The sequence below is a fragment of the Mytilus trossulus genome, chromosome 12 (assembly GCF_036588685.1).
Source record: "Mytilus trossulus isolate FHL-02 chromosome 12, PNRI_Mtr1.1.1.hap1, whole genome shotgun sequence".
NCBI classification, from domain to species: Eukaryota; Metazoa; Mollusca; class Bivalvia; order Mytilida; family Mytilidae; genus Mytilus; species Mytilus trossulus.
In genome coordinates this window covers 4,411,123-4,483,211 of record NC_086384.1, presented here as the reverse complement: position 1 = coordinate 4,483,211, position 72,089 = coordinate 4,411,123, and the positions used below count along the sequence as shown (strand labels likewise).

Below are 72,089 nucleotides of genomic sequence, written 5' to 3'. Positions count from 1 at the left end.
AATACAGGATCACAATGAAAAAGGCCAATAATCTTAAAGTTGCAATTAACCGATTTACGCATACACATGAAGTAACCAGCAACATTTTTTAATTGGTATCCAGCTGATCAAAAATATACAGTTATTCTAAAAAGTATTGCATATTTTACAATATTTATTTAACATGCTTACACAAAATGTCTTATATACATGAAGATATCAAATCTGACTATTCTGTACTAAAGTGAACAGTGTATATAGTCCTTTACATTGAAGAAAAAAACGAACAGCACAAAGAACGAATCAAAGGGGCATTTACCACTTGATATAACATGTTTGCCTTGTTCAATCATTTATGAAGTGATATGACAGTTAAATGATTATCCGCTTTTATCAGTCATTTGGGATCAGGTTCAGTCTTGTCCAAATGAGATAAGAAAAGTCGATAATGAATTATTGACAAGTGAATATATTGAACACCGTATACCCGTATTCATGTGACCATCAATTTACTCCTTAACTAGAGATGGGTACGCATGTATTCAGAAATTCAAAGTAATAAAAAAGTAAAATGTAACATTGAAATTGAAAAAAGGATAAACCGTTTGGTTAACAAATTCAATCAACGAAACATCATTCTTATAAAGGTTGAAAATACACACAAAATGTTGATTCATATTATCAAGTCCATACATTGTTAATTGTTAATTGTTCATTGTTTATTTTCTACATTATGTGCTATGAATAAAAGATGAGAATTTGAGTGAAATTGGTGAACATGAATTAAACAGTTAATTGCACTTAAAGCACATCTTTATTCGTTGTTTTTTAAAAAATTTAAAACGCAAAAAAATGGCACCTATCACGCTTCTTGCTTTTGTATTACAGCGACGTTACGCCAACCTGTTAGTACTTAATTATGTTCACTTTATACTTCTTATCTGATGAGGGTGTTAATGTTAGGAATGAGGCTTTACCTAAACAAAACTCTTTGACGTTCCCATATATAAAACTAAATGTTCACATGTAGTTTAGATTCTGTTTGGAATGTTATTATCAGTTTTATGAGTTAAGTTATTTACCTATTTATATATATAAAAAAATCCAATACAATTCTCAGTTGGAGATTTTTTTGGCGGAAGAACTTTTTTTCAGTGAAAAAAAAACCATTTAAATTCTGTGTTTTGCAAATTCATTTGTACGTTAGTATCAATCTTGTAAACATGAATGATGCTTATTTCAAAATTATCAGAGACAACGATATTGGCAATCATTTATAGAACCTTCTATACCCGGCACAAACACATGTTCTTTGTTCAACAACAATATTTTGAAGTTATTGTTTACTTTAAAAAAATAGCTCTTAATTTACTTCATTGATAAAATCGATATCTTCAATGACCCAGACATGAACATGAACTGCATGCTTGTAGTATATCTACATTGTACTAGATTAGGTTTGTCATTCAATAATTGTAGTATATCTACATTGTCCTAGATTAGGTGTGTCATTCAATAATTTTAGTATATCTACATTGTCCTTGATTTAGTTTGTCTTTCTTATCGAAAGCATTCAGTACAAGGAGTGATCTCGAAAGTCTTCACCATGGTAAGTATAAACATTTAATACACTTTGTATAACAATAAACAACCAGGTTCACGAGTTGCTTTGGATAAAAAAAAATGTTTCCCGTAAATATGCACGGACTTGTTTTTTTTTTTTAGAATTGAGTGCTATGTTATTTGTGAGCTCACGACAGGTTCTTTAACAAGCACACTGGTTGACTTTAGGTCATGATTAGTTGTATATTTTTCTGTGTAGTTCACCATTTTATTGCTTGCTTGTGATCATTCGGATTTAAGGATAACAAATCCACGATGACTGCAGAAAAAAAAATACGACGAAAAGATAAACAAGTTTTCAAAACACAGAAATCAAAAGACTGAGTGAAATGATCCCGTCAGTAAAAACACAAATACTGAAAGGGAACGCCTGTGCTCAGGAAGGACAGGCAGGTCTGTTGTATCGTTCAATCAGTTAATTAAAAGGTCAACAAACATTCTAGTATTTAACTAAAAAAACCGATATAGTGACCTTTAAATACAAGATAGTCATATAAAGTAAACTATAGAAGCCTTATCAGTTATTTCTAAAATAGGATATGTCACTTGTTTAAACTTGTGTGTTACGTGCCATAAAAGCATATTCGTCTTAAAACTGCAAAGGATATAATATGTCTAGTATAGCTTCATATTGAAAGCCAACGGGGTGAAAATTCTTAATTCGTAAATTGTCAATTTGTGACTTATATTTTTGTACTCAAAAATTTTATTATTCGTAAATTGTCATTTTGTAACTTGTATCTTTGTAATTTTAAAATTCTTAATTCTTATTTGTCAATCTGTAACTTGTAACTGTGTGATATCAAATTTCTCCATTTTTCTATTGTCAATTTGTATATTGATGTTTTGTAACTTGTATCATGTCAATTCGTTAAATGTCAATTTGTTGAATGTCAATGTATTTAATTTCATCGTTGTATTATGTTAACGATCATTATGACGACATATGACGCTCGATTTCTACATCGGTGTATGAGCCTTCTGTAAATAGAAGCAGCTCCATATAGATATATCCAAATAATTTAAAATCAATTTTGTACAGCAATTGATTAAACAAAAAGGAATAGATTTTGTTTGATATGGAATGTATACAGGGACCCGCTTTTAGTTTGTTTATTCAAACGACGAGTGGCGTTGCGTTCGAGGACTGAAACTTTATAAAAATACAACACGAATAGCTCAGTCCCTCCACGTAATCGATCCCGCATACTTGTGCTGTTAATGTTGTATTCGTAGATCAACGGAATATAACGACTGAACTATTTGGGTAAATAAATACATGAAAATGTTGTAATAAACCGTAAAAATGCCAATGAGACAACTTTCTACTAAAGTTCACATAAAGTCGATGTTAGCAATTATAGTCAAATTACAGCCTTCAACAATGCAAATGTCCATACAATATAGTGGGCTCCGAATCATAGCTGGAATACCCAGGTTATAAACGGTTCCTATTAAAGTCATTTGAAACGAGTGACTGGTGAAAAATCACGTAAAAAATAATGTTCAATCCAATTCTTGAACCAATGCATGTATATATCATAATCTTAATTTTCTGTGCACGATTATATCATTTTTTCGCATCCATATCGTACAATCGTCAAAGTATATTTCTCTCTGTCTATTAAGATGCCATGAATATGGCAGCTAATTAATTGCAGTGTGTTGAAGTCGTAGCTTACCGATTTTTACCTTTATAGTGAACAATTAACAAAAAAGCATGGATTCAAAATCTTTTAAAAATCTTTTAATATGTGTCAAAGTTTATAACAGAAAAAAGTTCCAGTTCTAATTGAATGAAAAGTTTATAGAGATAATCATTTCCCGTTAATTTTGTAATTGCTTAAATCACAAAAACAGACGCTGCAATATTGATTGTGATATCATGTATTGGCATCTAATTTTCTAATGAAATTATGACATGACTTTGTTGTGTAAGCCAAAGAAGAGTGTCTGAGCGAAAGAAAAATTGTCTAAGCGAAAGAAGAGTGTCTTATTATTTTTATGTACCCATTTTCGTGGAATAGATCTAAGTCCATTGCAATATAACATTTTCTCTTTTACGCAGAGAGTAAAAGATAAGTACCATTTAAAATGAACCTTTTGCCTTTGTTAGTCTTGTAAGATTTTAATTCTAGTTCATGTAAATATTTAAGGTTAAGTATGACATCCATTATCAATGAACTAGTTCACATTTTCGTTTAGGTATCAGCTGAAGCACGCCTCCGATGCGAGATTTTCTCGCTCTGTTGAAGACACGTTGGTGGCAGTTTTCTGGTCTTTTGTCTAATTGTTGTCTCTTCATCATATTCCCCATTTCTATTCTCAATTTTATTTGGTATGATTGAAAATGAAACAACTTTCCACAAAAAATTACACAGATGTTAAAAGCCACCGTTCGACCTTCAACAATAAGCAAAGTTCATATCACATAGACAGCCAAAATAGGTACCGAAATCACCAACGTTTAACATTTCAAAAGAGAAAATTAATGCCCTAAGTAATGTACAAAAAAGGAACGATACACATGACTTGGGGGCAGGCACATACATACATAATGTGACGTAAAACCCTCCCCTAATCTGAGACAGTTTTGTAAGAGTACAACATAAGAACAAACTATGAAAAGCAGTTGAACAAGGCTTACTTCATCAGATGGATTCAAATAGAAATACATTTAACAAAAACAAATGGAAGTGACCGGGTACTTGTACATCCTAACAATAAAAGTTCACATCGGAGAGGACTCGCTGTGACTTCTAATTATAAAAATGAAGCATCTTAGACAAAATTATCAATCAGTTCATATCTATAGTTCAGATCTATATGTTTTTCGTTACAACGATAGACCACATTCGGAAAGAAAATAACTCTTTCACAATATTACAAACAATTAGTTTACTAGTCTAACACTGCAACTGGGAGGACAAAAAGGTGTTCTAGAAGGATACACATTTCGTGGTTAAAAATAAACGTGAAATGAAAACAAGAGTATTGATAAAAAGGACAGACTAGAAAATAACTGAAAAAAAACCAGCAGCTAAGAGAAGATGTCAACATAAATAAAACGAATTAAAATAAATAAATATAGCATTTGCCAGCTATGATGCTCCATACATCTGATGGCTCTGTACATGATTTCTCGAAAATCCATAGATATGAACATACAATTAAGAATTAAATGCTTCTGTTTGTAAATTTAAAGGGCGTTGACCGAAGCACATTTTGTTATTTACATGTGCACTTTATTGTGGAAACTCTCGTCATCGTTTATGCTGTATTTCATTTTGAAATGAAGGTTAAATTCAAAATGACGCAATATTGCTTTTAAACAATCAAAATAACGTAATATAATGAAAGACACATTTAATACAATATTTGTATAATGAAATGTATGCGAACGGCAATTGACAAAAAAATCAAATTTTACCAACGTTGGAAGAAATACATGTATCTGTTGACAGTTCCGACCCATTTCTTTTCTTTCTCATAGATTATTTAGTTTTTTTTTTAGGAAAGACTTCATCACTGGTTATCGCAAGTGTTGTTATTAGCAGTATTTTTAGTCAAGGATGGACTTTCTAACTCTCCTTGTTATTTTTATCCAAAACATGGCGTTATACAAAACTGGTACCCCGACGGACATTTCTCGGAATCTACGCACAATGACAAGCACCACTGGCATTATGAAAACAGTTACAGTTATCAATATAACAGTCAAGGCAAAAGAAGCGTCTTGGTGAAAAGATCAGATCGCCATGCAAAGTACTGCCAGCATACCGGTCAACATCATCAGGAAGGCGGTAAACATCATATTCGGGTTTACGATTTCCATGTAAGTAAATTCAAATGCATTCTGGGTAATTGTTTTGATAAGTGAGAATAAGTGTTTTAAAATTAACTTAAAATGTTATAAACAATGGATATAAATGTATAGTTATTTTTATTTTGGTGTATACGGGAATTTACCAATATTGTTTAAAATAGTATCAATACTGCTGCAAATGTGGTTTGATTAGTTGGACCTCAAACATTTTAATCGAATAGCAAACACAGGGTATGTTAACATTCCGAATATTTATATATAATGCCGTTGAACGTTAAAATATGAATAAAATGAGACACGGCGCATGTTGCGATGAGATAGGATTCATGTACTGGAAATTACAAAAAGACATCTAGAGGGAAACACACAGTCTTCAACAGTTATTGACAGAGTTGCCATTTACATAAAATCTTCAAATAACAAAAAAACTTCAGGATGTGACACATGATAAATGTTAACGAGGTGCCTTACTTGGAACATACATATTAATATGCGGAAAGGTTACACAAACTAGCTTTTGAACATTGCAAACAATCCATTTTTTAAACCCTATTTAGTTGATTGACAAACCGTATATAAAAAAAATCAATAGCATAAGAACATAAATACACAAATCTATAGACATACAGTAAAATTGGTTGTAGAAACCCATAATTAAAATTCATGCAAATGAATCAAATGACGATGTGCATTTGTTAATTCCCTAATTTCTTGTAGAGTCAAAATCATATATGGGTTGATGTTACTGGCGGACATTGTGGGTCTCATGATTGTTGTGGTACGTAAAGATGAATGATTAATTCAAAATGTGTACATCTAGACTGTGAAGTGTATTCAATTACATTTACTAATATAGGAAAAAGTAAACTCACAAAAATACTGATCTCCGAGGAAAATTGAAATCGGAAAGTCCCTAATCATGTACGAAAATTTAAAGCTCTAACATACCAAATGAACGAATAATAACTGTCATATATCTGACTTGTGGGGAAATTATGGATTATGAACCTGGAAGTTTTCGGAGGATTTTAACACATTTTTAGTTAGTCTCCTAATTCGCTCTCAATAACCAGTGTCCTTGGTGTGGGAGTTCTTTGGAATAACCATTTAAAATAATAAGTTTATGTTTTTCCTTTGTCTGCTATTTGATTGTTTTAATCATTATTCAAGCATTTTTTTCAACAAACTTCTCTTAATGAAATTAAAAACGTCATTGTCTTCGTCTGAGAAAAGGGGATATATGGATGCTGCAGCGGAAGTCTCAATACTTGTACATTTTTTAGCTCACCTGGCCCGATAAAGCCTTTCTTATAACTTTGCGTCCGTTTCCCGTCTTCCGTTATCTTTTTACAAAAATCATCATCTTTAAAACGAAGAAAGTCGGACAAAGGCGAAACTGTTCACAATTACATTAAGGTATATACTTTAAAAAAAATGTTCGATGACCCCGCCAACCAAATAACAGTGCCGACATGGATATATATAGAACAGACGGGTAAACTACTTCCTTTATCTCTGAAATTAAAACATTTAAAGCAAATCTGACATAGATAAAGATGCGTACAAATGTTCATCAGGTTAAGATCTATCTGTCCTGAAATTTCAAACGAATTGAACAACATGTTTTTTAGTTGCTCTTCCTAAATTGATAGTTGTAATTAAAAAAAATTCTGTTTTCGGTTATTATTTTGAATGTTAATAAGGATAACGATAAAGAACTGTAAACAGCAATAATGTACAGCAAAGAAATGTCTACAAATAAGTCATATCTACCAAAAGTTGTCAACTGACTTGCTAAGGTGTTGTTAGTACCCTTTGAAATACATCTTTTACTATTTCTCGTACCTTTTTGGTATGTTTTACACAATTCTTCTTCTCTGACACTATTGAGACAAGTTTAACCAAACTTGCTAACAATCATCATCAGGATATGTATTTCAAAAACAGCGTCTGAGGATCCCGTCTGTCAACTAACATGGACCCCATGGTTAAAAAAAGACATAAGGATAAAAGAAAACCTTTATATAGAGAAAAAATCGGACATGGGCAATACTGTTCATAATGTTCAGCTCTGCTATTTGTATAGATACTTCAAAAAATTATTAGAGTTATTGTCCTTTGATGTGTTTTTTTGCAACTAATTGCGTGTGTGCCTTATACTATATCTTTAAAATGATTATAGATAGATAAAAACTTAAATTATCAAAAATAACCAGCAAATCATGAATTACAATATTTAGAAAACCGTCCTACAACTCCTTATTTGAATTTTAATCCATTAATTATGGTGTTCATCATTCGTTTAGAATTTTGCCGTTTATCAAAAGCTTTTTTCATAAAAGAGTTATAAGTAACAGACCAACTGCGTGCATGTCCGAAAACGTTCATTATTCTCATTGTCATAGTTGTTTGGTCAAATGCAAGTTTTAATGATTTTGTCATATTTGTTTTCAATTACTCAAGCGGATTGTCCCCTATTTAGGGGGGGTCCATATAATCACTTAATCACAATCTATTAAGCCTGCCAAAGTAATCATATAATCATCAACTATTTTTGTAAACGAGATTATCAAATGATTATGTAATTCTTGTTCTGTTTATCAAATAATCACCATAAAATCGGCCGTGTAATCAGATAATTAAGAAGCTTGGGAGGAGTTCCATGCACAACTGGTATAATGTTCTGTCATTTTATTTCTTGGTTTGTGCCCATGACATTTCTGATTAGCTAAGACAATTTCTATTTACAAGATACGAAATGACCAGGATTTAACAAAGTTCGAGCAACTTATTTTTTTCTTTAAAGTTGTTCTGATGATCGACTCTCACGCACGTCTAGAAAAGGTTAAAGATAAGTGAGAGAACATACATATTTGAATTTGAATATTTGTGAGTCTGCTTCTAGTCAACGTTAAATTTTGACCAGCATTTAAACTGGTAGTAATTTGTTAGTAAAAAAACTATAAACGAAAAGAAAAGACAGATTTCAGAAAATTCATATGTCAAATTTAATGTGTCCTTAGTATATAATATTTATACATTGTTTATAGAAAGTGGTCAACCTGTGTTTAATTACTGTCAGTCAAGTCCGTGTCATAATGGAGGTCACTGTAACAATCACAATACTGGATTTACATGTCAGTGTAGGAATGGTTATCATGGATATAGATGTGAACATGGTAAGTTCCAAGACCTTAGTACTCTCTTGATTCTGTTTAAATTCAAATGGATCTCTCAATTTGATGGTAATATTTTGCATGATATTTGCAGACGTCTTGCATTCCAAGAAGTAATGGGCATTCTTATTATCGATTAAATTTCGTAAAGGTTGTCGTAGTACATGTGGTTATGATAAAATAGAAAAAGTAAAAAATGCTAAAAGTTTAAAACATGCTAAATGGTACAAAAATATGCTAACGTTCTAGCTAGCATGTGGGTTATCTGGACCTTTAAGCTGCTAGTTCACTGAAACAACATATCTGAAAATTTAGTCCTCACTAAATTGTGAAATAAGATAATTATAAAGTAAATACTTTACTAAATATACAGACACGTAATTGATAAATAAACATTCTTGTTTATGCAGCAACAACGGTGATCTCATACTCATACAAAAACAGATATTAAATCGAACTTTTCCAAAAATTATTAATGAATAGGACAAATAAAAAAAAAAAATAATATTAGTTTGTTTGTGATAAGTACACAATATGTGGCAGTATTACATGGGTTTGCAATATGCACCCCATATACAAATATATTGTGTAATTTTTGATAAAAATCATTCCTTTACTTTTTCAAATCTTTTTCAGCTATAGATCGTAAGTATGAATATAGAACATGTGCAATTTTTTTAATTTGACTGTAGCCAATCACTATGCAACTAACTATTTTGTGTGTTTAGACTGTAGTTGGTATTCCAGTCCATTTTTTTATAAATAGATAATAAGATGTGATTCTAGGCAAATGAGACAACACTCTATCCAAGTCACAAAATAAGTAAAAGGTTATCCAACACTCTATCCAAGTCACAAAATAAGTAAAAAGTTATCCATTATAAATCAAATTACGGCTTCACCTAGATGCATTGGCTCACACTGAACGGCAATCTATAAAGAGCCAATTACTAATGTGAAACCATTTAAACAGGAAAACTAACGGCCAATCTATATTAAAAACGAAAACTGAGAAACACTTATGATCCAGGTAAAGAAAACAACGCCTACTGAACTACAATTTTCTGACTTAGCACTTAGCAAATGCATCAGATTTACAGGCACCTATCATCACTTAAACTGAAGTTTATTTCGATCAACATGATAAAATAGACATACAAACAAAATAAAGTTAACATACATTAAACGAAAAAGTTATATATATATATATATATATATATACATGGTATTTTCGGTTTCTGTTTGACTCATACATTTTCATTGTTCCTTTTGTAATTTCCCCATTCTAATAGTCTTAGGTTTCTTGGAGGGATCATGTTGTAAGAGTCATGACCAGCATTTAAGAGAGCAAGACTGTTTTGAGTAGTAAAAAGTAAAATCACAAACATACTGAACTCAGAGGCAAATCCAATCGGAAAGTCCATAATCTAATGACAAAATCATATGACAAAACACATCAAAAACGAATGGACAAGAACTGTCATATTTCTGACTTGGTACAGGCATATTCAAATGTAGAAAATAGTGGATTAAACCTGGTTTTATAGCGCTTAACCTCTCACTTGGTTGACAGTCTCATAAAATTCCGTAATATTTACAATGATGCGTGAACTAAACAGATAGGGTAATTAAATTCATATCCTGACAAAAACAGAAAAAATACTATCTTTACTCATATACATTTCGAATGTACTTGTAAAAGGCAGCAGTTTACTCAAACAAATCTTGGTAACTAATGAAAAAGCAGATAAAGTTCACATTTTCAAATAGCGAAAATTGCGATATGTTAGTCTCACGACGTTATCAATTCGGAGAATTCAACAAAAGTTATGCTATATTTTAGGAAACATCGAAAAAGTTAAACAATGTGAAACATCTTAAACTTGAAAAAATGTATCACGTTGTATACGTGTTTTTTATAGATTGTAATTCGAACCCTTGCCTAAACGGAGGATGCCAAAATAGTGCATCTGGTTATACATGCAGTTGTGCGCAAGGTTACTCGGGCACTAACTGCGACAAAGGTAAAACATTATTGTAATATTATAACATTTAATATGTGTCCAACATTGATGATTAATGATCATCTTGCGTTGTAGAAATGAAATTGATTTAGAACTTTTCACAACCCACATCAACAATTTTTATTTTACATAATTAATATTATAAGTAAATAGGTAATGATAAACGTATCGCCATGTACACCCTATTGCAGTAATACAAGCAAACGTCACCAAGTTTTATAATCGGTAGTGTGTTTTGTCATTTGAATTTGCCATGTGGTTAGGGACTATCCGATTTACTTTTCCTCGGAGTTAAGTATTTTTGGTGATTTTACTTTTTTTTCAACCTTACAAATTGATAAACATGATAAAGTAGTACAACTTGAATATGACCTTTCAAAATTTCTTCTTAATAACGTCTTTGGTCACTATTAGTTTTATATTGTGTCTGTTGAATAATTTAAAAGTTTCTTTTAAATCCAAAATACTTGCAACTTCCCTAGGATGTCTATAGTATATTTGACCGAACATTGCTAGAGACCCCGTATGGTAGTTATCATTATTATTAAATATCTTACCTTAAAGATGGGATACACCGATTTACTCCTGACTGTAATGTCATGTGATCGTTCGTCGTATGTTCACTAGGGATACACGTGTACATGTGCGGACTGATATACTGGTATACAGGTATAATCAATACAACACTGATACTATTCACAAGTTGAACAGAACCAAAATCAAAATAATGTTTTGAAATCAATCTTAAAGGAAAATAACAAAGTCATACGTTGTCAATTTCAAGACATGTCTTGTCTTGTGAAGGTTATGCATTGCTGTTCAAATATTTGATTGCGGTGCGGACGGGCTGTAAATTAAACTAAATATTTCTAAAACTAAACCAAATTCGTTGATGTATTTGGTATAGATAGATAGATATATATTTTATTTTTAAAGTACAACTTGGTACATATACATGAAATACAATATATTACAATTTTAAACATAAGCATTCAATTAACATGTATATTTATACCAACCGACCTTAGGGGCTTATGATGCACTGTCATTTATGCACGGTATATACACGATGTACTGTCGATTAAAATAATGTCCATTATTTTGGAATATATGAGATAGTTAGGAACTTTCATTAAGACATGTAAATAACCTTTACATGCTCAACTTTTAAAAGTAAATTATATCTTTTAGCGACTAATTGTAAGTATTAATTTGGAGATAGACAAGTACAGCTAGTAGTTTAAATTGATTATGTGTATTATAGAACCATCTACAAACTATCTCATTTTTGAATCATATCAACGAAAAGATCTGCCGAGACTGATAATAAATATAGTTGGTGTTGAACTTGAAAAATTAAATCAACTTTTTGTCGCATTAAAAAGAGAATTAGCATTCCAACTGGACCAATAAAACTCATAAGTCAAAATAACTAGATCAATAAGAACCAAAAACAAACATTGGTATAAAACGAAACAATTTCATTCCTGTTTCATCATGTTCCGTGTAATAACTTGTTCATCTGGTATCTGTCTATTACTCTTACACAAACACTTTCATTCTGTAGCCAAACAAATCGAAATTCGAAATACTTCAAGTGAAATTGACCTAGCGAGTTGACGAGCTAAACCACCGTTTATCATCGTACAGCAGATATAGGTAATAACCAAGCGAGCGTTTTGACCTCTATACGGTATCGAAAATCTTTGATTTATTTACATCATATCAATGTGTACTTCAATCTAAACATAGTTGTTGTTTTAAGAAATGATTTGGTCGTAGGTTGATGTTAAGACATGTCTCATTATTTTCACAAAACAAGAACGATTACTAAAATAATGTGCAACTACTTGTCAAAAAAGTTGGGGCTCGTCTCATCCGATATAATTCTATATTTATTGCATCTTTTTTTCTGACAGAAGCCCACTGTATGTGTGTGTAATAAGTATAGATGTTTCAATAATTGGCATTGAAATCTTTAATACATATGTTATTTTTCGATATTGTATTCCGAAAGAAGCGTTGTGTACGGTGTTAAGTTTACCACAACACATCTTCTGTACGGTTTATAATTATGTTGCTTTACACCATACACAAAAACTGTATTTTCACTCGTGTATTTCTTAAAACGTTTGAAGGAATGAGTAATCACAGGTAGGATTCTGATTGGTAACTTTTACTTTTGCCCTATATTAGCTGTCTTTCAGATAATACATGTAAATGTTTCGAAAACTGTATCGAAATTGTAAGTTTGTGTTGACATTCACAACTATTTGCGCATGTACAAGTTAATTTCTTTTATTAGAATATCAAAGTTGTTTTATAAATAGGAAAAAAACGAGCAGGACTTTCAACAGTGGAGAAATGTACATTGAATATTGATAAAGCAAAACACAGATTTTCGTCACCTTGTACGGTCAAAAATGATCATGCCCGCTTGTTTAGTACCTATATCCGCTGTACTGATGATACACGGTGTAAACGATACAAAGAACATGTGTTTAAATGGTCATGAAAATCATCGTCATATGAAATTTATCTCACTTAAATACATCAGTTGTTGAAGTCTGATCACTCGGCAAACTATCAATCAAGACAGCTAGCGTACCCCTTACCTCTCCATGAATAGTGTACCAATGTCATAAAAGGTGATGCGATGGTTATTACGATTGCTTCCAAACTCTGCTTATATCTAAAACCATGCTTAAATGACTTTAATAACTGCAAAGTTATTAATCATGTTTATACAAACTTGACTTGTAATTGCAATATTTATTATTTTTTTATACAAATATCTTATTCTGCTTGTATAAAGTATGCAACAAAAGTACTGGATGCATATAATGTAAATACTTTTTCATTCCATATGTTTTGGTGCCGTTATTTTATGATTTTTCACTGACGTTATACTTATCAACATATTGAATATTTAGACTGTAGCAGTAATCCATGCGTTCACGGACAATGCAACAATGGTCTCTCTGGATACACGTGTTCATGTGATCAGGGATTTACTGGTTCTCACTGTAGTACAGGTAAGACACCTACCAACTACACGCACACACATAAATATTTGCTTTAGGGAATAAATATTAAAACCATGGATTAAAGCTAAAAGTACTAGAAATAGCTGTATTGAATTTAAAAAAATCTGTCTTTTAATCAATTTTAAGAAATTCAGTTCTGATCAAAGAATTGGTTTTGCTGGAGGTGGTTCATTATCGGAGTGAACATCAACTTTTATTTACCTGAGAGAAAAAACAGTCGGTCTTTCGGACACCCGATTGATGTACTCGCTATGTAAACGGCATGTTGTCGGTCTTAATACATTTTCATTATTCATTGTTTCGATATTTCAAAACGGAAACTTTAACAAATAACAAAATCTTGTAACAGGCATTTCCTCATGTCAAAAAAGGTTGATTAAACCTGGTACTATAGCTGTTTTAACTAACCTTTCATTTGTATGACGGTCGAATACAATTTATCATATTGAAACAATGCGTGAGCTATAGGAACAGATATTTCAGGTAAGAAAGTCCAGAATTTGGGTACAGCATTGTGTTATAACTTTAATTTCTTTACACCAATTTTTTAAAACTAAATAATATATTTCAGCTATAGACCGTAAGTATTTATTTAGAGGTAGAAAAAAGAGCGTGTTTTGGTCAATAACTTTCAAACCACTAACTGTATCCATTAGATTTGACGTTTTGGTATTACCATAATCAATAATCTTTCCAAAATACCAGTAATGTAATACCTTTTGTAGTGATTATACTGTAAAATCCTGACCTTCAAATTATCTAAGATTATTTTTCATTGTTATTCCGCCATCATCGTTTCTTTTTGTTATCTTTACCGGCATAACATTCGTTACTTCCTGATAATATCAATGGCGTTGATGTGATACAATTTCCCGCTCTTTTTGCATGTAACCATGTTATCAAAACGATAGAAAGATCCGAGTGACCATTGCAAATAGACTAAGCATGAAACTCAAGAACAAAAATCCCGATAATAACAATGTCGGATTCTATCATTGACTATAATGTTGGGTTATGGTGAAGGCCAGACTAAAAAAAATGCAAACACAATAACATGAATAACAGGTAGGACAGTAGTTATTGTTTGGAAAGATTTTTTATACCGCTAAATGAACCACGTCATCTCGAGTAAACCTGGCTTGAAATTAAAAATGTGTCATCCAAAATCACAATTTTACATGACAGCGACTCTAAACATGTAAAATCAAAAATGAAATGCTGACAATTTTGTATTAAATAAACTTTCTGTATGAACTTGCGAAGGGATTTTTGTTAGTCAATTATGAAAAATTATTTGATTATATTCGAGAAAGAGATGCTTGCCAAATTACCAAAAGTAAAATGCCGGTTTTATTTTTAGTTCAAATTGTATAGGCCTCTCCGGGGATCAAACTTTAACATGCACAATTTAAACTATATCGCTTGTATAAATATGATATTGCACTGGTACCAAAAATAAGACTGAAAATGTTATTATGAATAATTTAAAATACTAAATGCATGCACTGCATCAGCATGATATGCCATTCCATGAGTGTACTCGACTCTTGAATTAGTAAAAGATCTATCAGTTTTAAAGTGGTTTTGCATTTCATTGCATAGTTTGTCTGCAGAATATCAAAAAGTGATGAACGCAAAAATACATATATTAATAACCTTTATGTAAGCAGTACTTGAAAGTTGAAAGATTGAACAGAGGGTAAGAACACATAGTAACATAACGTTTAGCCGACTTTATAGTTATTAAAGGTATCAGGCTTATAATTTGATACCTCAGTCACGATTTTAGTCTACATACGACTCGTCATTTAAGCTCATACCAAAAATTAATAAAGCCAGACGTGTATAAAGTTAAAGAGTCTCAACACATTTGAGATGTGATTTTTCATATGATATGTTATACAACTTCTAGTTTTTAAATAAATATTCTGTCACGTTCATCTGTCCATTATCGTGTGTATGTATTAAAACAGGCAGCTAAATTTAATATGTTGATTTTTTTCTTTAGACTGCAAGTTCAATCCGTGTGAACACAACGGATTTTGTCTTAATTCTCCATCTGGATATACATGTACCTGCCAACAAGGATACACCGGTCAACAATGTCAACAATGTATGTATTAACATCTTTTGTATCATTTTTAACAAACAAACCATTCAGATAAGATACCAAACTCAATGATAAGTCAAACAGCGTCTTTCTATAAAACATTTGAAAACACTTGATTGACTTTATCAACCAAACGAACGAGTTGAAAACAACTGTCATATTACTGAATAGGTAGGGATATTTTCCGAAGACAGTGAGCGTATTCTCCTTCGAGTATGACAGTAACTGTTATTAACAGTTCCTTTATATTGACGAAATTATGAGAGCAACCCAAAGACAAATACATTGCAAAAAACATATTAATCGCTACAAATGAAGCGTGACTTGCGTGCTACATAATGACAACTGGTCTTTGACTCCTAAATCGAAAATAAAGTAAGGGTGATCATATGTGCTCCGAAAGGGTAGGCAAACCATATTCCACATGTGGCACAATTTGTGTTGCTCATATGTTTCACATAAAAATGGTCAAAACTTTTTTTTCCGATTTTTCAAATAAATGAAATCATGAAAATGCAGGCCCTTTTGTTTAAGTCATAAATAAGCCAAAGTTATGTCCTACAGGGAAAAAGTAAAGGTAAAAATATACCGAATTCCAAGAAAAATGCAAAACGGAGTCTTGTATCAAATGTCACAATCAAAACTCAAACACATTAAAGGAGTTGAGTGTTTATCAAATAATTTTCTTTCAGGATAATCAATATTACTCAAACGTTTCGAATTTAACCTTAAAAGTCTTTTATTTTAATATTTTTAGCCGGCACTGATTAAAACGTTAAATGCACACTCACATAGTTGATTTGATCTATCTAGTTCCTGTCCATGTTAAACATTTATATAGTTTTTTTGTGTTTTGTCTATATGCAAACAGTAGGGTTTCAATCAAGTCGAAACATTATGCATCAAAAAGTTATATAAAAAAATATACTATTAATGTTGCAAACTAATAATTATGCACTTTTTTCATCCCTTAGTCATTGATCGTAAGTATTTGTTTATTTAGGTTAACATTTTTACGCTTATTCAGTTATACTAAGAAACACACATTACAATACACCAGGTTAAGATTTAACTGATAATAATGATAGAATATAATAATAATAATATTTTTTATATTGCGAATAATGCTTATATTGATAAAATATGTAGAAAAAAGAAAATCACAAAAATAATGAGCTTAGAGGAAAATCAATTCGTAAAATTCATAATCGCATGGCAAAATCAAATAACAAAACGCATCAAAAACGAATGGACAAGAACTGTCACACTCCTGACTTGGTACAGGCATTTTCAAGTGTAGAAAATGGTGAATTAAACCTATTTCAACTGGATTACAAATTGTCAACAAACTTTGAAATTTCGTGATTTTTCGCTAGAATAAAATTTAAATGGAAAATATGTCAAGGAGACAAAAACCCGGCTCATAAAAGCCAAAGGCCATCGATGGGTCTTAAGAGCGATAAAAAAGGGATGAAAGATACAAAAGGGGCAGTCAAACTCATAAATTTGAAACAAACTGACAACGCCATGGCTAAAAAGGAAAAAGACAAACAGACAAACAATAGTACACATGACACAACATAGAAAACCAAAGATTAAACAACACGAATCCCACCAAAAACTAGGGTTGGTCTCAGGTGCTCCGGAAGGGTAAGCAGATCCTGCTCCACATGTGGCACCCGATAACATACCCGCTGATGTATCTCAGCTTCATATTCAATGTAATATTATTTGTCGAGTGGAAAACGGTTTTCAACAGGATACGTATATACAACCATATAGACGGATCGAGTAACAATGTCAGATTTGACGGCTCAGATATCAGTCTGAAGTAACACAATAACGGTTATCGCAACGTTTAATAAGTTTTAGATTTGAATGCTCGATTTGACTCGTGAGTCTTATGTAGAATATACGTCTGGTATCTTTGACGATTTGTTGATATATTGAGTAAGCTCTCGATTATTCTATATTGTCATGTATTGCTATGATACTTACACACGTTGATCAATTTATGTTATGGAGGTAATGTAACGAAAATACACTTCAACACAATCAAAAGGTAGAAATTGACACGACTTTATACCTGTTACTATCTTTGTTTTATTTCATCTCCTTATTTTTTTTATTCTTCAGTTTGTATGTTATAACTTGTTGCAATATGATCTAGTATATCTTATAAACATTTAAAACAAAGATCAGCTAAGAATTTTGAACTCATTTTTTTAAACAGATTGTTACCCTAATCCGTGTAATGGAAATGGAAAATGTCTCAATGTACAAAGTGGGTTTGTCTGTCAGTGCCACAATGGATATACTGGATCAACATGTCAACAAGGTATTAGCGCATCTTCAATAAAAAAAACTCCCGTATAATAATTAAACAAAACCAAGCGCCCATTTGTATTTCAAGTATATAATAGGGTAACAAAGTGTAGTACATAATTCACTACACAGTCTATTGAGGTGCAACATCTGATGAAGGATAAAAAGAAAGTAGTCATCAGAATTACGATGACTAAAAGTTTATACAGCATAGTAAGGATCACAAGTAGGCCGAGTGGTATTTGAGCTTGACTTAGTGATTGCGATATTGCGATGATTTCACAAAATCATTTGATTAACTGCAACTGTTTATAACGATTAAAACATATGTGGGTTATAAACTTATACATTGTTATTAATCATGTCATTGTAATTGTCCCTATCGTTCTATTCTTTTTATCCTTATAGTGGATAAAAAAGAGGGACTAAAGATACCAAAGGGATAATCAAACTCATTGATAAAAAAAAAAACTGAAAACGCCATGACCAAAAACAAAAAGACGTTTAAGTGTCAAAAAGATTTTACAGCCGCTATAATAAACCTCTAAAATACAAATTCAGCAATTTTATAAGTAAAATGTTTATAATGAGATTGAGTGACGAATGATGATGCTTTAAGACTTTGTTTGATCGTAAGATTCGTATCATTGATTCTTACCGTCATTTGTATATGTGTCAGTTATTTCAACAACGTGTTTTCTCCTTTTCAGTTGTTGACAGTAAGTATATGATCAATCACTTAAAATATGTTTGCTCCTGTTTTTAAAAAAATACAAGATATTAGATATCTTATGGATTGATACATGTATTGCCTTTGAAAATTTTCACGCTAGCCCCTGATCATTTTATCATAATTTGTTAACATATTTTTAAACAATATTTATGAATCCTTGTAATTTTATTCAAAGTTTTGAATGAAAAAAAGTGCCAATGCTAAATGTATTAGAAAATCTTTTACGCCATATTTTCAGTTTAGCATATATCAAGAACGAACACATGGACATTTGTTTTACTGATCTCTTTATTCCTTTTCTTATCGTCTTTGTTTATATACTAACAATTTCTGACAGGATTTTAAAAAGCTTGTTATCTTAACACAGAGTAGCGAACAGCGTTAAAATCATTATCAAATACATTACAACAGTGCATCTGTTGTAAAATAAATTATTTTGAGCTTAAAGTGTCTTTTCTAATAAATTTTGGTATTTTAACCTTATTAAATACATTTGCCTTCGTTTATCATAACCACATTATACTAATTCAAAGATCTGAAATATATTATCGTTTTTATAATTTTGGTATTCATAAAACGATTTTGTATTACACTTTGTTAACAGGGAAAATAAACCTAAAGTGAAACCCACAGTTTCTAGTACTATCAAAAATGGATTTATATAAAAATACCCTTCAGAAAATTTTGTTGGGTTTTGCATAGCTGATTCCTTTAAGTATCTTGCAATTATATATATGAGAAAAATAGATATTAAATATTGAGAGAACACAGTTTAATTCAGATAATTTTTTTTTAGCAACCATGTATAATTTAGAATTGTATTCGTTAATAATAAAAAACAAAACGTAAATGAATAAGATACATGTACTGATAACTAATATTTATATAATTCCAAATTTCATTATACCCTAGACTGTTTAGCCAATCCTTGTATTCATGGAATGTGTTCTAATAACATCGCAGGATATACGTGTGCATGTGATCCTGGTTATGAAGGAACAAACTGTGATACCCGTAAGTTAAACCAAATACCCATCATCTCATATTTCTAGGACATTTGTGGCCAAGTGGTCTAATTAGCTACTACTGTAATCACTAGCTAGTCCACACTGAGGTTGTGAGTTCGAATCCCACTCATGTAGGTGCACTCGACTCCAATTAATTGACTAGGATTGTCTGTTTCGAAGTTCACTGGTTTTCATTGGTGGCTCATTCGTATTCGCATTCAAGATTCGTAAAACCAAAAGACATTTACATCAACATTTATAAATGATAAATAAGAAACCACAATAACCCCCCCCCCCCCAAAAAAAAAAACCAACAAAAAAACTGGGAGTAAAATCAGGAAGGGTAAGCATTTGCTGCATCGTATACGGCACCCCTCGTGTTATTTTTTTGTTCAGTCCGGTAATGATGGATTGAAGTAAATTAAGAATAAAGACGCTTTATGCGTTTAGTACATATTTATATTGGTGTGTATCCTGGTAAATATCATCGTCGTTAAATAAAAAAGTATACCAGATGATTATTTCGTCAATTTATATAAATAGTTATCAAAGGTACCAGGATTATAATTTGGTACGCCAGACGCGCGTTTCGTCTACATACGACTCATCAGTGACGCTCAAATCAAAAATATTTACAAACTCAAAGAAGAACAAAGTTGAAGAGCATTGAGGATCCAAAATTCCAAAAAGTTGTGCCAAATACGGCTACGGTAATCTATGCCTGGGATAACATTAAAATAGGCATTAACAAATTTTACCAGACAAACTCATCATACTGGTATCTTTCATTTATTTGTTTTACTTCATACTGTCATTTAAAGATTTGCGTGACACCAGGCAATTCATTTTATGAGATTATCACATGACAATGCTATCAAAATGTTTAAATGTTTCAATAATAATTATGTAATGACATGTGTTTACTGTTTAACGTATACATATATTACATACATTTACATATATTACATATATTTACATATATTTCATATTTACATATATTTCATATATTTACATATATTACATATATTCACATATATTACATATATTTACATATATTACATATATTTACATATTTTACATATATTTACTTATATTACATATATTTACATATATATTACATATCTTTACATATATTTACATATATTACATATATTTACATATATCACATATATTTTATATATCACATATATTTACATATATATTATATATATTACATATATTTACATTAATTTAAATCTTTACTTTTAGTACTTAATCGTAAGTATAAGTTTAGTACAATATTGTATATCTGCATACTCATGTACAAGTTTCAGTTTCGTAACGTGTTTCAAATACATTTTGTAACAGTTTGTTGACTTTTCTTTCATTAAGATCATACAATACCAATTTCTAAAAAAAGATAACAAAAAAGTAAATTTTAAAGTCATTCAAAACCCAACGGCAAAAGTAAACTGACAGTATCGTGACAAACTTAATAAATTCAAATCAAATTTAAGAAATCTTGAAACAGTAATTTAAGCACAGCACAACTATTTTATATCTATTAACCTAGTTTTTATATTATTCAAAGGGCAATACTGTCTTTGTCAATGTTTGCGTTCGCTTTTAGTTTATATTATTTTAGATTAAATACCATTTATTCTTTCCTGAACTAAGTTTAATATTATTGGAACATAAATTCAAATTAATTTCATACAAATTTTGAAATTATATTTACAATTTTACTGATAATGTGACGTTTTGACCTTGTTTGGATCAATCTGATTTCTAGGTTGTTTAAAGCAACCATGCGTACACGGCAGATGTGTGAATGGTGCAACACAATTTTCATGTGTATGCAATACTGGTTACGAAGGTCCAACGTGTTCTCAACGTAAGTTCAGAATGATATTTATTTTTATTTCATGCGGCTGTTGCGTTTTTTTTTTACTAAATTAGAAAGGCTTTAAGCCAAACTTTGGAAACCTTAGCATGTGATGAGCTACGTGACATACATATAGTTAACAAGTAACACCCAGTTCATAAATTATCAGCTTAGTATAATGTAGTCTTAACCACTAAGTGTTATCATATATCATATTCAAGAACTGTTGAAAAGACTGTTTAATGATATCAAGCTTATAACAAAAAAATGTTCTTTATGACAATAACTTTGAATTAAAAAAAAATCGTAAACTTAGATCTGTAAAGTGATTACAGTATATATGAAACAAACTATACATTTAATGTTGTCTTCAGTTCATCCCTATTTTTTCCCTTTTCATGTATGGGTTATGAAGTAAGGATTCAAACGACTTTATTGTTTATTACAATGTGATCTTCTCCAATTATAATACAATATAATATATCTATATATACTAAAAAACCTGTGTGATTCAACTGTATTGCAAAACAATCTCTAATATCTTACCCAATATTTAATAATGAAGCACACAAAAAACGTGCAGAATGAATGTAAAAAAAACCCATACATAAATCCACTATATAAGTGTTTTGTGTTACATAGGTGATGAAATTCAGAGCCTCTTGATTAAACATCTTAATCTAACACAATTATGTGTTAAGAAATATTTAACTTCATTATTTATTTTGAATATTGCAGAAATTGATTGTAAGTAATTTAATTTGCATTTAAAAAAACTGAGGATAAAGGTTCGTACGAAATATTAAGTACACATAATGACTTTTAATTCAAGGTAGATATATGGCACTGAAAACAAGTTCTTGAACATTTATATACATATAAATAATTAAGAAATTCTCTATTCAGGCCGTCAATTTCTTTGAAAGCAACATATCTTAGGAACAAAAGTGAGATATATATTTTTTTTCTATATTAAGCATTTTATCATAAAACAACATGGTTAACATGGTTAATGTCTTTAATGAACAAATATTAAAAAAGAAAGAAAGATGGGGTATGATTGCCAATGCAACAACCCTCAACAAGTGACCAAAATAATTCAGAAGATAACAACTATAGGTAAGCCGATGATATAACTACTTTAAAATTTTCGAGACTTATATTTCGTCCTTTGCATATATTGATTTTGTTTTTTTCCTATAAAAAGTTATAAAGAAACATTATACATAATTTAGTATTAATGTCAATGACTTTCCTTCACAATAAGGTCCAGGGTGAAGATGATTCTAATTTTATAGAAAAGAAATATCAGTATTCTGACCGTTGGAAGTATAAATACCAATTTGATAATTAAAAGACGGTCGATGGAATACAGTATACTACGTTGTTAATCCACAAGCATATTAATGTGCCTCAGTTTTTCAGCTATTATTTTATGGTATAGATTTGTTGTTTGAATGACTACTAAATTTTGAACATGGGTTAATTTTTCAATTATACGTGATAGTTATTAAAACGTTTATCGTTGCGCTTTACTACATATATATTGTGATTTGTAATTTGTAACAATATATACAAAAAACTGTTTGGCGGGTGGGTGAATGCTGTATTTTTGTATTTGTTATAATTTGTATCTGATTATAACGTAAAAGCGACATTCTTTATAAAACAGTTAATTCACAGGACAAACATGTAATGTTTTTATATGATACTTTGTTTAATATTTTCAATTAGATATTCTGGAACTCATACAGAAAAATTAACGTATTCATATGATTACATTTTTAAGTTTATGTTCGTAAAACGTACGTATTTTTGTTTAAATGTTAACTTTTTGCAGACTGTTCACAACACACATTTACATGTCAACATGGTGGAATTTGCACAAATGACCGTACGAGTTATAAATGTACATGTCCACTCGGTTATACTGGATTTCACTGTGAAATAGGTACAGATTTATGTTCTTATCTTTGGTCTTGACATTTATGTTCGTGATTGTTTTTAAAATCAAAACAAAACTGGAACTGTTCTAACAGACAATTTCAATATCTTCAACTTTACGTAGTCTTTATCATGTTCATGCTCATCAACAAAATATCAAAACAAAGAAATCGAGCCCAACCCTCTGTCATGTCTTTACATACGAAATTGTTAATTTTATGTTGATACATCTGGCACACAGGCTTACACTATTTTCATTTGAAACGCAGAATTAATGGATACCATTGGAATGCAATTTGAATTTTTAAATAGAAATAAAAAAATGAATAACTAGAATATACTTAGTATATGAAGGAGAACTTTGTTTAGTAGAAAAACAGTTACTACTTTTTGATGTAGTTTTGTGATTTTCGAACAGATGCAATTCTTGAATATATGTTTACTTTTATTTTCTTACAAACAATTTATTGAAAACATTTTATTAAAAACTTTTATTGAGTGTTTCCTTTGTTTGTAGCTCCTGATTGTAAGTAGTGGAATACAATTAACCCTTTTTTGTAAATTCAAAATTTTCTAATTTGTGTAATAACAAAAATCTTAGTACATTTATTCCTCTTGCATACGTAAAAGGGTGGAGACAAAAAAATACCCTTTGAAAACAACAGTCCTAAGAAATAAATTCCCACATTTCATTGCAGTGTAAAACATATATATTGGGTGTTGTTAAAGCTAAATATTACTTTTTTGATTTTGTGTTTCTTTAGACTATGTTAGAAACTAGATTTTACATAACATGGTTATTAAAGCGTGTACGCATGTAAGAAGGTTCGAACATTTGTTTTTTTTTAACTTCCAGTGATTGTTAGTTTCTTATATGCCAACACGTTTGTGAAATTTTGTCTTTACTAATTATATATCAAAGTATTCCATTAGTTGAAACAAAGATATATAATGCATAAATATAAATAAAGGTAACAGTTGTATACCGCTGTTCAAAACTCATATCGTGTTCCATGGACAAAACCAAAATCGGGGTAACAAACTAAAACTAAGTTATGTGCAAATTTTCAAATTTAACAAAGTCTAATAGGGGAAACTGGTGGCATTTCACCTATAGGTATATTCATTGTTCTCATAAATAATCGCAAACATGCATATTATTGATATAAACTGTAAATACGTGATTCTCACTTTTCACTATACTTCAGACTGATTATCAATTATCAACCAAAGTTTAAACACAATGATACATGTAAATGGAGAGATGACAAAACCTGATATGATATGCGAAAATTTGGTTTATTCTTGGTTTAACAATATTAAATCGTGGTATGTTGATTATTTCAGTCTGTAAAAGCAACCCATGTGTGTTTGGTAAATGTACAAACAAGCCTCCATCATACAATTGCACGTGTGATCCTGGTTACACAGGGAAAACGTGTACATTATGTAAGTTCTAATTAACCTTTTTAAGTAATAATGATGCACTCCGTATTTTCTTAATTTTAAATGTGATAAGATAAACAAGAAGACACAATGGAGTAATCTGTCAAGTATTGTTGTCATTTTTCGCGAAATATTTTATAAACAAGTTAATAAAGCAGGAAGTTTGGGTAGCCATTACACAACTTTCAACTCACTATTATGGTTTAAAATGATCTGTAATAAATCAGGAATATGGCAATTGTTCTCTTAAAGTTCGTTTCTGTATGTGTTGCATTGCCATTTTTTTTTAATTTTGTTTGTTTGTTGCACTTCATTGTATCTGCTGTTTCACTGTTTTCCTCTAATATTTGATTTGTTTTCTGTTAATCGATTTATGACTTTCAAACAGCGCCTACACTTTGTTTGTTCAGTATTTTTATTCCCTTTATATTTTGTTTGAATAAACTTTTAAATCTTTTTATTAACAAAAAACAGACTTTTTCATAGATTGAATACCCATAATTCTGTTCTATGTTTCTCTCTTACAATTTCAGCTATTGATTGTAAGTATACACGTAATAAAAAGAAAAAAAGGAGAAATTTAATTAATTTCGTTTGTTTAAATATTTATTTGTCATATGCATTTATAATTTAAAAAAAAAGTTGTTGTGCTATTTTAACATTTCCATTAGTTTGTTTTGGATATGCGAGTATACATTATAAATTACAAATTCAAACACATCTTCACAACTTAAAAGATTCACACACGAATTTCATTTTATAATAAAACAAGTAAAAGAATATAATATGTTTCTTTTGTTTAACTTTAAATGAAATCGTTTCTTACTTTACAGCTACACTTTAAGGTTCGATGATAAATGACGAAAAGGGAACAAGTAGTATTGTTATATAAAAACCAAATACATGAATATTAAAAAAAACAGATATATTTAATTTGACAAATTTTTGTTTAGATTGCACGTCCACACCTTGTCAAAACGGAGGTTCATGTCATACATCTACTTCCGGTTTTACATGCGCTTGTGCAGCAGGTTACACAGGGACATCTTGTCAAAGTAGGTATAGTTCACAATGTAATCAAACACATGGCATATAGTTTTAATCGCCTTAGAATTGTTTTCAGATTGGTTTACCGCTACTGATCGTAAAGTGCACGTAATAAAGATTTGCAATTAACTTTTCATACTTCCGGAATTTGTACATTTACAATTTATGACGTAAAATATCTGTATGATAGAAACGAGAAAAGCATTTAAACCACTTTACGTCCTAGCACGGCCATTAAAGATAAATTGGAGCCACATCGTTAAAAAGTAAAAAAAAAAGAACTGTAAGGGTAATCCCTTCTAAACATTTGCCTGATATCATTTGAAAGATGTATAATATCTATGTCTGATATTTGAAAAAAATTAACTATCTCATAAAAATATTGAAGATAAAAATTATTATGATATGAGATAAAAAAAACATCATTAGCTCAAGTGCTTACATAACAGGGTTTACATATAATTTACCAAAACTTTTACTTAATTGCAGATGTAGTTGACCGTAAGTTGGAAATTCTTTAATTTTTATGTTGCAACAAGTATTTATAGCACATTACTCTATATTTTTATATTATACCTTGATTATTGTCACTAAAAGAGTGGTTCAGTGCTATGAGGCTACACAATGAATTCGAAAGGATACGCGATCTTAAAGACAGATTAGTCTGTAAAACTTATATCAGATCATTTTTACCTCATCGCGAAGGAAGAGAATTATAGAATGATGAGCATGTTCCTTCGTCCTTCCGGTTGTCAATCTATGTATTTTTCTTTCTGTATTTCAATTAAATTTGTTATAGACCAAGTCAAATTGTAGTACAGATCAAGACATTTTATTTTTGACAATATGTCATTAACCATGAAGTACAAAAAACGCTCGATTTTAACGATTTTGTCATTTTATGGATGCACCTTTGTTTCAAAGTTAGGAATGTGACAGTTGTGGTTCATTCGTTTGATGTGTTTCATTATTTGATTTTGCTATATGATTAGGGACTTTCCGTTTTCAAATTTACGCGAAGGGTCAGTATTTTTTATATTTAATTTTGTTCCACGTGTTGAGGAACATCAACTTATTCCATTTTATCTAAAATCAAATATATGATTTGCACCCCATATATGAATACATTTGTTGGCAAGACTCGGGTCATGTTTCTTCACATATATTCATATAATGGTATAAAACTAAACCCATAACGGAAGGATGTGTGCTTGATATTCATATGATGAAGACAGAATCGTTCAATCAGTTTAATTGAGTTGTGGAACTGGCATATCAGTAATTGCTGGTAGTCCTGTGTTGATTTATGTATTAATGACATTTTGTTTAGTTTCTTTTGTAACCTATTCTAACATCGGACTCGGACTTAAACTGAATTTTACTTAGCGGATTGTTGTGCATTTGTTTTTTCAACATTGGCTCGAGGTATAGAGGGATGGTTGAGATCTAAAAAGTTATGAGCCTTTGGCTTTGTTAGTATTCTATATTTTTTTATTTTAGTTTCTTGTGTATAATGCGGAGTTTAGTATAACGTCTATTATCACCAAACGACTGTCGAATTGAAAACCATACCATCTTGGAGTATTTAGTTGTTGACACAATAAAATAAGTTGGATATATAAATAAGTTGTTACATCATTGAGATATAGTTTAACTACAAAACTGGAACCATTTTTTTTTAGATTGTAAGCCTGACCCATGTCTGCATTCAGGGTGGTGCGTGAACACACCAAACGGTTATTCATGTCAATGTACATCAAGATATACAGGAAAGAACTGTCAAACATTTGGTAAGAAAGACCAACTGATACAGTTCGCCGTTTCAGAATCTAATGCATCCTGGGTAATATTTTCAAAAGTGTTCACCAAGACGTCCTGATTGGTTAAAAATGCCATAAACAATGGAAATCTATCCAATGACGTGACGTTATTTTCATTTTGGGGTTCGAACAATGAAATTACCCATGATGCTTTAGATCCTGAAACGGCCAATTGTTTCTTGTGTACCCGCTTTGTTGTCTCTACTGATCATTTATTACCCTTAATTTTATGCCCTTACAGTTAAAAAAAAATTTCAACAATGTTTTTCTACAGCAGTTTATAATATACGCTGTTTTTTTAATATTTCAACTCGCTTACAATATTCAAAGAAAAATTGTGAAAAATGAAGATCATTGTTAATTGTAGTTCAGGAGCTCTATACAGAAATAATGGGGTGGGGTGGGGGGGGGGGGGGGGGGGGTAATTCCTTATGTGCCAGTATCCATAATATGCAATCCCATAAAAAAGGTATACAAAAGTATCGAATTCCAATGTAAATTAAAAAGGAAGTAGCCTGAAAATCTGACAAAACATTCCCTTAGAATGAAGGGGAAAATATTCTCAGATCCATGGCTTGCAGTTATAATCACTTGACTATATGCCTGTTTCTGACTTGGGACTTTTTAGGATTTTGATGGATTGAACATTTTTGTATGCAAATACTTAATACCCGTCTCTCGTATGTGAATATTGTTTGGTTCAAACAAACTGTAGTTAATGCCTTGAGTTCAATAAAGCATACAGAGATTCGAATATTAAGATTAGATTCACTAGTTAGTGATGCGTATCATTATATATTTGTATTCACGGCTTTTTCTTCAAGAACGATTCAAGAACGAAAAAAATCTATTTAATCTTATTTTAATGTCAAACCCTTAATGTTGTTCGCAAGTGTGTAAATAATTGTGTTTGTCTACACGGCCTAGCTTTGTTTTTTTTCAGTTGTCATTTGATAAGTTGTACATCCCGCTTCGCTGTATTTATTACATGTTCAGTGTACACAATATGTATATGGCTTTCTCCGATGTAATATTTTGACTGTGTCAGAATAAAGAATAAAGAAATAGATCATTTTATTAAAAAAGTATATAGACCTGTTGGTGACCTTCTGCTGTTGTGTTTTTTTATTTTGGTCGGGTTGTTGTCTCTTTGACACATTCCCCATTTCCATTCTCAATTTTACAATAACGGAATCACTTCTTGGTGTCAGCCTGATCTAAAAACTTTATATTTATTTCAAATGATTAATACGCATCGTTTCTCTTACAGTCACAACCTCGACGACCCAATCTAGTAAGTACACAAAAATCTATGATGTCTTATTCCAAATTAATTGTCTTCATTTTGGATTGAAATATTATTTGTTTTTTCCGTTTGTAAAAAAAGAAATAAAAAAATGACTCCGAAGTAAAGAAAAAAGACTGATGTAATAAAGAGTAGTTAACATAATAATTAATATTTGTATATTTAATCATCCATTTTATGTATGATCTATAAAAGGCTGAAAAATCAACAGTATTATATGTTTAAATACAAATTGTTTAGATACTCTATTAACAAATATTTCTTTTTACTGTAGCAACCACAGCAACGCGTAAGTTTAAATAGTTTTCGTGGTTCCCCCCCCCCTCCCCATATATTACCATAGTGAATAATAATTTTATTTATTTAAAAAGAAATGATTTCTTTTTTTCTAACGTAGGAATAAGTTAAAAGAAACTCTAATAAAAAGATAGGCAACTGTCTGGTGATATTGTTTTGATGATAAGTGTCTTTGCCAACTTAGTGTCCTATGACTAAGTGTCTTATGAATTATTTTTTGTTACTTAGCGTCATATACTTGGTGCAATATAGCTTGTTGATGCTGGTGAGGTGTAAATAAAGGCAACAGTAGTATACCGCTGTGCAAAACTCATAAATCCATGGACAAAAAGCTAAATCGGGATAACAAACTAAAACTGAGGGAAACGCATTAAATATAAGAGAAGAACAACGACAGAACACTGAAAAGTAACGCACACAGAAACGGAACAAGCATCAGACAAAATCCCACGAGAATAACAAATATAACATCAAAATCAAATACATGAATTTGAAATAGACATGTACCGTGACACATCTTATCGCAATGTAAAACAATCCACAATCAGTCAATAAAAGTGTTATTTAACTTATTGTCTGATAACTTAATGTCTTATAATTGGGTATTTCTATTGCCTGAGTGTCATCTGCTTTATTATAAATTGAATTTACCCTCGGATGATGAATATTTTATCACTTATTATTATTTAGAGAAACTGGTTATTTGTATACAGAATGTCATGACCACTGTCACAATCAAATACTGTTCATTTAATTATATTGTAAGGTTTCATTCTATTTAAACTATTCGAACCATCAAATTACATTCATATTAGCTAAACAAATTCATTTATTTTTAGCAACATCATGGATTAAGGTTACACAACGTAAGCATTACGTATAGAAGGTGTTTTAAGTTCCTTTACCCTTTAAGATGTGTCGTTGATATAACTAGTCACTTTATTGTTATATATATACATCTTATCCTATATCATCAGCTATTTGAACAAATTAACAAAAATATGTCAAACCTTAAGCCTCTTAATCGCAAACTTTAAATTTGACAATTTAGATTTTTGTATCCTTGTCTTTTATTTTAGCTTTATATGTGCTTTATCTGTATACCATTTTTTTGGTTTGTTTTGATGGTAATTAAAATTATAATAGTTGTCTGCTGTACCCTTATTTGTGACATGTTTACTTATTAATCTATAGTATGTTTGTTTTGTTGTGTTCACAAATTGTTGTCAATGTAATAAAATTTCATGTGATTGGTATATAATTTACATTTTATAAAGGAATATCAAATTTGCAATAGTCGTTTGTTCGATTTTTTTATCTTCACACTGACATTCTAGATAATTGTCATGCACCGTGTTCGTTCATTAGCTCAAGAAATTTGCAATGAAAGATGTAATACCCTATCGGCATTGTCGTACCGACAACGAACCTTAAGGTAGTTATTCTTAGTCATTATAAGTGCTTATTGCATTTGCGAAGCTACTCATACCAATTTGTGAAGTTATAAAGTTTGATTCAGTCGTGAAAAGAACTAACAAAATTGCCGTGTCGTTTGATAAGCCAATTGATAGATGTTTTCTATAATAAATTGTGTTTTGTCTTTTGTTGTAGCAACGTCTTGGAAAAAAATCACTCTACGTAAGTAATTCAATACCACATTCTATTATTGGTTACTAGAATCATGTAACAAATATAACAACTTTTAACCGTATCCTTTGTATTTAACAATGCCTTATAATTTGATGCTATGTCGCCACTGTTGATACTTTTATAAATTCAATTGTTTATTTCGATTTTTTTAACACAAACAATGAGCAAAACCCGAATCATTACACCTGTTCTTGCAAACGTTTCAGTCATGTCAAATTTGGTCCTACATATATCGTTATACATTTAATTCTCTACATCAAGACTGAAATAAATGAAAAACTAACTTAATTTGAATATTTGTTTGCTAATATTCAGTTTCAATTTGAAATTTATGAAACGTTAGAAATGTATTTAAAACTACTTTTTTTACGAATACGATTTGGTTGTTCAAAAACGAAATTAAAAGGTATCGTTTTGGTTAATTATAAACACTGGATTTAAATTGCAATTGATTTTGTGTGTTTAAAAAAATAAAAGCCAACTATAAAGATGTGCAATAACTTATCTGAATTAACCAAAAAAATGTGTATATCGAAATCCTCTCTTAATATGTAAATGTATATATTTTATAGCGGTTATAGTCATCCCAAACTGATGTGTTTTAGTCTTAATTTTCTCGGTTAAATACACATTTGACGAGTCAGAGCATTTTATACGTTTTTGAAGTTTGCTACATGTATGCGGTATCCTTGTTTGGTTCGTTTTGAATGGCGTATATTACGGTAGCTTCTCAGTCATGTGGTTTTTGGTGAAAGTTGTGTCTCTAGCAAAACATACCTACTTGTATAAAAACAATTTAACAGATAGATTGAAAAATATAAATGATTAACTTTCTTTATAGCAACATCATGGTTAAAGGTAACTCTACGTAAGTATCAACATTTTGAAATTGTCAACAGAAAAACATTTCTCATATTTGCCAGCTTTCAATGAGCTGCTGCATTAACCCTTATGAATTTCTATATGTGACCGTTTCCCTTTGATATTTAAATTGGTTAAATAGATAAAACAGAACATCGGTGATAACTCTTTTGTATAAATCGTAAACTCTAAAGGCTTTATGACGGATAGCCTTTACTGTTAAATACAATTGTAAATCTAAAATGTGTGAGGTCCATAAAACGTGCAATAATCAAACGCCTGAAATTAATCCATCTAAGACACCATGGGAAATCAACTGTAATATTACTGCCTTGATACAGTCATTTTTTTTTTTATCAAAACGTATATCATTACTACATACGTTTAAAGCTTTTAATCTCAAATTTAGTAATAATGTTCTAGCTTTTGTATCACTGTTTCAAAAGAAAGATTCTTTTGATCAACAAAGAATGTTCAAAAGTACAATGGTATTACAATGTCCATTTTTACTTCTTACAAAATCTATCGTTAACAAAAATTTAGTTGCATACCAATATAGCGCTTGATCTAATCAAAAACTAATAGTGTAGAAACTTTAATTAACGTGTTGACCTTATCCTTGTTTCCAGTTTGCTTGCAGATTGAAAAAAAGAGTTTTTGAAATGATAACTGCGCTGTCCTTGAAAACACATTTTATATTAAATATGTACTGATCCGTTTCAGCCACAGTAGCACCAACAACTGGTAAGTTATTTAATAAATGGCGCATTTTAAAACTTTTGGTAGTCTCAGATATTTCGTCACGAAACGTATTGTTTGCGTATTTAATGTGATTTTTACTTTGATAGTCTATAATTTTATATCCAGACTCCACTTACATATGTATCTTACTGTAATTTTTGCTCATCACACATACGATTTCATTAGTTACTGATGGTAAAAATCTTGCTTTATAGAACAGATTGTTTTTAAACTCACCCTTATTTTTTAACTTCATTAATTCATTGACAAATGTACTAAACGGGAACTTATCTTAAATACTTTAAAGTTAGTCAAGTTACAGAAGTTGAATCGATCTATTTAATAAACAAACTAGTGTAAGTTTTGATTTTTTTTTTTTATAATTTATTTATCAATTTCAAATCACTGAGCATTTAGTACTCAATAAGGAAAACTTTTCATATTCTAATTTAGTTTTTCACCTTTTTTAGCCTCACCTTTTATTAAAGTTGCACATACAGTCGGTAAGTATTTTGTGCCTGTTTTTTGTGTTAACTTGTCGTAATTAGTGATGTTATGTGCATGATTAATTTGTCACTATTCTCGAAAAAACTATTGACCTACTTACCTTCGTTTGTTTTCATGCTGACCAACCATCAAGGTATGTGTTCTTGAGTGTGCCTGTAAGTCCGGGGCAAGATGTGTTCAGCATATGAAAGAGTATATCAATGAAACTATCCGAACAAACAAAATCAATTACATATGTTAAGTTTGTTGAAAAATAAGAACTACAATGCATAACGAAAATAACAAAGAACTAAAGGGAATCAATAAGAGCAAATATTGATTAAGGGTATAAATTTATTTGTTGATAAGTAAAACGTATGTTATAAACGTTTTAATAAAAGTGTGTCCTAGTATGTAAATCAATAAAATATTCTTATCTTTGAAATTTAAAATAAAAAAATTCGGATGCAAAATAGCAATAATCAATTTCAGATCAGAGGCATGAATAACCTTAGATTAGTTAAAATTCATGTTTTAAACAAGAAAGGTGCGACGAAATTGTGTTAATCTCAACAAACATCGAAGTATGATATTCTTTATATTAAAGGGAACATAATAATTTTATGACAGGAATAATGTTTTGTTTGTTATTTGAATTACTTATAAAATTACATTGTCATTGCTTTCTAATTATAGCAACTACTGATCGTAAGTACAATTTCAATATTATGATCTCATCGACATTATAGTTATTCTGCTATAAAGCAGTTATAACTTTGTTTATAAGAACACCGTTTACTGCTTACCCAAATGGAAAAAAAGTGATTCTGAGTACCTTGGCTGTTTTTAGTTTAATAACATAACTAGGGTAAAAAAAAATTAAAATCACAAAAATACTGAACTCAGAGGAAAATTAATTTGGAAAGTCCATGATCACATGGCAAAATCAAATTACAAAACGCATCAAAAAAACGAATGGACAAGAACTGTCATATTCCTGACTTGGTACAGGCATTTTCAAATGTAGAAAATGGTGGATTAAACCTGGTTCTATAGCGCTAACCCTCTCACTTTAATAACAGTCTCATCAAATTCCGCTACATTTACATGATGCGTTAAATAAACAGTCACAATTAATAAAATAGTCAAAATATGGGTACATCAGTCATCATCGTATAACAATTTTAAATGGAAAAATTTAACAGGACACAAAAACATCTACTATCTACGAACACATGGATTGATATGAGTGTCTGACGTCAGAAAAAATATATACGTCACATAAATTTGTCGTTCAATGTGCATACAAACAATTTTAAAATTTACATATGCAATGTACGCATACAGAGTTAAAAAAGTTCAAAAGTATGTAAGAATAAATTACAGAAATAGACCGAGATTCAAACTAGTCCAAAAGTTATACATAGAATTTATGAGAATCCAAAAATTGTTAATTCCACTACGTCATTGAATGATTTTGACGTTTGTGGTTCAAGTCATTTGTTTTCATTTTTGAATTGATGAACATATTGTTTTACAAAAGCTGTTTCGGCTTACTATATTTTACGGTTTTGGTTTTTCTTTTTTGATAACGCCATGAAGTGACGGATGGATGTTGGCATCTATTTTCGTTTATTTCCCAATTAGGGAGCTTACCACATCTCACTGTTTTATGAAGTTATTTGTTTAGCACGTACAACTTTTTGACATAGTATGAGCAACTGGTAATCGAATTGAGTAAAATAATTGAGTCTTCTGTAGAAGAAACGCGCGTCTAGTGAACTAAATTATAATCCTGGTACCTCTAAAAACTATTACATTGTTATGTTTTTGGTATAAATGTTACATCAACGTTATATATTTACAGCTTGTAAACCCGACCCATGTAAACACTCGGGATGGTGCATAAATAATGGATCTGACTACTCTTGCCAATGTTTATCAAGATATACTGGTAAAAATTGTGAACTTCTAGGTGAGCATCCCAGTGTCGTTTATAAACATCATGTCAACGTTGAATGTAACAAGACTAAATGCAACACCTTTATAGAATATTTTAAAGCAATACTGTGTTAGATATATATTTTATTGTTGTATATTATAAATTTCACCTTGCTTCTCTAAAAGATTTCAATGAAGTTTTTAATTACATGACTCGTTCACAACATGATACAAATTATGTGTATGACCTGAAGTTTCATGCATATGCATACAACACAATTACTCACAATAGACCAGAATATTCTAACACTGTAATTCTGATGCAGACGTTCCATGGACCGCCGCGAAAACTGCATAAAGCCCATGCTTATAACTTTTGCAGGAAATACTCAAAAATGCATGTACCAAATCAGGAGTTTTACATTTGTTTTCTATTAGTTTGAAAATTGTGGAACTTATTTATCGTTTTGAATTTTACATTGAGTTTTGTATTTTACTATTTGGTACGAGTGTGTGCATAAGACCACTAAGTTACTCTCGAATCAGTTCCAGATACAAATTAGAACAAATCTGAATAGTATAAAGAGCTGAAAATATCCGAAATTGAAACTAGGCAAATGCTTCGAAAGTTTAAGAAATTGAGCACTTTCTAAATAATGACCTTTATAAAGACTATTTTTACTATCAAATTTCAGAAAATTACATACTTTTGAGGTATCTGCCTTAAAACCTACACAGCCTATGTTTTACTGAGATATCAAATTTGCTGTTTGACTAATGTCCTTTGTACATCAGTATTCCCCATTAATATCTAATTGTGTATATTTGTTTTCTCTTTTAGCCTCTAACAGTAAGTTAATAAATATAGATATTATTATAGCTTAACACAAATTACAATAATATATTAGTAATGTCACTATTTGGGATGTTTTGGGTTTCATTTTTGGTATGTGTCTTTTTAAGACATTATGTGTAGATATATCTTAGAATTGATTTGCAGTTGGTATATTTCATTTTAAACGAAATCTCAATCAAATTCACATTGTTATCTCCAAGCAATATGTAGATCAGGTGTATTGAAAAAGTAAATCACAAAAAATTCTGAACTTAGAGGAAAATCAATTCGGAAAGTACATAATCACATGACAAAATCAAATGACAAAACGCATCAAAAACAAATCTAGCAACTTACAATGTAAAACATTTTTGATAATTTCAAAATTTCTTCCCTGTAACTTATATATTAAACGTTTACCTTTTGAATCAAATTAAATCATATTTCATATCAATGTCCGAACGATGGTTACTTCATAGAAAACTCATGAAAAAATATCCGTTTCATTAGATAAGAATCTGAACAGGATGTGTATTGTTTTGTTTACTTTTAGGTGGATGATGCTGGAAAGGCGTGAAAACAACAAGAAATGAAACGAACTATTTTGTCAAAAACATTATTTGAAAATGAAATTTCACTCTTTATTTTGTCTTTATTATTGATATTATATCGAGAGACGTAATTGATTTTCGTAGTTTTATACTCCAGGAATAATACAAAGTAACAAAACAAATTTTGTTTAAAAAAAGTAGCACAACACTTTTACCACAAAAAAGAATAGAATGAAGTACAAAATGTGAAAAAAAAACAACAACAAAAAGCATAGTTAGAGTTGACTTCGGATGGTTGACCGTCTCTGTGTAGCTGTAAATTGATAATCGCCAATATAGTCTTGAGATTCGAATTAGGCGATTTTATATTCTGCAAATTGTAAAAAAGGTACGGAAATTTAAATCCGAAAAATGAATATAACTAAGGTGACATATAATGATGACGTCCGTTAAACATTTAATGAAATAACAAATTTTGGAATCCAATAGGCCTATTGCAATCTGCTTTGAAATAAATTATACAAAGAAAATCAACCATTATAGCTGTAAACAATATCACCAGTCTCTACTGAAATCATATAACACAGAATTGGATAGATTATATCTCATACGTTCTAAAGTATAAAAAAAGAAGATGTGGCATGATTGCCAATGAGACAACTATCCACAAAAGACCAAAATGACACAAACATTAACAATTATAGGTCACCGTACGGCCTTCAACAATGAGCAAACCCATACCGCATATAGTCACCCTTCATACTTTTGCGGTTTCTTTCATTTATTATTTAATTGTAGATATATATCAGCAACGACTTTATTATTTTTTTGAAAAGATATCACCCTTATAAAGGAACATTGAATTAAACGTGTCAAAGGAACTGCGTTCGAGGCTTCTGTATAATGCAAATACTTGTCTTGTCTAAAAAAACGATTGAAAAATATGTCATTCAAAAGTGTCATCAAGGTTTACTAACTAATGCAGAATCAAACAATTATAAGTCATACCGTATGATGAGTATAAAAATTATGGTATGTCGAGTTTAGTCTACTTCACAACCAAGACGGTATCAGGGTTTGTTTCTGTGAAAGAGGCACGAACGATACTAAAGGGACAGCCAAACTAATAAATAAAAAAATAAAAAACTGACAACGCCATTGCTAAAAAGAAAAAAAGACAAACAGAGAAACAATAATACACATGACACACCATAGAAAACTAAAGAATAAACAACACGAACCCCACAAAAAACAAAGGGGGATCTCAGGTGCTCCGGAAGGGTAGGCAGATCCTGCTCCACATGTGGCGTTCGTCGTATTTCGGTTGTAATAACAAATACGTTAAATAGTCTAATTCGGTAGGTCATATTCATGAAAGGGCAGGGGATTGTAGTTACGACGAAAGGAACATAGCCGATATCAAATAAGGTGTACAGAATATGAACATGCACAGACATAGCATAGCAATTATGATAGTTACGCGCAATACGATTCAACATAACGAATTTAAAACAGTGAAACATGAAATTATCACATTTGTCATTATCCCTAAATACAATCATTAGCCGTATTTGTCACAATTTTTAAAATATTTGAGGTCATCAGTGCTCTTCATCTTTTTTTGCTTTCTTACTATTTAGACCTGAGCGTCACTGATGAGTTTAATGTAGACGAAACACGCGTCTTGCGTATTTAGATTTAAGCCTGGAAAAATTCATCAAATAAAGGGTTATATTCAAATGTATGCATATTGATTGTAAAATCAACATTTAAATTACCGAACGACATCAAATGGCATTTATTTTACTTTTCCTTTCTGGGTATCATATTTTACTATAACATGCCAGGACACGTGGTTATCATTCATGACGTTTTTTTATATATAAAATAGCGATAGTACTGTCATTATTTTATTTCAAATCATATTTAGATAAAAACAATTGACCTGCAAAATAAAATTTCTAAATAACATTGCTCACCCTTATTTATGTACTAAATCGCAAGAAAAGTATGCATTTCTAAAATAGAAATTTACTACTTACCTTGATATGTTCAGGAAACTGTTTGTATCAGATCTTTGAATAAGTTTCCCTTAAAACCTTGATTTGGACTTTAAATCATTATTTTGTTCTATGTATTCATAGAGTTATCTTTCTTTTTATGACAAATATCTTTCTTGAACGCTTCAAAAGTTGAAAAGTCCAAATAAAGTACACAGTTGAGCATTGAGACCAACATTTCTAACCGTCTTGCCAAATACAGCTAAGAAAATCATTTCAAAGGTAGAACATTAAATTAACAGTTTTTAAAGAAGACATGTATCTTAATGAAGTAATATGCAGTTGTTCTTTTTAACTTGCAAACCAATCTTTTTTGAAAGTTTTCAAAAAAAAATGGTCTTATTTCTCTTATTCTAGTGCTTGTACTCAATAAGGATGTCACCTTCTTTGATCTTCATTTATTTCTTTATTATTGTAATGACCAGAGGCGCATATGGCAAAGACTAAACTCTATTGACTTATATCTGATATGCGCTGACTTTTCTGTATTGCACCAGCTGAGACCCCAAGGGTTAAATATATCATCTACCGTCTTTGGTGCTATAGCATTGACTCAAGAATCACTACCACGTGATATGAATGTAGCTTACAGATATCGTCACGCGCGCTACGTGTGAAATCATTATACGTCATCGCGTAAAATTTAGTGATAAACATCTTCAGCTAACAATAAAGTGGTAATAACCAGTCATTTATCTTTGAATATCTTACATTGAAATTAAATTTGATATGCACAAACACTTATGTGTTTACATGTCGTTGTTAAATTTGATTTTCTTTGCACTTGTACGGGGAACTCTTGTTCAGATATATAAAATCATTCATTAGGCACATACTTGTGTTGACTCATCTCTGACAGCAATGAAATGTTAAACATGTCTAGTTGTTAAACAGCGCCGAAGCTTGTCATTTGTATAAACGCCCAAACGTGTCCATAAAAAAAAGTGTCCAATCCCAAAAATGGGTCCATATTTATTTTTACTGGGTTTATCATTCGGATCATTTTTATAAATACGTGAATGTATTACACAAGACACTAAAGTTTAGGAAGAATGTCCCATACACCTTATCGCTAATAGGCTACTCGGCCGGCCGACCCAGCCGTCTGACCTTTTGACGCATACAACAATCACTTTTTCATTGTGGTGTCAGATATTTTGTTTTATGACGTCAACACTTTACGGGAACCTGTGTGATATCCAGTAATGGCGGACAAATAGCGATAAGGTGTATTCTCTGCTGATTTTAACTGAAGTCATAAAAAACACGGGTTTTTTCTAACTCTTCATTTTTTAAAATAAAATCAAAACTAGAATTAATCCCAAATTACCTTACAAATTTAGGCCCAGTCTTAAATTCACGGTATGCTACAATAATCTATCCATTGTAAAAATAGGAACATGTGGTATGATTGCAAATGACACAGAAATTAACAGCTAATAATATAGGTCACCTTACGGCATTCAACAATAATCACAGCCCTTACCGCTTAGTCAGCTATAAAAAAAGCGTAAGGACAAATGTATTTATTGCTAAAATGATATATTTCAAATAATGCATCAAATATTTGGCACTGGACGTTATGTCTTTTGTTTGTGTCTTATTAGTGATGTTCGAAACCTAAAGTTTATTGAAAAACCTGATAACCAGTTTATGACTTTAAGAGCTTTTCAAATAATTATCAGAACTGTTGAAAGAAAGGTAGTCAATTCTGCTGAAAAAAGTAATATTGGTTTAATATAAAAGGCATCAACAATTTTTTCTTGTCCAAAAGAAATTACATATGGGACGATTAATTCACCTTACAAGAATCATATTATATTCGCTCTAATTGAGCATGAAATACTTGTAACTGGACAAGTTTATATGTTACAGATTAAATTTACAATATTTGTATGCTAATTATCAACAACTGGTATTGATCAAACTCGTGCTAAAAATTATCACTACATCACCTATGTCACCCATCACAGAATTGCCGTAAACGTTATTGATTTGGGATATGTATGAATAAGCGCTGAAAGACGTGAGACGTACTAACGTGTAACAATGGACACCTTATGTCGAATAACAATTATTAAACACGTTTGGGGTTATGAAATCGGACACGTTTGTGGAATATTGAATATTACGGGCACGTTTAGAGAGAATAGACACGTTTGGGGAATATTGAATATTACGGGCACGTTTGGGGAGAATAGACACGTTTGGGGGATTTGGGCACGTTTGGGGCGGAAGGACACAATTAGGAGTTAAATATATATTATGTCTTTGTGAAGATTAACATTCCGTTTCAATAGTAAAATGTAGAAAATTATGTTTAGTAAGACACAATGACAGTTTGTGGCGTTTTTAAAGGTGTGTCTCTATTAAACATATTGTTGATGCACGTGTTTAAGATTTCCATGAAACGATTAAAATAACATTTTCAATATATATATTACCGAAAGGTGTCTAGCTAAAATAATGAGAACATAATTGCAGATCCCAATATTTACTGTTTTAATAATGAATACATGTTGTGGAAGCGTTGCATCTCGCTCTATCTTTTAAACCACTCTTGTTTGAAAAATATTGATACACTCATCTGCTCATGCTCATGGGTTCTTCACAAAGCGAATAAACACGTTTCTTCAGAACACGGTTGTAAGATCTAGAGTTTGACAATAGAATTAACGGTACCAATTTTCTTGCAACAGATGCGCATTTCGACTATACATGTCTCTTCAGTGATGCTCGTGGCCAAAATATTTGAAATCCAAAACTCATATAAAAAATGAAGAGCTATAATCCAAAAGGTCCAAAAAGTATAGCCAAATCTGTGAAAGGAATCAGAGCTTTGCATGAGGAAGATACATTCCTTAATTTATAATAATTTCTTATATTTTGTAACAGCAAATTTTGATAACAAAAAAAATCCGTATTTCATGCCAGTACCGAAGTACTGGCTACTGGGCTGGTGATACCCTCGGGGACTAAAAGTCCACCAGCAGAGGCATCGACCCAGTGGTAGTAATAAAATTAACGGTACCAATTTTCTTGCACCAGATGCGCATTTCGACTATACATGTCTCTTCAGTGATGCTCGTGGCCAAAATATTTGAAATTCAAAACTCATATAAAAAATGAAGACCTATAATCCAAAAGGTCCAAAAAGTATAGCCAAATCTGTGAAAGGAATCAGAGCTTTGCATGAGGGAGATACATTCCTTAATTTATTATAATTTCTTATATTTTGTAACAGCAAATTTTGATAACACAAAAAAATCCGTATTTCATGCCAGTACCGAAATACTGGCTGTGGGCTGGTGATACCCTCGGGGACTAATAGTCCACCAGCAGAGGCATCGACCTAGTGGTAGTAACAAAATTAACGGTACCAATTTTCTTGCACCAGATGCGCATTTCGACTATACATGTCTCTTTAGTGATGCTCGTGGCCAAAATATTTGACAAACTAGGTTCCTTTCGTTAAATTGAAAAAAGTTAGATATTTAATTTTTATTACATTGAGAGGGCATTGTGTTTGATTTTTATGAAGACAAAATCTTTCGAACACCCTCAGTTTTTGGTAAGCAACGTGATGCATACATTTTAGTTTTCCGATGTTGTGTCTAGCGTATTTTATTTTTCGATTTTTTTTTAAGCCATGTTGTTGTCAGTTTTTTATCTATGAGTTTGACTGTATATTTGGTATATTTCAACCCTCTTTACATCGGTTAAATTGTATTAGTCTGGAACAGACATTTGAATAAAGCTAGTTCTTTGTTATGTCATATTTACAATTTTCTGTCATCTGTTCTAGGATCAGACTATATATAATGGGTATTTTATTTACGATGACGTTATTTTACACACAAAGTTATACGCAGTCAGCATTGCTGGTTATATATTACAAGAATATTTCAACTTGAAGATCTTATTAATTCTACATGACATTGGCAAATATAGACACATCAGCTTATTTGTTATTTGAACGTTTAGTAATCCACAATATTTATAAAGTTATGTTGTTTAATGTTTCCTATCAAGTAAATGTTTTAATCACTATAATAAGAACCCAGTCTGTCTTATTTTACAGGAATCACCTACACGTATCTCAAATTACTTATCTTTAATTAGACAAAGAATATTGATGAAAACTGTATGATCTTTCATGATGGTAATAACATATAAATGTGGGAAATCATATTCTGTTATTTCTATGTTTGAAGGAATATATCTAGTATGTATGCATATATTCCATGGACAGAATAATTGAATAGAAACATTTCGGATTTAATTTAAGACTTATCTTGATTAATGTTTTACGCACTTTCATAATGCATTTAAATGATTTTTTATTGCTTCTTTTTTTCCTTATGAAATACGAGCATAATGTACGTCGGCTGTTCGAAAACATCATCGTTATATTTAGGTCTGTTTTTATTTTTATTTTGTCTTATTTCGTACGGATATTTCCAAAATTTACAAGGACACACATAAGATAAAATCTAATTATCGATTTCAGGGAAAAGCTGTAGAATTGTGAACTACAAAATCATTTATGAACATTCGAACACTATTATTAGCAGACTGTAAATGTAATATCGTTTTTAAAATGCCCCTTATTAGTTTCATTTTCTTGCAACTCAATTATTTGAAGTGTAATAAAAGACAGTTACTGGTTCTGCTGTGCTGTTTTGTGTGCTTTACGTGTTCGTTTTTATTTTGTGGTTAGCATGACTAAATGTTCAGTTTATATGTGTATTTCTCTGTCTTAAATGATTTATTTGTACTGATTGTTTTTGTCATGTAATGGTGTCATTTTAGTTTCATATTTAACATTGCCGTAAAAGTGCGAGGTTTGGCTAGACACAAAAACAGGTTCGACACACCATTTTTTTCTTAAAACGTCCTGTACCAAGTTAGAAAAATTGCAGTTGTTATCTTATAGTTCGTTTCTGTGTGTGTAGCATTGTCGTTTGTTTATTGTTCACTTTAGTGTTTCTGTTTTTCCTTTGTTTTCCTTTTATTGTTGATGTGTTTCTATCGTCTTTAGTTTATGACTCGAATTTGTTTTATTTTCGATTTGTTTTGCCTCTATGGCCTTTTAATAAAAAAATGTTACTATATTTGGTTATATAATAATATAAACAATTCATGACGTTTGGTTGTATTTATTTCACCACTCGTCATGCTTTCATGCCAGTATTTTAAACTTTTGTTATCGCTGGTGTTTGATGTTTGGCAGTTCAGTCCCTGGTTAAATTAGTATAAAGATATGACTTGTGTCATAAAGAGACAGTTTTTTATACGTTACAGTTATATCGTTGAAAACCACTGTATATGAACGAATTATTGCTCAAGTTTGCTTGTAATAATGGTTGGCCAATTGACAGTTCTCTTTAAACTGGTTTGAATAAGTTTTTTTCTACGACAAAAATTGATTGTTTTCTCTGAATATATCGTTAACTTTTATAAAACCAGGACCATGTAAAATATTAAGTTTTATTTTAAAACAATTTTTGTATCGCGCTTTTCTTTGCTAAAAATTAACCTTTGCGTTACAACCTATGTGTTAAGTGTCAGAGGAACAAGGGCATCCAAGCGTAATACTTTTTATGAAATACGATGCCTGGCGATGTTGTTTAGATATGTCTGTCGTTGCTCGTCATGTTCGTATGTAGGAGTTCCTTTAAGTAAACTAAATATCTCTATTTATTCATAGATATAGGAACATTTGGTATCTGTGCCAATGAGAACACTTTCCATCCAAGTCCTGATTTGTGAAAGTAAACCACTATAGGACAAAGTACGGTCTTCAACACAGAGCATTGGCTCACACAAAATAGCAAGCGATAAACGGCCGCAAACTACTAGTGTAAAACCATTCAAACTGGAAAACCAACGTTTTAAACCATATGAAAAGAGATCAGTTATGATAACAGACAGACACAAATTATAGGCTTCCAAAATAATAATCTACTTCTTGTTGTTTATTGTTGTATAAGGTCATATCACATGTAATTCTTATACATGTTATAGGAATAAACACGTATTAGAAAATATATAACAATTATCAATTTTCCGATATCTCAGTTACTTAATTAACTTGTCAATATATTGATGTTTGCTTTCAGTTAATATGTAAAAAAAGACGATATTACAACAATATACTCCTCAATAGCTTATTGATCGGGATATTTATTTTGATATCAAGATACCCAATTCCTTAAATCTCAATGTGACTTAATATACGTAAACAAAGAGTTGTTAACCTAATTGTTTGAAATTTATTAACCAAGTTCATGAAATCTTCATCATATTGTTGACAGAAAGTGTCTGTTGAAACCTTTCCTGAGAAAAAATTTCAAAAAGGCAATCGAAATGACATTAACATTCTAAAAAAGATCAGTTGATTGACAACAAGACACCTCCATTTGTGTTGTCAAAGATGTTTTAATGATATAAATCATTTCAGAAAAAAGGTACAGACATATGAAGTATACACGAGTCAAGTTTACTTTGGTGGTATTACTTTATCACTTCCTCTCATTCTTTGCCGATTCGAATCCCTCGTGTTAAATGTTAACATCTGGATCAGCAGACTTAGGTTCGCTTGTTCTTGGTTTTTAACAATTGCAGTACTGTTCATCAAGACTTTGATATTTTACTTTTTTTCGGTGTGGTGGAAAGATTTTATCAACTTCTTCAATCCACTCTTTCAAACTATAACATTTTAAAAGATCTCAACAACTTCATTGATATTTCGTCGAGCACCACTAATCAGCATGAAATTAAGCCAGGTGATTAATCCTACCGTAATTTCTATCCATTAGAATTATTAAAACACAGACCATGAATACAGAAACAAAGGATTAGGTTCAGAAGACCCTTTTTTGGCCCCAAAATATAGCAGTTTCAGAAAATTGTGAAAATGTTATCTTTAAGCTATATATTGGAAAGTAAAATGCTTCTGCTACATACACAGGAGCTGTTTTTTGGCAATACAATGCACACATTTCACGTTCTAGCATCATAAAGTCATGCTAAATTACTGAAATCTTCAAAAATTTTGGTTAATTTTTAGACGGTTTCCGTTTTAAATGAAAGTGGCCGCATTCGTGTTCATTAACAATATTGAAACATAAGTTGTATTTGATGATAGTACAAAACATATATAAAGGTTGAAGTTGAACACGGATGCGGCCACTTTCATTTTTGACAACAACCATCTGAAAAGTGACGGTTTCTGGCATATTTGATAGATTTTACATATTTGAGCTTGAATCAGAGCGTTTTTAATGACTTAATCAGTTAAAATCTTTTACATAAACTTATCGAATCAATTGAAATAGACACTTTAGTGTTTACAAAGTGTCCAAAAACTATCGTTAGATGAACCTGAAATTTGACGTCAAAATCGGCCCTTACTGGATCTACTCCTTTAAGCATTTTGTACATGAAACTATGACGATGCTTGATCGATATGTCGGCAGGTAAAATAAGGGAAAAGTGGGTAGGATTTTAGTCACAACAACAAAAATAATAAACTACCAATGTACCATCTGTGCTACACATAATCCATAACGGAAATCTACTCGTGATGGCGTCTGTAAAGACGAAGGGATGATTTCAACTTTACCACTTGAAACTTGTAAAACTTTTGTTTGAGCAGGAACTCTCTATCAATGCAATCATGTTATAAAGTTCAAACCTTTGAATATCATATTAACTCCGTATACAGGCACTGCTGGAATGTTCCTAAATGGAAAATTAACAATAAGGAAACTTCGTTTTCAACTGCATCTAGTGTATCCTTTATCTCAAATTAGATGGGATAAATTGGATAGATAGTCACCAAATTTTGAGTTATTTAGTAACAGAACAGTATTAATTTTTAGACGTTAGCACATACATTTTTAACATGTACATTTTAGGCATGTACAGTTATATGAGGAAATAATACAAACAAATGAAATTATACTTGGAAATGGCTTCTATATTTTTAATAAACCTAAGTAGTTTAAATGTAAATGGTACTTAAAATAAAGTTAAAAGAGACAGAGTATTTGAATGGATTAAATGTCAAAATAGTTCTATTTGTTTTTTGCAAGAAACTCACTTTGATGAAAACATAGAAACAGAAATTAGAAATAACTCAGAATATGATATATTTTGCAGTCACGGAACGACATCTAGTAGAGGTGTGGCTATTTTCATTAAAAAGTCACTGAATTATAAATTGATAAATAAACATAACGATGTAGATGGACGATTAGTTCTTTTAAATGTAGAAATTGATGAAAGCGTTTTTACACTAATGTGTATATATGCACCAAATTGTAAAAGTAATAGAAATATATTTTTCAAAAAAGTAAATAATATATTAAAAGAACAAGGGATAGGAATTACAATAATGGGGGGAGATTTCAATGATACGATGAAAGCGATAGACAGAAAAAGTACTAGTTCAGAAGTAAAAAATATCCAATCAGTAAATAGTTTAAAATCTTTAATAAAAATAAATAACTTAACAGACATTTGGAGATATTCAAATAAGAATAAACAACAATATACTTGGCGGAGAAAAGATAAATCTCAGGCAAGTAGGATTGATATGATTCTGATAAGTTCAGTCTTCATACCACTAGTAGAATGTTGCAAGATTAAACCTGCAATTATTGATTCTACGGATCATCAAAGTGTTTTTATGAAGTTTAGAACAGGTGCATCAGAAAAGGGAAGGGTTGTACTGGAAAATAAATAATTCTATATTAGAAGATAATGAATACATAAAATTAGTTGATAAAGAACTGGAAAGATGCTTTAAGGGTAATCGTAATTTAAAAAATCTTGGTTTAGCATGGGATATATATTTAAAGTAAAGGTAAGGGAGGCAACTATAGCTTATTGTAAATCTAAAGCCAAATTTACAAGAGAAAACTTACGTGCTCTTGAAAAAAAATTAGAAATAAAAATGAAAATTAGAGATGAGCAGGAAATTGAGAATAACATTTTAGATAAAGATATTAAAGAACTTGAAAATAATATTACCAAAATTTATGAACAAAAGGCTAAAGGGGCTCAAATAAGATCACGAGAGAAATGGGTTGAATTTGGGGAAAAAAATAACTCTTACTTTTTAGGTTTAGAAAAACAGAGACAGGTAAAAAAGTCAATAAATAAATTAAAAGGAGAAAATGATGAGATTTTAACGGATCAAAGTGATATATTATGTAATATTAAAGAGTACTATAAAAAGTTATACTCGCCGCACAGCCCTGATAAAACATCAAGTGATAATTATATATTTGAGACAAAACTAGAGAAAGAAATGGATGAAAATGATAAATCACTATGCGATGGTGATGTTACATTAGAAGAATGCTCAGAAGCTATTTTTAAAATGAAACTTAATAAATCTCCTGGATTAGACGGTTTAAGAGTCATTCTCTGTAAACACCAAAGAAATTGAAGGGACTGTTCACACCAATGTCACAGATTTTCAACATCTTTTCAATATTAAGCCCATATGATGCCCTGATAACAAAAATAACTTTAATTTTTGTTTTTGGGGTTTCCGTTGCCATGGTTACAGATCCCATATATATAAGGCCAGTAACAGAGTAACAAAATCTCAAAATGCATCATTTTTCAACTTTCATTATTTTTAACAAATATACGTTTTTAGCCTAAATCATAGGTATACTTAACAAGTAAAGGTCTAAGATAACACATTAAAGTAAACAGACATTGTCTTGAACCCATTCAAAACATTAAAACTTGTATCTGAAAAGTGCTGATTTTGCATTTTTTCAAACTGCTGAAAAAGGCATTTTTTAGTGAATTTCAAAATGATTTTATTTTTTATCCCAACGTCAGATATATTTGTTATGCCTCCAAAATGATCTTCAGATATCACTCTTTCACCAAGAAAAAAATTGGCTGTCTGTTTTTTGTTGTTTAAAAAAAAAAATTGTTCAAAATTTTCTGAAATTTGGCAAAACTTGAAATTGCATTGTGCAGATTAAAAGAAAGTATTATACTAAGTGGTTATATTCGTCAATTTCAAAGTTTTTCTTATTTAACTTTGTAAAACCATACTGATTAGGAATTGTTTTGATACACAACTAATATTATTCAAAATAAATATCAATAACAGTTGCTATGGAAACACATTACAATGAACATTGCAGTTGGCTTCAGACCACAATTAATTCCCTTTTTCAATGGCCTTTGAATATAGTTCCCAATTATTATATGGGGTATTTCTTCCTAAGTATTCTGGCTACTGTTTTCTTTAAAATGTTTACTATTTAATTGGTCCTATCAGTTGAATATATATATTGAAAAAAGTAAAACATTTGAAAAAAAAAATTGTTTAAAGTGAAAGTAGCGATTTGGTCAAAATGAAAGTAAGGTAAAATTCACAATGGAAAATCCCTTATCAAATGGCAAAATCAAAAGCTAAAACATGTCAAAAGAATGAATAACAGCTCTCATATTCCTGAGTTGGTACAGACCTCTTTTTAATGTAGAAAAAGGTGGATTATACCTGGTTTTATAGCTAGTTAAACCACTCACTTGTATAACAGTTGGATACATTTCTAGAGGTTACAGGTAAAACATGCAACTTGAGATGCGACAATGACAAAATAATTGGCATTAACAAAAGAGATTAACAGAAAACTTGAAATCAGTTTTATTTTGCAGCTAGATGTCACATAACATTTATTCTCAGATATGTCTGGAAGCATCTGATAAACTTGATTATACAACATGGTCTGTGTCTAGAATGACAGTATTTTTTTTTTGTGGCGCTAAGATTCAGCCTTTTCCAATGAATCAACAAAAGAACCAAATGAACCTTTTGGTAATACTTGCGGTTTATGTTCCTGGTTATTAGAACTCAATTACATTGTCAGTGAATGATGGACATCTTCTATATTTTGTGGAAAAACAGTTGTAATAATTTTCTTCATTATTTCAAGTAGTCTATTACAATAAACAGATTTGGAACTTTTAGAATACATATTCTTGGAACTCATTTCTTCTTCTGAAAAACACCTCATCCTAACTGCTTGTAAAACTCATTAACATGGTGAAATTCACAATCTGGAAACTGCTGGATTATTTCTAAATAAAAGAAAGTATTTTATTTTACAAACTTAATCAAATATTAGATATAAGCAATTTTTACTAGTTTAAATAATTTTTTCTAATGATTGATGCTTACACAAAATTCAAAAGATAGTTTTGTTTCTTTCATGGTTAACTTTTAGATTAACATAACTAAGAAGTGTGTACAGTTTTAAGCAATCATCATAAATCATTTTTGAGATACGGCGCGACATGTGAAAAAAAACAACACCCCTGTTTTAGTTACAAAGTCCTGTAACTCAAAAAGGTTTAATCTTATTTTTACCAAAATGTATACAGATCATTTTGACCATTACAAGTAACAACTATATTATGTTTCATGAAATTTGGAAAAGTCCTTCTAATGTTATGGTGCGACATGTTTACGCTGGACAGACAGACGGAGGACATTTGTATACCATAATAGGTCTTGGGCATATAATTTCTTTTTAACCAATTTGCATAGCCAGAACCAGGCTTGATACAGCTCTGAATTTGGATTGTGATAAAACATTTGACAATTAAGCTAAAATGGTTCAATATCCAAACTCTAAATAGATTCAACATGTCAAAGAACCCCAAGATTTCAATTTTTGTTGAAATCAAACAAAGTTAAATTTTGGAACTTGATGTGGACCAACTTGAAAACTGGGCCCATAATCAAAAATCTAAACACATGTTTAGATTCAGCATACCGGTATATAAGAGCCCCAAGAATTCAATATTTGTTAAAATCAAACTAAGTTTAATTATGAACCCTTTGGAACTTAATGTAGACCAATTTGAAAATGGGACCCAAAATCAAAAATCTAAATACACAGTTTGATTGAGCATATCAAAGAACCCCAGGAATTCAATGGTTTGATGAAATTAAACAGTTTTAGAACCTTTAAACCTCAATATGGACAAATTTGATAACAGGGCCCAAAAATCACAATGCATGGTTAAATTCAGCATGTAAAAGAACCCCTTAAATTGTTTTTTTGTAAAAATCAAACTAAGTTTAATTTTGGACCCTTTGGACCTTAATGTAGACCTATTTGAAAACGGGACCCAAAATTAAAAATTGAAATATATAGTTGAATTGGGCTTATCAATTAATCTCAAGAATTCAATTTTTGATAAAATCTAACTAAGTTACATTTTAGACCCTTGATACCTTGTTAGTGTATATCAATTTGAAAACGGGACCCACAATTAAAAATTTAAATAGACAGTTAGATTTGACATATCAAAGAACCCCAATTATTCAATTTTTGATAAAATCAAACAAAGTTAAATTTTAGACCCTCAATGGACCCATTTAAAAAATACCCAAAATCCCTAAACTTAATACATGTTAAGATTCAGCACATGAAAGAAGCTCCGTAATTCAAGAATAAAATTGCATTGAAATGGGTCAAGAAATAACCGATTTATAAAAAGTTATAGAAAAGTATTGTTTCTGAGTCATGGTTCTCCCTATTGCATAGATATTTCTAATTAAAAGAAAAATTTGGCTCTAATTTGGGCCAATTGATGTTATAATCACTTGTAAGCATTAACATTTTGGTAAGTTTAGATTCCCAAATGTTTTTCACTGGAACTGGACAACAGATTGTTTATTAGATAATTAATACCCCCCCCCCCTTTGCCAAAAAAAGGTCGATTCTATATATAGATAGTTTGAAGGGGTTTAGTAAAACGTTTAAACACAATTTTAAAATATTGATTGAGAAACTGTTGTTGTTGATTTACAAGGCAAAACACTTTTTAATCTGTCTGTCTAAATAATACCTGTGATAAAAATTCCATGCTACTTTTAGAAGTGATGCTGTTTCATTCGCTTTCATTCCTGCCTGTGTTACATCACTCTGAAAAATATAAGGTTTCTGATGACGTCATGTTGAATTGCGATTTCCCCTGTTTAATTCTAAGAAATATATGTCAAATAAATCTGGCTTTGAAAAAAAAAACAAAAAAAACTGAGGGACATTTGTAACTTACTACAATATAACTCAGTTATGGGCACATAAAATATTGACTCTGACATGTTTAAGTGATCATGGCTGACCTATACTGTTTACTTCTATGTTCTTTGATCTCTAGTTGAGATAATTTTCATTGGCAATAATTCAGCAAAAATATATTTTTATTTTTGCCAGTAATAGTTTCTAGGGGTTCAATTATATGCAATCACTTTATGATTATTTTTGATATAACATTTGCTTTCTGTACACCTTTTTCATTAACAGTCTGCATTGATTAAATTTCTTTAAAGAATAAAATTGAGAAAGTAAGATTCATTGCAATGATTTCACAACCTCAGGAATAATGGATGTCAGCACTTCTGATTGTGACAAATTTTACCTTTTAACTGATGAGTTGTGGAACTTTGTTAATTGGAAAATATCGCTTATGTAAGATGTCTTGTTACTTGTGTTTTATATTTGTATATTGGCTGTCTTATATTGTTTATATACTCTGTATGTACTGTATATGAATTTCAAGTAGTGAGACTATAATAAAATATTGAATCTGAATCTGTCTTGATGTAAGTTAGCATTGCTCAGCAATTGCATAAAATACAAAGTTGTTTATAGTTCTTAGTATAAATAGAATCTTCTTAAATGGATTGTTTTGGGGAAATACAGGGATAAATTATTTGGCAAACATTTTTGGGAGAATAAAAAAAATACTAAAGTGGGTTGATGTGGTCTGATAACATACATCTTCTGTTGTTTCCATCTTTTCTGGATATGTTGGCAAATCCCCTTTTCTACTTGTTTATTTAACCTGTAAAATAAATTTTAATTAATACTAACAGGAATTATAATACTAACAGCATCTATAATAAGCTGAAATATTTGCCCGTAATAAAAATTAAATTGCAAAATATAATTTTAAACAGCAATTAATTCCCTTCATTGTATCTTACTAAATATATAAGGCATAATCAGTTTAACAAAATATTTTCTATTTAGTGGAAGTAAATTTAATTTTGATTATGTAAGAATAATAATTATTTACACAACAATTAAATTGATTCAGCTTGTTTAAATGGAGAATAAAAATAAGAATCAGCAATATAAACAGCAAATAAGGTTTGTAATTTTTGTTAAAATGATTATTTTTTCATAGACAAAAAAATTTATTATGATACAGTTAAGTATAATTTTTTAAATAAATTTAAATAGGTGCAATTTGTGAAAAGGACAACACCCTTATATATATTTTTCTAGCCTACCTGTCCCTATCCTTGTTTGTGAAGACTTTGTATGACAAATATGTACCTGTATATCATAGTATTATTGCTAAACACATGCTGAACCTTTTGTGAAGATACAAGGATTACTTTTAAACAATATATTATTATTACCTCATTTCACCTTCAAGTACTGCATCACTGACAACTATTCTTATTTTCTTCAGAAACAAAGTACAACATGCTGGAAAAAATGATAGCAATTATTTATAAAACTACAGTTAAACATTGAAACAAGTTCTGTGTTAATCTATACATGTATTGCTGTTCAAGATTTATTACAGCTTATTTCCTAATGCTTACACAGTAAAACTTTGGTTTTCTTGCTTGCTGTGTTTGTATAATTCTTTATACAAGCTTTATAAATAAGAATGACATCTTTAAACAATTTATGTTGGCATAGTTTAACCTGTGTATCATATTTGAATTTAATTGGGTGTTATCCTTATGAGTGTACAATATACAAACAAAGCAAGCAGGCTAACCAAAATTTTATTCTACATGCATGAAGAATTTTGCTGTAATATTGCATACCAATTATTCATATGTTAAAGTGAAAGGTAATAAACCATACACAGATTTTATTTGCAACAGAGTACTCATCTATTTTCTATCATTATACAATTTTTTTTTTCAATATATTTTTTTGGGGGAAGCTGGTTATTGACAGCTTCAAACCATTGTTAAAAGATACTCATTATTTAGGATGTTTTTAAAACCTGATCAAATCTCAGAGATGGGGAGGAGGGATATAGAATTCACATCTAATCTTGGGTCAGGGGGTGGGGAGCTTGATATTGAATGCAAATCAAATATTTATATTCACAACAATGGTATTATGTTAATAGGAATTTTAAAGTTTTGACAATTTTACAGCTGAAGTACTGTTTTGAAATCCATATCAAATAATTCATAAATTGAAAAAAATAATATATTAAACCATGAACACATCATTTAAGAAGCTTAATAGGGTTTACCAAACAAAAAATAATTAATATAAGCAAATTATTGAATTACAAAATAATTATGAACATTATAATTGGAGATAAATAAGCACACATAATTGATCATAGTTAAAATAGAGAATAATGGGATGCAAAAGTAAGAAGAATAATTGTGGAAAACCAAATAAGGTAATACAAGCAGCCCCCTCCCCCCTTTTTAGGAAAAAAACTAGGGAATCACTGAAACGTGACTGAAGCGGGCCCCCTCTTAATAGGTCAGTCAGTGGGCCCCACTCTGGATCTGCCACTGACAATATAGATTATAAATCTCAGAATGAAGGACAAACATTAAAAAGAAATCAAATTACTACAGAAATCTACATTTTAAATATAAAATCATTTTCCTTAGAATTGTACAGAATAAGTATTTGTTTTAGAAAATGTGTAAAAAGTAAATAATACATAAAAATTAGAGGACCCCAATTCTTACACTCATGAAAGTCATGAAAGGCGGTACATTGTAAATTATCTGTTTTGAAACTAAATAAATACATAGAAAGTGCTCCTGCTTTTCATTAAAAGAAATGTTTGCATTGTCTTAGTAATTGAGAATGTTTAACAAATAATCAATGATGAATGATAATTATGAAAATCTAAATATTACATAAACTAATCCAAACTATAAAAGGGGGAAAAGGGGAGAGATTGGGGTCATGTCAATTTCATTTTATTTTCATTACTCACATTCTTGTCTAGTTAATAAGATGAATAAAATCATTTTCCTCACATACTTGCTAGTTTAAGGCTAGTTCTGTAAGGTAACGACTTGAGTCCAGAATCCTTGATGTGGTCAATATCTGGATGAAAACTTTTTGTTCGCATAACATGTGACGTGCACAATTTGAATTGTTTTTTCTTCTTCATTTAATTGAAATACAATATTGATGTGAAGATCTAGAGCTACTGATGGTTTAAGACCATTCTCAGAAAAAATACCAAACATTTGGTACATGTATGTACTGCCTGTGTTTCACTGTTTCAGTGTTTGGCAAGAGGTTCATCAAATGAGTTTATCACAATCCACAAACTTTGGAGAGAAATTGCACTCCATAGTACTATCTACCTTGATATATCTTATTTTTACTAACACTATAATGGTTTTATCAGTGTCTGCATTTCGTCTGCACTTTATTTTGGGCATTAACCCTTGTACTTCCTTTTGTTTCTTTATGTTTTCAATGAAGAAGAACCATAAAGGGGAGATAATTCATAGGCACATAGTTGATTTTTTCAAGTTTTCAATCCACATTTTTTTCTTAAATCAAAAAAACACATCCCTGATTTTTTTTTAATTTTTAAATGGGGGGTATATCTTTATGATTTTTACAATATTTTCAAAAATCTATCTCGGAATTTTTTTCAAAACTTCAATGAATTTTGGTGAAATTTGGTTTTCATTTAGATGTCAGAATCACCCCCTTCTCCAATAGAAAATAAGCATATGTACACAATTGTCAGCCAAATATATAATATAGTTTTAAAAAGGCAAAGGTAACAGCTTTTAGATGTGATAATTGTCTGCATCATTTACTGTCAGGATTACGGGAAAATAAGCATTGATATTTAAATTTTTTTTTAGAATTTTCATTGAAAAAAAAGGCCAAAATCAATTTTTAAAGTGTTAGTTGTTGAGTATGTTAGTTATGTAGTATGTGTACAAAAAATGGTAAAAATCTGTGACATAGGTGTGAACACTAATTTTGGTCCTTACAGAGAATGGCTCTTAACAGTTGAATTTTATAGAAAATTTTGGGATAAATTAAAGTTCATAGTAGTAAATATTCTAAATAGTGGATATAAAGATCAAACACTTACATACTCACAGCGTACAAGTGTATTAACGCTATTATTTAAAAAAGGTGATCCATTGTCACTAAATAATTATCGTCCTATTTCTCCTTTAAATATAGACATGAAACTTCTTTCGTATGCTCTAGCACAACGATTGAAAAAAATCTTACCAAAACTGATTAAAGAAGATCAGACTGGATATGTTAAAAATAGATTTATTGGTTTTAATCTTAGACAGATACAAGATATCATTGATTTCACTGATTTATGCAAAATTGAGGGGGCTATAGTCTTTGTTGATTTTTCTAAAGCGTTTGACTCTCTAGAATGGAATTTTATGTTTTCAGTTTTAAAACATTTTGGATTTAATGATTCTTTTATAAGATGGGTTAAGACTTTATATAGTGATATTCAAACATGTGTTATGAATAATGGTTGGATATCTGATGTCTTTAAAAACACGAGGGGTATTCGCCAAGGATGTCCTTTATCTGCTTTATTATTTGTTTTATCTGTGGAAATTATGGCTTCAAGATTAAGAAGCAATACTAATTTTAAAGGTATAAAAATCAAATTAGATTGCAAAAGTCATAGTATAAAAATTTCGCAACTAGCAGATGATACTACTTTATTTTGTTGTTCTAAATATGACGTTCAAATAGCTATGAACGAAATTGAAGTATTTGGTTCTTATTCAGGATTGAAATTAAATAGAAATAAAACAGAGGGGTTATGGGTAGGAAAGCTTAAATCATGTAAAGACAAAATTGAGGGAATCAACTGGAGTAATGGACCAGTTAAAACTCTTGGCATATACTTTGGGTATTGTAGGGAGGAATGTGAAAAATTAAATTGGGAAAATAAAATAGAAAAGATGAATAAATTATTTTGTTCTTGGCAAAAAAGAAATCTTACTATTTTGGGAAAAATTTTGATAATCAAAACACTAATTGTGCCCATTTTTACTTTTGTGGGATCTGCCTGCATAGTTCCAGAGAAATATTTAAAAGAAATAGAAAAAAATTGTTTTAAATTTGTTTGGGATAATAAACCAGATAAAGTAAAAAGAAATTCAATTATTGGTCCATATGAAAAGGGGGGATTAAATATGATAGATATAAGGAGTTATTTCACTGCTTTAAAAGCTAGTTGGGTAAAAAGATTAGTAAATGATTGTGAAGGAGGTTGGAAAATTATACCTCAGCACTATTTTTATAATTTTGGGTCAAATTGGTTAGTGTTTCAGACAAACAGTGGGGATAAGCCAGACGAAAGCATTGAACACATCCCAGATTTTTATAAAGATATCATAAAATGTTGGAAATTAACTGGTGGAGGTCTAACAAAAAAGCCAGATACATTTACAGATATAAGAAAACAAATATTATGGAACAATAAATTTATTAAATTTGAAAATAAAGCTATATTTTTCAAAAACTGGATTAAAAGCGATCTTATTTATGTAAATGATATCATAGATGAAAAAGGCTGTATTTATCAAGACATCATTTTAAATAAACTAAAAAATAAATCAAACTGGTATCTGAAATTAATTTAGTAAAGAGATCAATAAAAAAAGATTGGGCAGTAATTTTAAAATCGGAAAACTCTATAAAAAGTATTGTTAATATAAAAAGAAACCAATTTATATTGGAAGGTTTACCTATAAAATTAGAATCACTATCGAATAAACTTTTATAAAAGTCTCTTATAAATAAAAAATTTGAACCAGCTATTGGACAAAAAAAATGGCTACGTATATTTAATATAGATGATGTGTTATATCAAAACAACTTAAACAATTTTTTAATCAGATATTTAAAAGAAAATAAACTTAAAATTTTCAGATGGAAATTACTACAACATATTCTACCTACAAAGAAACTTTTATGCAGGTGGAAAATTGTAACCAATAGCTTTTGTAATTTTTGTACACAGGAAGAGGATTATGATCTCTTCTTAATACTGTGTCCGTATTTAAAACTTTTTTGGAATAAAATAGATCAAGTTTTAAAGAACAGTAAAATAATGTTTAAGATAAAACTAAGACACTTGGTATTTGGATATAAAACTTCTGACGAAGAATATTTTGACTTTAACTATTTTTTAACAATTGTTGGTTTTTCAATTTACAAAGCCTATTACATATCTGATCAAAAGACGAAAAATGTCAATGTTTTCTCAATTTTTCTAAATGAGTTCAATAGAAGAGTATGTTTGAAAATTAAAAGTAATTTTTTAGCAACTATTTGAAAACATATGAATAGTCATACTAAGTGATATTATTTAATATATATTTGATATACAAATGTAATATGTATTTTACAACTATTCACTACCCTGAGTGATTAGTGGATTGTAACAGGGAACATCAGGAGGAGCTTGGACTCCTGAAGGATATTGTAACAAGCCAATATTTGAAATAAATATTATATTATGTTGTTAAAAAAAAAAAAAAAAACAATAAGGAAACTTCGTTTTCAACTGCATCTAGTGTATCCTTTATCTCAAATTAGATGGGATAAATTGGATAGATAGTCACCAAATTTTGAGTTATTTAGTAAGAGAACAGTATTAATTTTTAGACGTTAGCACATAAATGTTTAACATGATCTGCACTCGTGCCAATATCATCGATTTTTTTTTGTGAGGTTCATGTTGCTCAGTTTTAATTGTGTGAATTGTATGAATAGATTTTCTATCTCTTGTTTATGTTGTTTAGACGGTTTGTTTATTTTATTGTAAGACAATCAAGTCCTGAATTATATATCATTATGTTTCTAAATTATGAAAAAAGTTATGTTATGAAGACAACAACAATGATAATAGGAAGATGTGGTGTGAGTGCCAATGAGGCAGCTCTCAATCCAAATAACAATTTAAAAAAGTAAACCATTTTAAACCAAGCCCGTCAATACGGAGCCTTGGTTCACACCAAACAACAAGCTATAAAGGGCCCAAAAATTACTAGACAAAGTGTAAAAACATTCAAACGGAAAAAACAACGGTCTAATCTATATACAACACAAGAAACGAGAAACACGCATAAATTACAAAAAACAAACGACAACTACTGTACATCGAATTCCTGACTTAAGACATGTTCAAACATTTGTATGTTAAGTCAGAGGTGCTGACTATTGGACTGAAGACTCCATATGTGAAGAAACTATTGAACGCCACAGCTGTCTTATATGGAACTCTGATATTACTTTATGTTATTTTTATTATTTAATGATATTTTGTCTTTACTTAATATAGTTTTGACATTACGTAATGATGTTTTAATATAACTCGATACGGAATAGCCATTACTTAATGATATTTCGATATTACACGATATGGTTTCGTATTTACTTAATATAGTTTTGTCTTTACTCAATATGGTTTTGTTATTTGATATTGTTGTGCCATTAGTCAATGTGGGTTTAACATTACTTGACGTGTATGTGACTTAACGTAAAGTAGTTGTTTCATTACAAGATGTGATTTTGTTATTTCGTAATGATGATTTGTCTATTGTTTATATGGTTTTAACCTTACGTAATCATGGTAATGATGTTTTAAAATTTGACGATTGTTCACTACTTGATGTGTTTTTCATTATTTGATGTGGTCTTGTCATTCTTTTATGTGGTCCTGTCATTCTTTGATGTGATTATCCCATTACTTGATGAGGTAAAACCACTTGACCAATTCGGAATAATCTGTTCTATTTTGAGATAGATTTCCATGTTGTACCTTGTGTGTGCCTTGAATGCGTGTAGCCATCCATCTAATTAGTGTTCAAATTAAAGTTCGGGTTACTGTTGGAAGGGTATCGCCAACGTTAAAGTTAAAAAAATCAAGTAGGTGTTCAGAGTAATTTGGTATGAAAAAGGGCAACGAAAGACAATAATAAAAAAATAAAAATCCTAAAAATGTTTCAGTATTTCGGACATAATTGGGATATCCCCAAACCATTTGGTCATGTTCATGCTGTTATTTGATCCGAAGTTCTCAAATAGAAGCAGTATATTAATAGATTTGTAAAATCGTCACGGAACGCTGTGCTATAAGTCTTGCTGTCCCTCTGGTATCTTGTGTTCTCTTTTAATCGTTAACATCAAAGTAAAATATTTTTCTGTTGAGTCTCTTATCTTCACTTTCATATACAAATTAACTTTGCATGTCGGATGATAACATGGGTAACATAGCTCTATTTCTTTTTTTAATGTCAAACTTAAAATACAGTGTTTACAGTCTTTTTGTTGATATCAATTGTGTTTCACTCATTTATATTATTTTGTTTAATTTCTTTGTTGAGTTCTTTACGTTTGTCTTACTATCTGTTACATTTGATTTTTCCAACAGAAATACATAATAATCTTACTGTTCAAAGAAACATCTTACCTGGTCTATACTTATATGCATAACTTCAATAAGATATTTTCACTGATTAATACGTCATAAACGGCAATGAAACAAATGGGATTCAGTTCCAAAAACGAAAGCGCTTTAGTGAGGACATCACGCTAATCACAAGAAGATAAAATTCGTTTGTCATCTATCTAAAGTGATTGTTATGGGTTGCTGGAGATATGTGATTTCATTGGTAACCAGATCACGTCTTTTTATTTTGTATTTGCATTAGGCCTGTTTGTTTCGTTGTCGTTTTAATGGAAGTTTATGTTACTGTCATACACAAAAGAAGTTTAGCTAGTTATTAAACAAGGTTTAATCAACTGTTTTATTAACAAAAAGACTGTAAAATCTGTATTTTAAGTTTTGACATTAAAAAAGAAATAAAAAAGCTCTGTTATATCCGAAATGAAAAGTCAATTTGTAGATGAAAGTGAAGATAAGAGACTCAACTGTAAAATATTTTACTTTGATGTTAACGATTAAAAGAGAAACGCAAGGTATCAAAAGGGGAGTCAAACTTATAAATCGAAAATAAACTGACAATGCCATGGCTAAAAATAAAAAGGGGAAATAGACAAAAAATAGAACAGATGACACAACAAAGAAAACTAAAGAATAAACAACAGGAACCCAACCAAAACTATGGATGATATCAGGGACTCCGGAAGAATTAAGTGCCAGTCTGCCTAAGAATCAGGCAGTGGTGAAAACATGACCAAAAACCCCCACCCAATTTAAAATTGATTTCAGTTCATAATATGTAGTTATGCACAAAAATAACACTCATTTCTTTTTTTTCTTTTCTGGTAATAGAACAAACAATTTGGTTGAAATGCACTAGAAATTAACGAACAAGGGGAGATAACTCTGTAACTTGCTATCATTCTAACCAATGTTCTACCAAGTTATTTGATATTACCAGACACACACAAACGAAAGACTACTAATTTTTAACACAGGATGATGATTAGTATTAAATAGCATGATTAGCTTGGTGGGTTTTATCCTATCATGTTTTAATTTTTACATTAATTGCCTGATTCTTACAAAGACTGGCACTTAACACATCAATTAAGAACATGATTTGCTTACCTGCTATTACTACCTTTTTTATTGTAATTATTGTTGCTCATTTTTAATTGTTTAAATATGTATTCTTTAATTGTTCAGATGGCTTGTTTATTTTGTTGTAAGATAATCCATTCCTAAAATAGAAAATCTGTAGCATTCCCAAGCTATGTAAACACTTTATTAATAGATATTTCAACGTTAATAAATTTTTTGTCAACATAGAGATGTAGACTATAGTACTGGAGATTCCATAAGGGTGACAACTTCCACTTGAAGTGGTATGGCCATGTAGTTGTGAATAAACTAATAATATATATAAGATTTAAGATTTTGTCGACCAAGAGTTTTTCTTACAAAAGACTCAAATGTTACGTTTCAACATTAAACATGTTTTTTAAATAGAGCTCACATTTTCCAGGTGTAGAATATCGTAAGAACTCATAAGAGTGCACGGTAGTGTAAACAGATTATTTGTAATAATGCCAATGAGAACCAGCATACATAAAAATAGCAAATAGCTTATTCATAATTTTCAATTACTCTTTTGAAGTACGTGTTATCGTATAAGTATTACTGGTTTTTAAAATTTCCACCACCGGAAAGATGCTACTACTGGTGGACGTTTTGTCCCCGAGAGTTTTACCAGACCAGTAATCAGCTCTTCGTTGTTGACATGAATATCAATTATATGGTAATTTTTATAAATTTCCTGTTATAAAACTTGACTTTTTCGAAAAACTAAGGATTTTCTTATCCCAGGAATAGATTAAGTTTGTACTTCTTCGGCTTTATAACTATTTTGGTCTTAGCGTCACTGGTGAGTCTTATCTAGGCGAAACGCGCGTCTGGCGTATTAAATTATAATCCTGGTACCAATTAATAACAATTATCGTTGTTCAGTTTCAAATAATTTATCACGTTTTTAGAAAATAGCAAGAAACGATATTACTGCCAATGAAACAACTGTTCAACAGATACCAAACTACATAGAAGTAAACAATCATACGTCACCGCAGAACAGCCCTCAAAACAGACAAAATTCCACACCGCACACATTTTGATACTCTGATCGTTCAGTTATAAACGGAATTACAAAACAAAGATTGGGGGATTTTACATTGCACTAAAACATACATAAAATTAAAGAGACAATTTAAAACAGAATTGTACTATGCATTTATCTAAAGAACAGTTGTCATTAAAAAAATTACAATATTTAATTACAAAAAACCTTATAAAACCCCTCGTGCCGTGAATGTCCATCTCTTAGTGTTATTTCTTTCCGAATGCTACAGAATATAGAAACAAATTTTAAAAACATTCGATATTTTATTTGAATGTATGCAATGCATGTTTAATCGATATTATCTAGACGATTCGGAAGTCTATCTAATATATTATTTGTTTTGTTTTCAATTCCTTTTTATGACTGTTTCTTATTAAAATTGTTCTTACACCTCCTTGTATTGATACGATAGTTAAGGTAAATTAAGATTAGAACCACTTATAATAATTGCACAAGTATCGTAACGAATATAACATATATCATTATCTGATAATTTCATTTGATACCCATGATGAGTAAAAAGAAAGAAATTAAGATACATTTATGCCATTCTGTATAATGAAGATTTATATGATAACATGATATTGCTTCATTAGACGAAGCCAGTGGAACCAGACATTGTTAACGTAATTTACGTCCATATCTATAACTGGTGATCTGGTCATACCGTAACCGATATTATATTTGCATACAAATGTATCTGCACTCAACGGAACCGGGAATTTTCATCACGCAATCTCATCAATCAAAATCTATCAAGATAATGGGAGTGTGAATAACGTGTTTTATACCTCTTTCATTAATCTAGTTTCCTTATTAATCATATATAACGATGCAGACCTCATCAATTGACAAATATGAATTGCTACATGAAGCTTTTCACTTTCTAAATTGTCTGATTTTTTTGAATTTTTCATATCAGACACATTGAAGTACATATCTTATTGATAACTTTTTAAAAACCCAGTTGTTTTGCAGTCAATGTTGTGTTCTTCATGCCTGTCAATCCTTTATTGTATATTACGTACTGTTTAATCTACTCTATGGACTAACATACAACTGTGAACAGTTATTTCGTAACAGGACCGAACTCAAAAGAACTATAAAAAACAGAAAGTGTCCAATCAAATGGCAGAATCTAAAATCTAAAACACATAAACAATTGTCTTATTTCTGACTTTATACATGTATTTCTAATGGAGATATGATGGTGTAAACCTGGTTTTATAGCTTGCGAAACATTTTACTTTTATGGGAGTCACATATTGCATATCATTCTATTAATTTGACAACGGTGTGTGAACAAAATAACCAGACAACCACTAGGTATATTGCAAGTTTTATTAATAAGATCAACATTTCTTTTATGTCATATTACAAGTACCAAATTAATTTATAACAAAACAAAGACGGAAACTTGTTACATGCTCATTTGGTGGGTATATGTTCCATTTAAATTCTTAAACTGTTCCACTAGTACAGTTGATTGTGGATAACAGAAGAACGTCTTATCACTTGTAATAGGACCAGCTGCGATGTTATTTGACTAAACGTATAAACTACGGAAACGAGTCCAGGTTGACAAGTGATAACATGCATAAGTATGACACTGTTTGATTAAACAGGGAAGTCTCTTAAATCCAATTAGAGTAATACCTGTCGGTAATTGAAACTCATATGCTGTGCTATATATTCGTTAAGTCTAACTTTCAAAGATGCCAAATGTCCAACAAGTAATTTGAGTTTAATAAAAAGTCTTGAATTATTCATATTAAAGTGAAACAAATTGAGAAAAACTACGGCACATATTTTGCTTGGCATATTGCTGCACTACTGCAAAAATAATTTTGAATGTTGCCTTCATTTATGTTTTTGTCTTTCCAAATTAAAAAGTTCTTTGATATTGACTGAATTAAACCTAAGGGTTCGACATAAACATTTGAACAGTTTGTTTTTAAAAACGAAAATATTTGTGTCTACATTGCTTATAATCCTGGTACCTTTGATAATTGTTTACTCATTGTATTACTTGAGAATAATCTATGAACGAAAAATACTGTTTAAATATGTATCTGGATTTGTCTATACGTCTACATTTGAAAGTAGTTCTGTTTCATTAGAGATATAAAAATGAAACTTGATATGATAACATGTAATAAAAATAAAACCAAAATCATAATTGTCATTTATTGATTATGATAACTTTCAATAGTCAATTAAGATATAAAACCCATACGTAAATTGGTCAGTTTTAGTACAAAATAATGAACACTTTGACATAAACATGCAAACAAATGGGATAACTTAATTAATAATTTGATAATTATCTTTCTGTTCTGGGATCTATGTCATTTTGATAACAAATAGTGATATTATTATCTATTTCGTTAACTGGTCTAACCAATTCATAATACTCTTAGTACATTATAATTGTCAGGTTTACATTACAAATTAAAGATTTAATGTGCGTTGTGTACGCAATGAACATCTACACACAATATACATGTAGCAATTCTACATTAACACGATATATATATGATCAAGGAGTAGGAACACTCATAATAAACTACAAGCAATCGAAACTGTAAAATGGTGAATAGTTTTCGCCAGTATATTTAACAAAGCAGCTAGAATCTACCATATTTAGATGAAATTAATTTTATATGGAAAATTGTTAACTCGCTGACAATCAGATACATTGTAACGTAAAGTATTAAACACAAAATAATTTCAGGCTTTTTACGTGACAAAACTTGCCATCTCTGATAAAAAATGTTCATATACCTCACTTTAAGAATCCCTTGCAAATTATTCCCTTTCTCATTTGTTTAACCTGTGTTTAACAGAGTTAAGTCAATAAATTGGATAAATCCATCTGTATTTTATGAGCATAATATTGTTTTAAATACATAAACATAATAATTCTCGTGAATAATGAATGTTTTACCCCTTTTTTTGACATTTTCACCTGTTATTTCTGTTGGTTTTATTCACTCAACGTAATCAATATATGGGAGTCATTTTATTTTGGTCGGAGATTGGTATTTTTGTATTTTAACTTTGAGTGAACAACCCCGGAAAACCATGCGAAAAAAAAAGTACTTATGCTTCAAAGCAGTTCCATACAGTGCAAATATAATTTTGCAATGATATTGAACATTACCAGGACTTAAAGCCTCCATATATGAGCTACTAAACATTATTAAAACATAACCTCTCATTGTATACACCTTTACAGTATCAATAATTTGTTACATCCCGGAATATCTATCTGTTATATTACGACCAACATGTATTTGCATTGACAAATGTGGACTTAAGTTGTAATTTACTAATGGAATTATCATGTAATCGTTAACTTTGTTGAGTTAAATCGAAACCCATGATCAAAGACTTTCATACCAATGTAGCTTATAACAGTAGATGATACACTACACGTGTTGCTATAAAAGCTTTGGCACAGTTTGATTGAAACGTCAATGATAGTTGTTATCTCTTATTATCTGATACCATACAGTTTAATCTAATCATAAGTCGAGTTTTATGTTCAACTTATCATGTGTTTACAAAAACAGTTATTTCTTTAATTAAAAAGAAATTGTTAATCTGACACTAATAAAAATATAAAGTAAAATTTAAGCTTTTTGAACTTAAATAATATCAAAAGTGTTTTATAGTGCACGATTCGTGCGAGTTATTTATTAAAAAGGTAGTTTCGTGCTTAATTAGTTATCAAAAGTACCAGGATTATAATTTAGTACGCCAGACGCGCGTTTCGTCTACATAAGACTCATCAGTGACGCTCAAATCGAAATATTTTATTAAGCCAAAAAAGTACAAAGTTGAAGAGCATAAAGGATCCAAAATTCAAAAAGTGTCAAATATAGCTTAGGTTATCTATGCCTGGAAAAAAGAAAATCCTTAGTTTTTCGAAAAATTCAAAGTTTTGTAAACAGGAAATTTATAAAAATGACCACATAATTGATATTCATGTCAACACCGAAATGTCGACCACTGGGCTGGTGATACACTCGGGGACGAAATGTTCACCATCAGTGGCATCGACCCAGTGGTTTAAATAGTTATCAAAAGTACCAGGATTATAATTAAGTACGCCATAACACGTGGATATCATATCATAAGAAAAGTACTACATTTGTATTATACTACCGCATAGAATGTTAACAATTGCTGGACAGTTGCTATACAAATGAAACTGTTTTAATTATATATGAAATATTTCCTAAATCCCATAAAATAATTTTTTAAATAATTTTATACCTTGAATTTTGCATGTTATTTCTAGAAACTATATATCTTGCCAGTTGCTGTTATGAAAAGTCCTCGAATATTTGTGTTATTATTCTTGAAGTTTTTTACTTCGTCTAGTTCATTCTATCACGTCAAAAACAGCCGTCCGGAATGCAGCCTTCGGGTATAATCGTATAGCTGTTCTTTCATATGGATAGAAAATAAGTATGCCAAAATAATAAACAAAAGTATTACAATAAAAAAAGGTTCAAATTCAATGATCTAATAATTAAATTGATTTATTGCATTAAAAATACATTTAGTTGTTCATTGTGTTTCAAATGTACGTCAGTCCATTTTATGCGTTTTGCCATTTAAATAATAACAACCATATATTTAAACATACGAAAGAATATGCTTTGAAGCGCCTCGTGGACTTAGGTCATATATAAGCACGTGCTCCCGCTAAATTTTCATTCCACAAGTATTTTGCAAGATTACACAACTCACCATCCCTCCCTATAACAAACACAATTGCTGCTGTTTTTAGTTTTTTTTTCAGATAACATTGTGAACAGGTCCAAATGTTTGGAATGTTCCTAATAGATTGCCATGTATCATGAAAAGTGCCAAACGTTTCAATATACATCGGCAAATCCAATGAAACCTGAATATTCAAAGAATTTGCAGGAATAATAAAACAAAAGACTCTCAAGAGCCTGTATCGCTCACCTGACTCTATTTGGGTTTTTGAATTCATATAAAAAAAGATATAGGGTCCTATGTTAAACTAAGTCCACCGCTGGCAGCCATCTTGGATGATGGATCCGCTACAAAGTAACAACACTTGGTCAGCACCAGATAAGAAACATTCATGCTATGTTTGGTTTCATTCCATTCAGTGGTTCTCTAAAAGAAGACATTTGTATGTATTTCCCATAGGGTCCTATGTAAAACTAAGCTCCCCGCTGGCGGCCATATTGGATGATGGATCGGCTACAAAGTAACAACACTTGGTCAGCACCTCATAAAGAACATTCATGCCATGTTTGGTTACATTCCATTAAGTGGTTCTCTAAAAGAAGTCATTCGTATGCATTTCCAATAGGGTCCTATGTTAAACTAAGTCCCCTGCTGGCGTCCATCTTAGATGATGGATCGGCTACAAAGTAACAACACTTGGTCAGCACCTCATAAGGAACATTCATGCCATGTTTGGTTACATTCCATTAAGTGGTTCTCTAAAAGAAGTCATTCGTATGCATTTCCAATAGGGTCCTATGTTAAACTAAGTCCCCTGCTGGCGTCCATCTTAGATGATGGATCGGCTACAAAGTAACAACACTTGGTCAGCACCTCATAAGGAACATTCATGCCATGTTTGGTTACATTCCATTCAGTGGTTTTCTGTAAGAAGTCATTTGTATGCATTTCCCATAGGGTCCTATGTTAAACTAAGTCCACCGCTGGCGGCCATCTTGGATGATGGATCGGCTACAAAGTAACAACACTTGATCAGTATTTCATGAGGAACATTCATGCCATGTTTGGTTTCATTCCATTCAGTGGTTCTCTAAGAGAAGTCATTTGTATGCATTTCCCATAGGGTCCTATGTTAAACTAAGTCCCCAACTGGCGGCCATCGTGGATGATGGATCGGCTACAAACTAACAACACTTGGTCAGCACCCGATAAGGAACATTCATGCCATTTGTAGTTTCATTCCATTCAGTGGTTCTCTAAAAAAAGTCATTTGTACGCATTTCCCATAGGGTCCTATGTTAAACTAAGTACACCGCTAGCGGCCATCTTGGATGATGGATCCGCTACAAAGTAACAACACTTGGTCAGCACCTCATAAGAAACATTCCTGCCATGTTTGGTTTCATTCCATTCAGGGGTTCTCTAAAAGAAGTCATTTGTATGCATTTCCCATAGGGTCCTATGTTAAACTAAGCTCCCCGCTAGGGGCCATCTTGGATGATGGATCGGCTACAGAGTAACAACACTTAGTCAGCATCTCATAAGGAACATTCATGCCATGTTTGGTTTCATTCCATTCAGTGGTTCTCTAGGAGAAGTTCAAAATGTTAACGACGACGACGGACGACGACGGACGACGACGACGACGGACGACGGACGCCAAGTGATGAGAAAAGCTCACTTGTCCCTTCGGGCCAGGTGAGCTAAACAAAAAGTGTATATCTTCATGGCATTCCATTTAATATGGAAAGTGCGTTAGATGTCAGCATCAATATGATTCAAATGGCAGTGATTTATTCAAATATCGTTCATTAAGCTGTTATGGATCTGCCCAGTACCTAGAAATTTGTTATACATTTACTGTAGGTTTACCTTCGATGACCAATTGTCATCAAGTTTTAATTTGTTGGCCAGCTTGTTGATGTTAGTTGTTTGTTGGTTTATATTGTTGAATATTGTTGAGTAAATGTAATGACAAATAATCAGCCATATTACAAATTTCAATCGTTTTTTTGTTGTTTACATTACTACATTACTCTTGCAAAAGAATGAAACAAAACAAATTTAATTAGGGACTCTCCGTTTTGAGTTATCCTTGGAATTCAGTTATTTTGTGATTTTACTTTTTTATTAGTAAGAAGAATACTATAGTTACAAACACGATTCAAATTTACAAAACAAATCATAAAAAGTTCAATGAAAACATTAAAAAGGAGAAAGCAAAAAGCTAAAAGGATAAAGATAAACGACAATAATGAAAGAGAATCCCAAACCGTTACTTTATGCAACATTATGACAAGAAAATTATAACGAAAAATAAACAGAGAGGTAATAACAAGGTCGAATTTACAGTTACTCAAATTCGTTATCAATATTAATGATACTATTCAAAAGGGTATTTTAATTCTAAGAGTTATCCTTAGATTCTCCTTAGAACGATTGACAGAAATATACATATATAAATGTTTATTCAGATATTTAAAAGAAAATAAACGTACAACTTTTAGAAAGAAATGACTACAACATAGGCTACCTACATAGTAAACAGTAGTTTTTGTAGTTTTTGCACAAGAAGATGATTATGGCAACTTCTTAATAGAAGATATGTTTGTCAATAAAATAGTAAATAGCAATACATATGCAAAAGAGGGATGAAAGATACCAAAGGGACAGTCAAACTCATTAATCTAAATCAAACTGACTACGCCTTGGTTAAAAATGAAAAAGACAAACAGACAAACATTAGTACGCATGACACAACATAGAAAACCAAAGAATACACAACACGAACCCCATCAAAAACTATGATGGATCTCAGATGCTCCGGGAGGGTAAGCAGATACTGCTTCACATGTTGCACCCGTCGTGTTGCTTATGTGATATCAAATCCGGTAAAAAGTCTCATTCGGTAGGTCACATTCATGAAAGAGAAAGGGATTGTATTTACGACGTAAGGAACATATCCGATATCATTTGAGAAACGGTAATTACATAACGGTCTACCAACTAGTGATGGCGTCCGTAAAATTTACGAAGGGATGATTTCAACTTCACCATTTGAAACTCTTGGTTTAATAGCTTCCCTATGAGCAGCAAAGCTGACAAGTAATGGATAAAACAAAAAATAGAAAAAGTCTTACGAGAGAAAAATTGATAGTTTTGGTCTTGCATGTTTAATCAACCCGAATTTTTTCAAACATCACTATTTCTAATATGAGAATAACAATAAATAAAAAATCTTTGTCGAAACGTTGCTCATTGTTGACAACCATAAATGTACCTATAACTGCTGACATCTATGGTAGTAACATACTGGTGGATTATTTATAATTTAACTTCTCTCTATCTTAATTTCATCTTAAAGTGACAGTAAACGTATGTTTTATTTCAAAGCAAATAATTCGGTAAATGCCCGATGGTTGTCATTCAAAATTGAAAATAGTATCTATTTTGTAAATCATGAATTGCCGATTTAGATTTTATCAGTGATTGTTATGTTCATTTTAAAATCAAAACCCCCATTAATCTAATGAATAAGAATATTACAATGTTCTATGTAGGAAATTTTTGGTTCATAATGTGCAAAACGAATATTGCATACTTTTATTATATTCAAACATACATCACTTTAATTCACATTAATTTTGACATTTTGAACGTACTTTCTATGTAATGTGTATAACACCTAGCTACATCGTGTACTGTTCCAATTTATAGCGATTGCTTAAATGTCCGTTGTATTGACACAATAGGATACACAACCAAATAAGACATTGTAATGTTTGTGTCAGTTTGGTCTTTTGTGGATAGTTGTCTCATTGGCAATCATACCACATCTTCTTTTTATATATTGTAGGTTAATGGGAAAATTGGAATTCACCAAAAAAACTATGTAATAAAGTTGAAAATGGAAATGGGGAATGTGTCAAAGAGACAACAACCCGACCATAGAATAGACAACATTAGAAGGTCACCAATAGGTTTTCAATGCAGAGAGAAATTGCCGCACCCGAATTCGTCCTTTAGCCGGCCCCTAAGCAAATATACAAAACCCCAATAAAAATGGTTTACTAGATAGGATAGTATTCAACTTAATAATAGATGTCAGGATTACACTTTTGTAAAACTAACGCACGTTTCGTATCGTATCATAGCTCATCATCAAATGCAACCTTTATGCCCGCGTCACACTGTCCCGATTTTTACGCCGATGTCATCACGATTAGGGAAATTTCCAAAATCGGGACTGATCGTATCCAGATCGGGCTATTCGTAATGCAATCTTTAACCATCGTAGAACAATCGGCCACTTTTTCTAGACTTCGGGGACAACTTCGGGAAGGGTTCTAAATTTTTCAACATGTTAAAAAATTACCAAAGGTGCGTCCGATGTTGAGGGTTCGTATTGAGTTCGTATCACCATCCTCACCATCGTAATGTCACCGGGAATGCATCTTTGCACATCGTATTGCATTCGTGTTTCCATCGTTTCCATCGGGCAGTTTTGACATTACGATGTCTACACGAATGAAACACGAAGCTACCAGAAAGTCTTACGATGGAAACACGATTTCGTGAAGACCTCTTAATCCCGTCGTGTTGCCATCGAATTAAAGTACGAAGGCGACAAGATGGAACTACGACGGCAATAAATTCAGCTAAATGTAAGTTAATTTTCGCGCTAAAATAATTTAAAGTGCCAGTCGCGATATGCACTGGTCAGTCTAATACGACAGTTAAGAAAGACGTTCACAAAACATGGAGCTCATATCATATGATTCTATCAGAACAAGAAGGGCGACAGCGTTGTTTCTAATAATTCAAATAGAACAAGAAGAGCAGCTATTACAGGCTCAGGATTTACTATTACAATCAAAATATTCTTTTTTGTCAATTTTTTATATCAAGTAACATAATGAAAATAATAAACGCGCCTCATACACTAACACTGC

At 30.8% G+C, this 72,089-nt stretch overlaps 1 protein-coding gene and 3 long non-coding RNA genes across 4 annotated transcripts; 3 read left to right on the top strand and 1 right to left on the bottom strand.

The window, feature by feature from the left end:
* The first annotated feature begins 1,508 nt into the window (after window positions 1-1,508).
* On the top strand, window positions 1,509-9,055 carry LOC134693585 (neurogenic locus notch homolog protein 2-like). The gene is made up of 5 exons (XM_063554427.1): window positions 1,509-1,588; window positions 5,117-5,437; window positions 6,146-6,206; window positions 8,479-8,607; window positions 9,015-9,055. The coding sequence occupies exons 1-5, from the start codon at window positions 1,586-1,588 to the stop codon at window positions 9,053-9,055; spliced, it is 555 nt and encodes a 184-aa protein (XP_063410497.1). The 5' UTR covers window positions 1,509-1,585.
* Window positions 9,056-26,640: 17,585 nt separating this feature from the next.
* On the top strand, window positions 26,641-29,265 carry LOC134693060 (uncharacterized). Its single transcript, XR_010102321.1, has 3 exons — window positions 26,641-26,652; window positions 27,834-27,941; window positions 29,242-29,265. It is a non-coding gene; the product is annotated as an uncharacterized LOC134693060 (long non-coding RNA).
* A 1,148-nt stretch (window positions 29,266-30,413) lies between these two features.
* Window positions 30,414-35,287, top strand: LOC134693821 (uncharacterized). The gene is made up of 7 exons (XR_010102489.1): window positions 30,414-30,440; window positions 31,186-31,212; window positions 32,066-32,092; window positions 32,809-32,829; window positions 33,297-33,329; window positions 34,009-34,020; window positions 35,180-35,287. It is a non-coding gene; the product is annotated as an uncharacterized LOC134693821 (long non-coding RNA).
* Window positions 35,288-49,370: 14,083 nt separating this feature from the next.
* LOC134693425 (uncharacterized) lies at window positions 49,371-53,328 on the bottom strand. The gene is made up of 4 exons (XR_010102403.1): window positions 53,182-53,328; window positions 52,533-52,598; window positions 51,600-51,676; window positions 49,371-49,820 (listed from the first exon to the last, which is right to left on the bottom strand). It is a non-coding gene; the product is annotated as an uncharacterized LOC134693425 (long non-coding RNA).
* Window positions 53,329-72,089: the final 18,761 nt, after the last annotated feature.

Bases quoted from the DNA above. Each gene is read 5' to 3' on its own strand.
- LOC134693585 (XM_063554427.1), top strand. The intron at 5,438-6,145 runs GTAAGTAAATTC...AATTTCTTGTAG, and splicing joins TTCGGGTTTACGATTTCCAT to AGTCAAAATCATATATGGGT. The intron at 6,207-8,478 runs GTACGTAAAGAT...CATTGTTTATAG, and splicing joins TGGGTCTCATGATTGTTGTG to AAAGTGGTCAACCTGTGTTT.